Raw genomic sequence first — 72089 nt, 5'->3', positions numbered from 1 at the left:
TTGCACCATACATTGCATCATGCATAGATAGATTGCACCATACATTGCATTGCATCATACATAGATAGATCTAATACCACAGAAACATAACACCACATTCATTGGTGCAAAAACATAGTCCACCTCTGTCTAGTAACCTGAAATGGATGGAAATTAGCCCTCCTCCTTGCCTGGTAAATGATATAATCATCGCTAGGATTTGTGCCAGCGTGGAATGCCTCGAGTAACTACTCCATGTCCTTGCAGTTACGTGCTGCAAGGATCCTCTCTGCTAGTAGCCTTGTGTTGGAAATATGCACTAGAGGCAATAATAAAATAGTTATTATTATATTTCATGTTTAAAGATAATGTTTAGTATCCATGCTAGAATTGTATTGAATGGAAACTCATATATATGTGTGGATACATAGACAAAACACTGTCCCTAGTGAGCCTCTAGTTGACTAGCTCGTTGATCAAAGATGGTTAAGGTTTCCTAGCCATAGACAAGTGTTTTCACTTGATAATGGGATCACATCATTAGGAGAATGATGTGATGGACAGTATGTTAGAGCATATTTCCCCATATGTGCTTTTGGTAATTGATGACAATCCCTATGGACTAATGGCTGCCTTAAGTTATATTCAAAGGATTTGTCCATAGGCACTTCTTGAAGTCCATCTCTTGGTTTCGAGGAGTTTATATGATGACCAAGGTGGTATTCAAGGTATTATCCAAAGATTGGTCATAAAGACACAAGGTTGATCAAGACTAAGCAAAGAGTAAATCAACGTGATCAACACACAAAGTGTACAAGATGTACCGAGAGGGATCAAGTGATCACATGGTATGGTAAGCATTATCCGTAACGCTTTTGTGTACTAACCATGGTCTTCGTAAGAGTTCTATGTGGGGTTAGGTGTGTTTCCATGGGTTTGCGTCAAGAGGAAGGTCTCATTCAACCTATGAAGGATGACATCAAGTGGTGATCGTCAACAAGATTGCGGTGTGTAAGTTCAAGTGGAGCATCACGAAGATATCATGCTTGAAGCTTGTCGTCCATTGTGGTGGCAATGGACTTGTGAAGATGTGCTGAAGAGTGGCTCACCCATAGTGAGTATGGAGGAGCAATCAACTAGTCTTCATCAAACCAACGCAGTCAAGAAAGGTGGTCCATCTTGAGGAAGCCAAGATCATCGTCATATAGCTCAAGAGGACTAGGTGCAAGGTAGAGGTTTTCCCTTGATATGTTTCTCTATTTTAGTATAGATTGTCGTACTGTCAAGGGGAGCTCTCAAGTGAGTAGCTTGATCGTATCGTTTGTTTAGAGCTCAAACCATTTGCATCCTTGCATCCTATCTTGGCTCTTGTTTGGTGTTTCTCTTTGTGAGTTTTAGAGCTTATGGTCATCTTCATGACAAGCTCGAGTTCATCGAAAACGGAGTCCATATGCATCTTCTATGATGTTTTCGATGTTGGAAGTTTTTGCCGGTTCTACATTCATAGAGATCTCACATCTTTATATCATTGGCATTTTCATTGTTGCATGTTCTTAAGATAGCTCTTCTCATCCTGAATAGAACAAGCTTGAGTTTGCTCGATTCGGAGCTCGTATGCGAAAGTTATGGCAGTTGCAGTGGCCAGCGGTAGTACCGCACGTGCGAGCGGTAGTAGTTTTTTACTACCGCTCTCTGGCGGTAGTATCGTCCAGTACTACCGTGTCGTCAGACTTTTGAACAACCGCATCCTCAGTGGTGGTAGGCACAGTAGTAACCGTGCAGTAGTACCGCTCCTAGCAGCGGTAGTATCTCTCCGCTCGGGTTGTGAGTGGTGATAACGGTTGGATTCTTTCCCCCACTATATAAAGGGGGTCTTCTTCCCCATTGGATCTCATCCATACGTTGAGATCGTGTTCTTCCCCCATTGTTGACCTTCTTAGAGCTTGCTAACTCTCAATTCCTCCAATGATTCTTGCTAGTTTTTGAGGGAAAATAGAGAGGAGATCTAGATCCACATCTCCACCAATCACTTTCTCCTCTATGTGAGGGGAACCCCTTGGATCTTGATCTTGGAGTTCTTTGTGAGCTCCTTGTTCTTCCTCTTATATTTCTCCATAGCTTTTGTTTTTTTGGAGGGATTTGAGTGTGAGGGACTTGACTACTTCGTGTGTTCAAGATGTACAAGATGTACAAGATGTACCGAGAGGGATCAAGTGATCCCATGGTATGGTAAGCATTATCCATAACGCTTTTGTGTACTAACCCATGGTCTTCGTGAGAGTTCTATGTGGGGTTAGGTGTGTTTCCATGGGTTTGCGTAAAGAGGAAGATCTCATTTAACCTATGAAGGATGACATCAAGTGGTGATCGTCATCAAGATTGCGGTGTGTAAGTTCAAGTGGAGCATCACGAAGATATCATGCTTGAAGCTTGTCGTCCATTGTGGTGGCAATGGACTTGTGAAGATGTGCTGAAGAGTGGCTCACCCATAGTGAGTATGGAGGAGCAATCAACTGGTCTTCATCAAACCAACGCAGTCAAGAAAGGTGGTCCATCTTGAGTAAGCCAAGATCATCGTCATATAGCTCAAGAGGACTAGGTGCAAGGTACAGGTTTGCCCTTGATATGTTTCTCTATTTTAGTATAGATTGTCGTACTGTCAAGGGGGGCTCTCAAGTGAGTAGCTTGATCGTATCATTTGTTTAGAGCTCAAACCATTTGCATCCTTGCATCCTATCTTGGCTCTTGTTTGGTGTGTTCTCTTTGTGAGTTTTAGAGCTTACGGTCATCTTCATGACAAGCTCGAGTTCATCGAAAACGGAGTCCATATGCATCTTCTATGATGTTTTCGATGTTGGAAGTTTTTGCCGGTTCTTCATTCATAGAGATATAACATCTTTATATCATTTGCATTTTCGTTGTTGCATGTTCTTAAGATCGCTCTTCTCATCCTGAATCGAACAAGCTTGAGTTTGCTCGATTCGGAGCTCGTATGCGAAAGTTATGGCAGTTTCACTGGCCAGTGGTAGTACCGCAGGTGCCAGCGGTAGTACCGCACGTTCCAGCAGTAGTAGTTTTTTACTACCGCTCTCTGGCGGTAGTATCGTCCAGTACTACCGTGTCGTGAGACTTTTGCACAACTGACGCCTCAGCGGTGGTAGGCACGGTAGTAATTTTTTACTACCGTGGTTGGTGAACCTACCGTGCGGTAGTACCGCTCCGCTCGGGCTGTGAGTGGGGGTAATGGTTGGATTCTTTCCCCCACTATATAAAGGGGGTCTTCTTCCCCATTGGATCTCATCCATCTGTTGAGCTCGTGTTCTTCCCCCATTGTTGACCTTCTTAGAGCTTGCTAACTCTCAATTCCTCCAATGATTCTTGCTAGTTTTTGAGGGAAAATAGAGAGGAGATCTAGATCCACATCTCCACCAATCACTTTCTCCTCTATGTGAGGGGAACCCCTTGGATCATGATCTTGGAGTTCTTTGTAAGCTCCTTGTTCTTCCTCTCATATTTCTCCATAGCTTTTTTTGTTGTGGGGGGATTTGAGTGTGAGGGACTTGACTACTTCGTGTGTTCTTGCCATTCCATTAGTTGCATAGGTTTGAGTTCTTCAAGGTGATACGTGGAAGTGAGAAGTTGAGAAGCTTATTACCCTTGGGTACTTGGTACCCCTAGAGATTGTTCTTCGTGGATGCTTTGACATCCTAGAAGCTTGGTGGTGCCTCAGAGCTCAATCATTGTGGTGTAAAGCTCCGGGCAAGCGTCGGGGTCTCCAATTAAGTTGTGGAGATTGCCCCGAGCATTTTTGGTCACCTCGAAGCCATATGTCATTGTGGTGAAGCTTCGTGGTGTTGTTGGGAGCCTCCAATTAAGTTGTGGAGATTGCCCCAACCTGGTTTGTACGGATTCGGTGAACGCCCTCAAGGGTACCTTAGCGGAATCATGGCATCTTGCATTGTGCGAGGGCGTGATGAGATTACGGTGGCCTTAGTGGCATCTCGGGGAGCATTGTGCCTCCACACCGCTCCAAATGGAGATTAGCATCCGTGAGGGTGTGAACTTCGGGATACATTGTTGTCTCCGCTCGCCTCGGTTATCTCTTACCCGAACCCTTTACTTATGCACTTTACTTTGTGATAGACATATTGTTTCTTGTCATATATCTTGCTATCACTTAGTTCTTTATCTTGCTTAGCATAAGTTGTTGGTGCACATATGTGAGCCTGATTGTTTTAGGTTTTTGTGCTTGACAAATTAAACGTTAGTTTTATTCCGCATTTGTTCAAGCCTAAACCGCAATTATTTTAAAGCGCCTATTCAACCCCCCTCCAGGCGACATCCACATCCTTTCACAAGACCCAAACTATAAACGTAGCATGTGATCGTGTTATTTTATTGCTATTGTTTTCTCCATGTCAAGTATATATTCCTATAACCATAAGATCATGTAACTCACTGACACCGGAAGAATGCCTTATGTGTATCAAACGTCGCAATGTAATTGGGTGACTATAAAGGTGCTCTACAGGTATCTCCGAAGGTGTTCGTTGAGTTAGCATGGATCAAGACTGGGATTTGTCACTCCGTATGACGGAGAGGTATCTTGGGGCCCACTCGGTAATACAACATCACAAACAAGCCTTGCAAGCAATGTGAGTAAAGAGTTAGCCACGGGATTTTGTATTACGGACCGAGTAAAGAGACTTGCGGGTAACGAGATTGAAATAGGTATAGAGATACGGACGATCGAATCTCGGGCAAGTAACATACCGAAGGGCTAATGGAATGTTATACGGGATTAACTGGATCCTTGACATAGAGGTTCAACCGATAAATATCTTCGTAGAATATGTAGGATCCAATATGGACATTCAGGTCGTGCTATTGGATATTGACTGGAGAGTGTCTCGGTCATGTCTACATAATTCTCGAACCCGTAGGGTATGCACACTTAAGGTTCGTGACGTTTCGGTATAGTTGAATTATTGATGTTGGTAATTGAATGTTGTTCGGAGTCCCGTATGAGATCCCGGACATCACGAGGGTTTCCGGAATGGTCTGGAGAAGAAGACTGATATATAGGAAGTATCCATTTGGCTTCCGGAAGGTTATCGGGCATTATCGGTAAAGTACTGGGAGTGACGAATGGGTTTCGGAGTTCCACCGAGAGGGGCCACCCACCCGGGAGAGAACCAAAGAGGCCCAAGGGTGGTGCACCAGCCCCTCGTGGGCTGGTGGCCAGCCCAAGGAAGCCAATTCGGCTGAAATAGGAGAAGGAAAGTAGAGGTGGGCCAAACCGAATTGGGGAAGGGACTCCTCCTTCCAAGTTGTATTGGAGGAGGACTCCTCCTCCTCCTCTCTTGCGCCGGTCAAACCTTAGGGCCTTGTCCCTAGGGCGCCACCCATCCTCTCCCACCTATATATAGTGGAGGTGAGAGAGGCTTTTGGCACTTCAAGCCACGCCGCAGCCCTCTCTCCTCCCACCACTTCATGACACCCCGTAGCTAGTTCGGTACGTTACGACAAAGCCCTGCCGGAGTAGCTCCACCATCGTCACCGTCACGCCGTCGTGATGCCCAAGAATTCAGCTACCTCTTCGTCTCTCTTTCTGGATCAAGAAGGCGAAGATCGTCATCGAGCTGTAGGTGTGCTGAACGCGGAGGTGTTGTCCGTTCGGCGCTCGATCGGGACGGAATTTGTGGGACGCTTGCGATTCGGACCGTGAAGACGTTCGACTACATCAACCGCGTTTCTTAACGCTTCCCTCTTAGCGATCTACAAGGGTATGTGGATCCGATCTCCCCTCTCGTAGATGATCATCACCATGGATAGGTCTTGCATGTGCATAGGAATTTTTTGTTTCCCATGCAACGTTCCCCAATAGTGGCATCATGAGCTAGGTCTATGTGTAGATGGTATCTTGAGTAGAACACAAAGGATTTTGTGGTCGTTGATGTTCAATTTGCTGCCCTCCTTAGTCTTTTCTTGATTGGACAGTATTGTTGGATGAAGCGGCTCGAACAAACATTACTCGTACGCTTATGAGAGACCGGTTTCATCGAGTGACATGCAACTTGTTGCATAAAGATGACTGGCGGGTGTCTGTTTCTCCAACTTTAGTTGAATCGGATTTGACCGAGGCGGTCCTCGGAGAAGGTTAAATAACAACTTGCATATCACTATTGTGGTTTATGTAAGTAAGATGCGATCATACTAGATACCCATAGCAGCCACGTAAAACAAGCAACAACAAATAAGAGGACGTCTAACTTGTTTTTGCAGGGTATGGATGTGGTGTGATATGGCCAAAGACATGATATGCTATATTTGATGTATGAGATGATCATGTTTTAATAGTTAAATATCGACTTGCACGTCGATGCTACGACAACCGTCATGAGCCATACGGTTGTCTTCAATTAGTTTGCATTTGGTGATGATTTGCTTTATCGCTAGTCATTAGCTTTAGTAGTAACAGCATAGTTAGCGCGACAACCTTGATGGCAGCACAATGATGGAGATCATGACGATGGAGATCATGGTGTGGCGCCAGTGATGATGGAGATCATGCCGGTGCTTTGGTGATGGATATTAAGAAGCACAAGTTCATGGCCATATCATGTCACTTATGATTTGCATGTGATGTTAATCCTTTTATGCACCTTATTTTGGTTAGGACGACGGTAGCATTATAAGGTGATCCCTCACTAAAATTTCAAGATAAAATTGTGTTCTCCTCGAGTGTTCATCATTGCGACAGTTCGTCGTTTCGAGACACCACGTGATGATCGGGTGTGATAGACTCTACATTCACATACAACGGGTGCAAAATAGTTGCACACGCGGAACACTCGGGTTAAACTTGACGAGCCTAGCATGTACATACATGGCCTCGGAAGACAAGAGACCGAAAGGTCGAACATGAGCCATATAGTAGATATGATCAACATAAATATGTTCACCATTGAAGCTAACTCAACGTGATGATCGGACTTGAGTTAGTGAATTTTGATCATGTGTCACTCAAATGACTAGAGGGATGTCTATTTGAGTGGGAGTTTACTAGTAACATGATTAACTAAACTCAATTATCTTAACATGGTCTATGTAATCTTTGCAAATTTTATGTTGTAGATCAATGGCTCGCGCAGTAGCAACCCTGAATTTTAATACGTTCCTAGAGAAAGCTAAGCTGAAAGATGATGGAAGCAACTTTGTTGACTGGGTTCGTAATCTGAGGCTTATCCTCACGGCTTCTCAAAAGCAATATATCATTGATGTGCCACTAGGTGTGCATTGCGAGAAGTTATGAACGTCTGGGAAACACGCAAGGATGACTACGCATTAGTTCGATGTGCAGTTTTGCATGGCTTAGAACCGGGACTTGAAAGATGTTTTGAACGTCATGGACCATATGAGATGTTCTAGGAGTTGAAGATTATCTTTGAGAAGAATGCCCGGATCGAGAGGTATGAAACCTCCGATAAGTTATATGCTTGCAAAATGGAGGAGAACGGGTCTGCGAGTGAACATGTGCTTAGAATGTGTGGGTACTATAACCGTCTCGCTAAGCTCGGAATTGCTCTCCTGCCAGAGGCTATCACTGAGAGAGTTCTTCAATCACTGCCACCTGCCTATAAAGGCTTTGTGTTGAACTATAACATGCAAGGGATGAATAAGTCACTCTCCCAGCTGTTTGCGATGCTGAAAGTCGCTGAGTCAGAAATCCAGAAAGAACTTCAAGTGTGGATGGTCAATAATACCACTAGTTTCAAGAAAAACGGCAAAGGAAAGAAGGGTAACTCCAAGAAGAGTGGCAAAGTTGTTGCCCCTCCGACGAAGAAACCCAAGTCTGGACCCAAGCCGGAGACTGAGTGTTATCATTGCAAGGGGAGTGGTCACTGGAAACGGAACTGTCCCAAGTATCTAGCTGTTAAGAAGGCGACCAACGCCAAACAAGGTATGTTTGATATACATGTTATTGATGTGTACCTCGCCAGCTCTCATAGTAATGCCTAGGTATTTGATACCGGTTCTGTTGCTCACAATTGCAACTCAAAACAGGAATTGCGGAATAAGCAAAGGCTGGCGAAGGACAAAGTGATGATGCGCATGGGAAATGGTTCCGAGGTTGATGCGATCGTCGTCGGCACGCTCTCACTTCAATTTCTGTCGGGATTAGTGATGAACCTAAATAAGTGTTATTTAGTGCTTGCGTTAAGCATGAACATCATATATGGATCTTGTTTATTGCGAGAAGGTTATTCATAGAATAATGGTTGTTCTATTTATATCAGTAATATCTTTTATGGTCATGCACCCAATGTGAGGGGTTTGTTCATGTTGAATCTCGATAGTGATGACACTCATATCCATAACATTGAGGCCAAAAGATGTAGAGCTAATAATGATAGCACCACTTTCTTGTGGCACTGTCGCTTAGGTCATATTGGTATAAAATGCATGAAGAAACTCCATGCTGATGGACTTTTGGAGTCACTTGACACATGTGAACCATGCCCCATGGGCAAGATGACTAAGACTCCATTCTTCGGAACAATGGAGCGTGCAAGTGACTTGTTGGAGATCATACATACTGATGTGCGCACACCAATGAGCATAGAGGCCCGCGGTGGATATCGTTATTTTCTCACCTTCACTAATGATTTAAGTAGATATGGTTATATTTACTTGATGAAGCCCAAGTCTGAAATGTTTGAAAAGTTCAAGCAATTTCAGAGTGAAGTTGAAAATCATCATAACAAGAAGATCAAATTCGTACGATGTGATTGAGCAGGTGAGTATTCGATTTACGAGTTTGGTGCTCACATGAGACAATGTGGAATTGTTTCACAGTTGACACCGCGTGGAACACCACGGCGTAATGGTGTGTCCGAACGTTGTAATCGTACTTTATTGGATATGGTGTGTTCTATGCTGTCTCTTACCGATTTACCATTGTCATTTTGGGGCTATGCATTGGAGACAGTTGCATTCACTTTAAATAGGGCATCGTCAAAATCCGTTGAGACGACACCATATGAACTGTGGTATGGCAAGAAGCCAAAGTTGTCATTTCTTAAAGTTTGGGATGTGATGCTTATGTCAAAAAGATTCATCCTGAAAAGCTGGAACCCAAAGCGGAAAAGTGCGTCTTCATAGGATACCCAAAAGAGACAGTTAGGTACACCTTTTATCTTAGATCCGAGGGCAAAGTGTTTGTCGCTAAAAACGGAGCTTTTCTTGAGAAAGAGTTCCTCTTGAAAGAATTGAGTGGGAGGAAGATAGAACTTGACGAGGTTGTAGAACCTTTGCTTCAACCACATGGTGGCGCGGGGTAGAAAGAAGTTTCTATCGAAGCTACACCAGTTGAAGAGGAAGCTAATGATGATGATCATGAAACTTCAGATCAAGTTGCTATTGGACCTCGTAGGTTGACAAGGGCACGTACTGCTCCTTAGTGGTATAGGAATCATGTCTTATCAATCATGTTGTTAGACAACAATGAACATACGAGCTATGGAGAAGCAATGGTTGGCCGGGATTCCAACAAATGGTTAGAGGCCATGAAATCTGAGATATGATCTATGTATGAAAACAAAGTATGGACTTTGGAAGTATTACCTGAAGGCCGAAAGGCCATTCAGAACAAATGGATCTTTAAGAAGAAGACAGTCGCGGACGGTAATATCACCGTCTATAAAGCTCGACTTGTAGCAAAAGGTTTTTCACAAGTTCAAGGAGTTGACTACGATGAGACTTCTTCACCCGTAGCGATGCTTAAGTCCGTCAGAATCATATTATCAATAGCTGCATTTTTTTATGATGAAATTTGGCAGATGGATGTCAAAACAACGTTCCTTAGTGGGTTTCTTAAGGAAGAGTTGTATATGATGCATCCGAAAGGTTTTGTCGATCCTAAGAATGTTGACAAAGTATGCAAGCTCGAGCGGTCCATTTATGGATTGGTGCAAACATCTCGGAGTTGGAATCAACACTTTTATGAGCTGATCATGGCGTTTGGGTTTATACAAGTTTTTGGAGAAGCTTGTATTTACAAGAAAGTGAGTGGGAGCTCTATAGAGTTTCTAATATTATATGTGGATGACTTATTGTTGATTGGAAACAACATAGAACTTCTGAGAAGCGTAAAGGATTACTTGAATAAAAGTTTTTCAATGAAGGACGTGGGAGAAGCTCCTTACATGTTAGGCATCAAGATCTATAGAGATAGATCAAGACACCTGATAGGACTTTCACAAATAACATACCTTGATAAGATTTTGAAGAAGTTCAAAATGGAACAATCCAAGAAAGGGTTCTTGCCCGTGTTACAAGGTATAAAGTTGAGTAAGACTCAATGCCCAGTAGCTGCAGAAGATAGAGAAAAGATGAGTGTCGTCCCCTATGCTTCAGCCATAGGGTCTATGATGTATGCATTGTTGTGCACTAGACCTCATGTCAGACTTGTCATTAGTATGGAGGGAAGGTTTCAAAGTAATCCAGGAATGGAGCACTCGACAGCGGTCAAGAATATTCTGAAGTACCTGAAAAGGACTAAGGAAATGTTTCTCGTTTATCGAGGTGACGAAGAGCTCGTCGTAAAGGGTTACGGTGATGCAAGCTTCGACACTCATTCGGATGACTCTAAGTCACAAACCGAATACATATTTATTCTCAATGAGGGTGTGGTAAGTTGGTGCAGTTCTAAGCAGAGCGTCGTAGCTCATTCTACATGTGAAGTGGAGTACATAGCTGCCTCGGAGGTGGCTAAAGAGGGTGTCTAGATGAAGCATTTCATGACAGATCTTGGAGTTGTGCCAAGTGCATTGGATCCAATGAATTTGTTCTGTAACAACACTCATGCCATCGCTCTAGCCAGGAACCAAGGTTTCACAAGTGGACCGGACACATACATTGACGCTTCAATGCCATCTGCGATTACATCAGGGAGGAGGACATAAATATTTACAAAGTGCACACGGATCTGAATGTTGCAGATCCGTCGACTAAGCTTCTTCCACGTGCAAAACATGATCAACACCAGAACTATATGGGTGTTAGATTCATTACATTGTAAATCACATAGTGATGTGAAGCTAGATTATTGACTCTAGTGTAAGTAGGAGACTGTTGGAAATATGCCCTAGAGGCAATAATTAAAAAAATTATTATTATATTTCCTGTTTAAAGATAATCGTTTATTATCCATGCTAGAATTGTAGTAAATGGAAACTCATATACATGTGTGGATACATAGACAAAACACTATCCCTAGTGAGCCTCTAGTTGACTAGCTCGTTGATCAAAGATGGTTAAGGTTTCCTAGCCATAGACAAGTGTTGTTACTTAATAATGGGATCACACCATTAGGAGAATGATGTGATGGACAAGACCCAAACTATAAACGTAGCATGTGATCGTGTTATTTTGTTGCTACTGTTTTCTGCATGTCAAGTATATATTCCTATGACCATGAGATCATGCAACTCACTGACACCGGAACAATGCTTTGTGTGTATCCAACGTCGCAACGTAAGTGGGTGATTATAAAGGTGCTCTACAGGTATCTCTGAAGTTGTCCATTGAGTTAGCATGGATCAAGACTGGGATTTGTCACTCCGTATGACGGAGAGGTATCTCGGGACCTGATACGTCCATTTTGCATCATGATTTTATGTTGATATTTATCGCTTTATGGGCTGTTATTACACTTCAGGTACACTACTTATGCCTTTTCTCTCTTATTTTGCAAGGTTTACACTTAACTAGTAGTGCCGATCACAACAACTCTATCAGGATGCTTAAAGAAGTTATTTTCCCTAGATTTGGAGTCCCTAGATATCTAATGACTGATGGTGGTTCACATTTTATTCATGGTGCTTTCCGTAAAACGCTTGCTAAGTATGATGTCAATCATAGAATTGCATCTCCCTATCACGCCCAGTCGAGTGGTCAAGTAGAGCTAAGTAATAGAGAGATTAAACTAATTATGCAAAAGACTGTTAATAGGTCTAGAAAGAATTGGTCTAAGAAGCTCGATGATGCACTGTGGGCTTATAGAACTGCTTATAAGAATCCCATGGGCATGTCTTCGTACAAAATGGTTTATGGTAAAGCATGTCATTTACCTCTTGAGCTAGAGCATAAGGCTTATTGGGCAATCAAAGAGCTCAACTTTGATTGCAAACTTGCTAGTGAGAAGAGGTTATTTGATATTAGCTCGCTTGATGAATGGAGAGCTCAGGCATATGGAAATGCCAAGTTGTTTAAAGAAAAGGTTAAGAGGTGGCATGATAAAAGGATACAAAAACGCGAGTTCAATGTAGGTGATTATGTCTTGCTATATAATTCTCGTTTAAGATTTTTTGCAGGCAAGCTTCTCTCTAAATGGGAAGGTCCTTACATTGTTGAGGAAGTATATCGTTCCGGTGCCATCAAGATCAACAACACGGAAGGTAATTTTTCGAGAGTGGTAAATGGGCAAAGAATCAAGCATTATATCTCAGGTACTCCCATAAATGTTGAAAGCAATATTATCAATACCATAACTCCGGAGGAGTACATAAGGGATATTTATCAGCCTGTTTCAGACTCCGGAAACGAAGAGGTATGTGATTCGGTAAGTAAACCGACTCCAAAACTTTTCCAATAGGAAATTTTCTCCGTTTTGGATTTTTTAGAAATATAGAAAAATTTAAAGTAGTCCGAAAAGCGCACAAGGAGGCGACAAGCCTGCCAGGCACGGGCCACCCCCTAGCCACGCCTGGGGGGCTTGTGACCACCTCGTGTGCCTCCCGGACTCCGTTTTCTTGTGGAGTACCCCTTCTGGTCGGGAAAAAATCATTATATATTCTCCCGAAAGGTCCGACCCTCGTATCACGCAGATTTCCACTGTTTTCATTTCAAGCTGTTGTGTAGACAGATCTAGATCGCTATGGCGTCCGCAAAAGCTCAGAAGGACAAGTTCTTCGAGAAGGTCATCAATTCCTACCTCACGGGAGTGCTACAACACCCTCAATCTATCGAGATGCGTGAGGGGGTGCTGCACATGTGTGATGTTGAGGGGCCCAAGAAGACCGTAAGCGTGGAGGCGAGGCTCGAATCAATGGAGCAACAATTCTTCAAGTGCCAAGGGATGATGGAACGCGGACTCATCGCCAACCACATGATGATCATGGAGTTCACCAACAAGCACAAGATTGATGCCAATGACATCGGGAAACACCTCTCCAGGCTCTATGACAGAATTGATCCCCTCCAAGCCCAGATCTATGACCTGCAGAACCAAAACTATGAGTATGAGTATAGATTTAAATCAATACGGTTGGCTGCAGATTTTAGGATTTCGGAGACTAGATCATCTTTCCATGATGGAGCACCTATGCCTTGGAAGACGGAGGATCAAACCCAGGTTGCAACAACTTCACCACCATCACCTCCAAAGGAAGACAACTAAGCATGGGTATGGGTAATCCCCTTGGCTTGTGCCAAGCTTGGGGGAGTTGCCCCGGCATCGTATCACCATCACGTATTTTGCCTTTACCTTTTCTTAGTTCGATCCTTTTTGGTTTTATCTTTCTCTAGTAGAATAAAGTTCTTAGTGTTTTAGGCTTGAGTTTTGCTTTGTGTCACCCCCGATGTATTTGAGCTCATGAGTCATATAATAAAGAGTGTTTTAGTTAAGGGCCTTGCTTCATGCCATGATCTAAGGAAAAGAATGATAAAAGAACAAAAGCATGAAAGATCATGTAATGATCTTATGGGAAGTGATGACTTCACATATAAAAAGAATGTTGATTGAAACTTGTCGTGGGTGGACAAATGTAGACCTTGGTCATTGCTGCAATTAATAGGAAGTAATAAAGAAAGAGAGGTTCACATATAAATATATCATCTTGGACACCATCTATGATTGTGAACACTCACTAAACTATTGCATGCTTAGAAGTAGATGTTGGACAAGGAAGACAACATAATGAATTATGTTTGCTTGGTTCCGAACAATGATTATATGACTAGAGATCCCTTAGCATGTGACGCTTGCTTCCACCTCCTATCAGCCAAAACTCCCGCACTAAGTAGAGATACTACTTGTGCATCCATAAACCTTCAACCCAGTTTTGCCATGAGAGTCCACCATACCTACCTATGGATTGAATAAGATCCCTCAAGTAAGTTGTCATCGGTGCAGGCAATCAAAATTGCTCACTAAATATGTATGATCTATTAGTGTGTGGAAAATAAGCTTTGTACGAACCTGTGATGAGGAAGACATAAAAGCAACAAACTGCATAATAAAGTTCTTTATCACAGGAGGCAATATAAAGTGACGTTCCTTCACACTAAGAGGACACACATCCAAACCTCAAAAGCACATGACAACCTCTGCTTCCCTCTGCGAAGGGGCTATCTTGTACCTTTACTTTTTTCCCTTGGAAGAGTCATGGTGATCTACACCAATTCCTTGTTTCGCCTTTATCTTGGCTAACGTCATATGCTAGGGAAAGATCTATATTCATATGTCAACTTGGAAGTAAGTATTCATGAATTATTATTGTTGACATTACCCTTGAGGTACATAGTTGGGAGGCGAAACTATAAGCCCCTATCTTTCTCTGTGTCCGACTGAAACTTTGATCTCATGAGTACCACGTGAGTTGTAGCAATTGTAGAAGACGAAAGGATGATTGAGTATGTGGATTTGCTTTACAAGCTCTTATTTGACTCTTTTCGATGTTATGATAAATTGCAATTGCTTCAATGACTAAAGGCTATTGGTTGTTAATTCTCAATAAGGTTCTTGATCCATAACTTACTTTGTGAAGGAATTATCACTTTAGCATAAGAGATTATATGATGATATTGTTGTTCTAATTATGATCATGATGCCTGCATGACCGTATTTTGTTTTGTCGACACCTCTCTCTCTAAACATGTGGGCATATTTATTGATCTCGGTTTCCGCTTGAGGACAAGCGAAGTCTAAGCTTGGGGGAGTTGATACGTCCATTTTGCATCATGCTTTTATGTTGATATTTATCGCTTTATGGGTTGTTATTACACTTCACGGTACAATACTTATGCCTTTTCGCTCTTATTTTGCAAGGTTTACATGAAGAGGGAGAATGCCGACAACTGAAATTCTTGCCTGAAAAAGCAGCAAGTTTGAGATACCTATTCTACGCAACTCCAAAAGACGTGAAAATCAACGAGGAATTATTCTAGAATTTATAAAAAATACTGGGCGGAAGAAGTACCAGAGGGGAGCCACGAGGAGGCCACAAGCCTGCTAGGCGCGGCCTACCCCCCTGGCCGTGCCTAGGGGGCTTGTGGGCTCCCTGTTGTCCCTCTGGCTCCCCTCTTTTGCTATAAGGAGGGTTTTGTTCCAGAAAAAAAATCAAGAGGAGGCTTTCGGGAGGAATCGCCGCCGCCACGAGGCGGAACTTGAGCAGAACCAATCTAGAGCTCCGACAGGGTCGTCCTGCCGGGGAAACTTCCCTCCCGAAGGGGGAAATCGTCATCACCAACACTCCTCTCATCGGAGGGGACTCATCACCATCAACATCTTCATCAGCACCGTCTCATCTCCAAACCCTAGTTCATCTCTTGTAACCAATCTCCGTCTCGCGACTCCGATTGGTACTTGTAAGGTTGCTAGTAGTGTTAATTACTCTTTGTAGTTGATCCTAGTTGGATTACTCGGTGGAAAATTATATGTTCAGATCCTTGATGCTATTCAATACCTCTCTGGTCATGAACATAATTATGCTTTGTGAGTAGTTACTTTTGTTTCTGATGACATGGGATAAGTCATGCTATAAGTAGTCATGTGAATTTGGTATTCGTTCGATATTTTGATGTGTTGTATGTTGTTTTTCCTCTAGTGGTGATATGTGAACGTCGACTACATAACACTTCACCATTATTTGGTCCTAGAGGAAGGCATTGGGAAGTAGTAAGTAGATGATGGGTTGCTAGAGTGACAGAAGCTTAAACCCTAGTTTATGCGTTGCTTCGTAAGGGGCTGATTTGGATCCACTAGTTTAATACTATGGTTAGACTTTGTCTTAATTCTTGTTTCGTAGTTGCGGATGCTTGCGAGAGGGGTTAATCATAAGTGGGATATTTGTCCAAGTAAGGGCAGCACCCAAGCACCGGTCCACCCACATATCAAACTATCAAAGTAGCGAACGCGAATCATATGAGCATGATGAAAACTAGCTTGACAGAAATTCCCATGTGTCATCGGGAGCGCTTTACCTCCTATAAGAGTTTGCCCAGGCTTGTCCCTTGCTACAAAAGGGATTGGGTCATCTTGTTGCACCTTTGTTACTTGCTACTTGCTACGAATCATCTTACCACACAACTATCTGTTATCGATAATTTCAGTGCTTGCAGAGAATACCTTGCTGAAAACCACTTGTCAGATCCTTCTGCTCCTCGTTGGGTTCGACACTCTTACTTATCGAAAGGACTACGATAGATCCTCTACACTTGTGGGTCATCAGGACCCACTCGGTAATACAACATCACAAACAAGCGTTGCAAGCAATGTGACTAAAGAGTTATCCACGAGATTTTGTATTACGAAATGAGTAAATAAACTTACCGATAAAGAGATCGAAATAGGTATAGAGATACGGACGATCGAATCTCGGGCAAGGAAAGGAGACGTGGGCCAAACCAAATTGGGGAAGGGACGCCTCCTTCCAAGTTGTATTGGAGGAGGACTCTTCCTCCTCTCTTGTGCCGGTCGAACCCTAGGGCCTTGTTCCTAGGGCGCCACCCCTCCCCTCCCACCTATATATAGTGGAGGTGAGAGAGGCTTTTGGCACTTCAAGCCACGCTGCAGCCCTCTCTCCCTCCACCACTTCATGACACCCCGTAGCTAGTTCTGTACGGTACGACGAAGCCCTAACGGAGTAGCTCCACCATCATCATCGGCACGCCGTCGTGCTGTTGGAGAATTCAGTTACCTCTTCGTCTCTCTTGCTGGATCAAGAAGGCGGAGATCGTCATCGAGCTGTACGTGTGTTGGACACGGAGGTGTCGTTCATTCGACGCTAGATCGGGATAGAGCTCGTGGGACGCCTGCCATTCAGATCGTGAAGAGGTTCGACTACATCAACCGCGTTTCTTCCCCTTAGTGATCTACAAGGGTATGTGGATCCGATATCCCCTCTCGTAGATGATCATCACCATGGATAGGTCTTGTGTGTGCGTAGAATTTTTTTGGTTTCCCATGCAATGTTCCCCAACACCTTCTTCCCCTCCTTTCAGTTGTGGATCTTCTTGCCTCTCTTCTCCTGGCTCCCCTGGGCACCTATTCTTCTTCATCTATGACATCTCCAGGATCCATGGCTACCTGGGATTCTAGGGTTTACTTTGGCGGCTTGGGGGAGGAAAGAGCAGGGGTTTGGGTTTGACTAGGGTTTCTGCCAAGGGGTGGGTTTTATAGAGTACTAATGGTTGCACGTAGGTGGGTTGTAGAGTAAGAGAACATCTGAGTAAATGAATAAGGGTTTTAGGCCCACAATAAATGAATATACCACATAATAACGACATACATGAAATCGACTTGAAGATAATAACTACATACATAACTCCAAATAAAATAGTTCTTCACTGCATTACTTAAGATATGTTCTTACTAGTAGCATAAAGTTCAACAATTAACAGAACCAACACTTAGCATAGGTTCTCAACTGACTACCATCACTCCAGTTATCATCTCCATTACCATAACTTAAACAGTTCATATAGGACTGCACAAAATATACTCCTACCATCATCTTGCAAGGCATGTTATATATGTAGGCCAACTTAGTTACTTAACCACCGTTGTGCAAATATTCAAGCCTCAAGTATGGCCTTGATTTCCTCTAGCTTTTCCTTGCTCCCATGGCCAGTATTCAGCAGATCAACAACAACTTTCTCCAACTCTTTCTTCTCTTGTGCAAGAAGATTCGTGTCCACCTTCATCTCTTTCATATCCTTCCTCGTGTTTTGAATTATGTTTGCCCGGGCCTTCAGGATACACTTCTACTCCTTTGCTAGCCTAAGCTTCTCTGTCTTCATCTCCATCTCTACCTCTTCCTTCCTCTTCTCATATTTCTCAGCATCCATTGCTTTCTGGTAGTCCACCTTCCCAATACCATCCCGCGAGTCAAACATCTCGCTAACACCATCAACCATTTTGTGATACTGAGTGCAGACATGATCATGCTCCTTCTTCAACTTGGCAACCTCATCATCATATGATGCTTGTCTTGAATCCCGTCAAGGTTTTTCTCATGGAACATTTCCCACAACTTGATGAGGCAGTTCTTAAGTACATCAAACCAGACAGGGTTAACCCACTGGACTACACCACAGTTCACACCTCCCTGTTCAATCAAACAACATTTGTAAATTCAAAATTTAATCACTCAGGCAACACTTGTAGCTATAAACAACCGTTGTGCAATGAACTACTAATTGGAAGCAAAACAACTATTGCTGCTTACTCACACCCACCCGAACATGGCATCCATAAAACCTCCTTCTAGTGTTAGCTCCTTCAAAAGCAACACACTTCCTAGGCATCATCTCGTGCAGTGTGCATTTGGGAACTTCCTCCATGGGAGCACCACAGAACAATGGCTCGGGGATGGTGTCAGGTGTGACCTACACACAGTAAAAGCTAAATGAGTCAGAAATCCGTCCACTATATGCAGATCCATCAACCAAACCAAAGAATCCGTCCATAATTGCAGATCATGAACCCTAAACCTCAAATCGAATGAAACCTAAACCTAACCCTAACTCTAAATAATGGGAAAGGGAGAGGATGTAACTTACAAAGTACCCCATGTCCATCAGGTTGCCACCGATGATGTCGTCGTCGGAGCTCTCGTCCCCATCATTCCAAGAAGGCATCCTTGTCGGTGACGAGGAAGAGAGGTGGTCGACGGCGATGGCGAGCTCGAGGCACGAGAGCAAAGAGCGAGGGGAGAGAGTGAGAGTGAGTGCGAGCCGGCTCGGTCGCTTTACAACGGTCGAAACGGGTCGACCTAACGGCCGTCCGCGCGCGCCATCAGCCCGTGGATGACAGAACCCTGACGGGCGGGTCCTACGTGCCATAAGCGCATTTAAAATGTAACCGTTTGGTCATTATTTTTTTTTTAAAACAGTGCACCATTTTTATGGTAGTTTTTAAAAGATTAATCATTTTTTCTATAATCAAAGCCTGTAACGTGATAGTTTTTTGCTACATACTTCAATGCAACCCCTCGGACGGTGACGGCAGGAGAAGAAGGGATCATTCCAGCCAGTCCGTTCATCACCAGAGGCCACATTTGCATGGGTTGCTCGGCGGTTCGGCCGTTGGACATTTCTTCGGGGTTTCGGCACTCGAGAAGAAGCGGAGACGAAGGCCCAAAGGCTGATCGTGCGGGCGACGACTTGGTACTGATGCTACTCTTCGTGCCACCCTGAATCTTCTACTATTACGCACTTGCAGCTCCGAAAGAAAACATTACAGAAAGAAACTGCAGGAAGCAACGCGGTTGCCACCTGCCAAAAGTAGACAAGTAGCACAAGCGAGCCAGCCAGTGGAGCCCGTGCGTGGCTCAGTCAGGTCAGGCCCGAGTCGTCTCTCACCCACTGCCACCTCGAGTACTGCCGCTGGAGCCTTGGATTTATTCACTGCTGAAATAATTCAGGGAAATGTTATTCATTTCTAATCACCGAGCGTACCCACTCCTCAGCAGATTAGCGACAATTATTGCTTGGGCTGCTAGACCAGGAGCCAGTGAGAACGCCCTCTTCCGGCCCAAACGAACGCGCAAACACTTTGTCGTCCGCGGCCACCAACCAGGCCTCGGTTTCTGTGCCGGCACGTTTCATCCGCCAATTCGAACAGTTCCCATTTTCCCCGTGCGCCCCTCCCCTCCCCTTACCCCTTTCTCTTTTCGCTCCGGCGTCGGCGAGGGCGGCACAGATCTGCGGCGGGCCCAGGATGGTGAACGTCAACTGGGAGCTGCAGGGCTGCTGCCAGCACAACCAGGTCGTCTTCATCGCCGCCGTCGGCGTCTCCACCGTCGTCATACTCGCCGTGAGCCCCATCCCCCGCTAACCCACCCGCCGCCTTCTTCTTCTTCTTTTCTTTTCTTTTTTTGAGGGGCCGGCCGCCGCTGTCTTGTTTCTACGGGACTGCTGAAGCGACGGGGAGTTCCTGATTTGGGTTTTTTGCCTTCCTTGTGTGCAGCTGTGGAGGACGTTCCTGCTCACGCCTTTCAAGCTCATCACCGTCTTCCTCCACGAGACCAGCCACGCCCTCGCCTGCAAGCTCACCTGCGGGGATGTAAGCCCACCGTTTCCCCACTTACCGATGTGTTTTTCTTCTTCTTCTTCTACTGCGGACACCGACGCTTCAAGCTGTACGACAGACGCTGTGCGTTGCAATCTGAGCAGACCTGGGCTAGGCTAAAAACGATTAGGATTTAGGGTAGGTGATTTAGCACTTTGATGATGCAAGGGTAGGCAAGTGGGTGGCCAATCCACACCAGTTCGGATTGGTGGATTCCATAGCACAATGTGATAGCGCCTTTTAACTGTTTGCTTTTCTTTCTTTCTTGGTCACATGGAGTTGTTCACATCATCAAAGCATGAATATTCTCATTCTTCAGAAAAGAGGGGTATCCAAGGCGCACCTACCCCCCTTTTTTTCCTTCTCCTTTTGAGTTTGAACTACAATTTGCAAGTGAGGGATTCTGCTCAAAAGTTGCTAATTTTCTAGAGAATGTGTGCTCTCTTGGACATTTTCTTATGCTCCAGTGCTACAATGGTATGGGCGTGCAGATTACTGATTCGATGATAGCAGGCGCGTGAATGGATCTTCGCTCCCATTGTTGGCACAGCATGTGCACATGCATTCTAAAGGGACAACTGCATGATTAGGGTGCATGCAAATTTCTGTTTAGTGTATTTTCTATTTTGATGTAGGCATTTGCAGAATTGGAAATTCTGAGTAGTAGTCATCAGAGTTGTATCGCCATTATCCGCAACAAAAAGAGGAGTTGTACCGCCGTTACCCGCAAGAAAGGGAGGAGTTGTATCGCTGTTGGTCTATTCTGTTGTTATTATTGCATAATTTGTTTGGTGTCCAATTTTGTTTTTGTCGGTTCTTTCTTCCTTTTTCCTATGCTCAAAACTTCGCTCAACTAACTGATATTTATTCTTGGAGACTGTTGATTCTGTATGTGGACAACCCTAGAGGTAAGAATAAGATAAGAACGGTCATTACTGATTTTGGAACATTTAGAAGGCGCATTGCATTCCTTTCATTATCTAGCTATGTCCCTTAATTTTCATATTTAGATCTTTCTTTCAGAAATTTAGCGATGATGGATTCCATACAGAACTATGTGATAGCACCTTTTTTGGTTGCATGGTAGTACATGGTTATATACTATGATTTTTTATTTTGTTTTTGCGTTCTTCTTGCAATCTTCCAAAATGAGCGATTCCATCAAAAAGACGTAAGACCGCTAGCCTGCACTAGCACCATTTTCGAGTGAGGAGTTCTAGTGAAAGATAGCATTTTTTTTCTGGAGAATGTATCATCTCTTGGCATTTTTTTGTACTACGTACAACGCTAAAATGGACTAGTCGTGTAGATTAACGGCTCCTGTATAGCAGGCATTAAATGCGTTATTGTCGCAGGGGGGTAGCGTTTCTATGTGTAATCTGTGGGAGTGTGGGACTGTGGGGTCAGCCTGTTTGATTGCAAGCTTAGTTCTATTCATATTTATGTCCGCATGGGTAGAATTGGAAGTTCTGATTAGTGGTCATCGGAGTTGAATCGCCATTGGGTTAGAACAATCCATGGGTTATTTTATGGTTATTATTATTGCTTAATTTGTGGCATGGCAATATTTGTTTATCATTGTTATTTCCTCTTTTCCTCCATGCTACATACTTTGTTGAACTAACAGTTATTTATTGTCAGAGAGTGTTGCTTTTATTTTTGGACAACCCCATAGTTAACACAAGAATGATGATTACTGAATTTTCATAGAAAACATTTAATAGGGATCTACGGAGTTCCTTATCTAAGTATGTCCTTTAATCCTGAAATTTAGGTGCAAAAGTATCTAGTCTCTTTCTATGTTTGGACTGGATTATTTTTTCTTACGTAGCCACGCGGTTTCAAGTTTTTATTCATGGATGGAATTCGCAGGCTGATAATAATATTTCAATGTGATTGGCTTTCGCAGGTTGAGGGCATGCAGGTCCATGCTAATGAGGGTGGTGTTACACAAACTCGCGGCGGCATTTATTGGATAATCTTGCCTGCTGGATGTAAGCACTTACTCATCATCTCCCTCTATCTTATACAAGTCTCGGGAATAACACAAAACAATAAAATGAAAGTAGTGGGTTCTTTTGTTGCGGTTGCCTAACTGTGTGGTGCTGAACTAATTTTATACTCTGCCATGGGAGAACAGCCACGGAAGCAGGAAAACATTGGTTAGCCAAACGGCAAAATAGATAGAAGCTTATTGGAAAAACAGGACTATCATTATCCAATGCTATGCCAAACACAGCCTTTGTCACTCAAATACCTATGGTTGTTTCTTTCCCTGATTGAGAGTCTGATTTTGTTGACCCTCTTGGACCAATAAATAAGTAAATGATCTCTCCGTAAGACTCACGTGCAGTCTTATCAAATTCCCTAGGTTCTTATGACTTATGACTATTTTTTTTATATTTATCTTTCTTTTCATGCCTTCAAACAACAAACTCAAATTCATACTTTGAATTCTCTGTAACGATTTGTTGGTCATTTCCCACTTGTTCTTATTTTAATACTTTGGTTTTATTTTGGTGCTACTCTTTTGTTCCAATTGCAGATCTGGGTTCGTCATTTTGGGGAATGGTGTTCATCCTTTCATCCACACATCTCCTTGCTACAAGAATTGCGGCTGGTTGCTTCATACTTGCTTTAGTTATTGTTCTCTTTGTTGCCAAAAATGTAAGTTTGCTAACTTTATTGTTACAACTGTTGATTTCCTTAATTCGTTTCTTCCCGCTTTCTTTAATCATTAGCAGTGATGATTTACTAAAGTATTACCATCTATTACTTGGATTATGCAGTGGTTTCTGCGCTGGCTCTGCATTGGTATGCATAAATATGACTCCATCTTCATTTAGAACTTCCCTCTGCAGCCTGCTACTTACAGTATAACTTTCCAGGTTTCATCATATTCATTGCTGCTGTTTGGGTTATACAAGAATTTACAACTTTCCATGCTCTGAAGTATGTTATTCTATTCATAGGTGAGTGCTTAGACCCCCTGTGCTCATATTATTTTCGTTTATTTTGCACCCTGGGTTTCTGGGATAAAAATGATTATATTTGAAAATGTGTTCTTAAGTTTGTTTATATGCACAGGTGTTATGAACAGCTTATTTTCAGTTTATGGTAAGGAACAGCAATCTTTTCCTTGTAATTTCATGTTAGAATAATCAGTGAGTTGCAGATTGTATATATAAGTTAAATGTGGTTGAGTTTTCTAGATATCTATGATGACACCATATCCCGAAGAGTTAATTCAAGTGATGCTGAGAAATTTGCTGAAATCTGCCCTTGTCCTTGCAATGGCGTTGGATGGGGTGTTATATGGTATGCTATGCGATTCAGCTTTTTCCTTGTGTTCATTTTCGGGAGCATGTTTTCATGATATTGTATGAAGGTAATCCTGACACTAAAAGCGTTTGTATTCATTAACAATTGATATTTTTTTTGTTTCAGGGGCTTCATCTCATTTATTTTTCTCTGTGCATCGATATATCTTGGACTGGTTATATTGTCATGAGGTGACTTGCAGTTCTCTGTTCCAATATTCTCTGTTCTTCTTGTTGAGATGCTCATTGCTAGGAATGTTATCTACTGTGTGAAGTATGGCTTTGCATTCTATGTTCTTCTTGTTGAGATGCTCATTGCTAGACATGTTGCCTACCGTGTGAACTGTGGCATTACAAAATACGAGTAGTTGTTTAGATTGAGGATTAAAGTGGAAACATTGCTACAGAAAAAGGGGCAAAATCATACTGCCACTCATGTTCTCACAGAGCACCGAACTTACATGCACGAACCAGTTCACCCAAAGCTATTGAGAATTAATATGGCCTTTTAGTCTTGAGACAATAAGTTGTTCCTTGTTCTTCTTTGGCACGAGTTAAGAATTAAAAATCATACTGACTCTGATGTACATCTTGATTAATCAATTTATTTTGTATTTTTTGTTTCAGGGCTTCCACCTCCCATATAGCAGTACCATTTAGATCTTGACAGCCCAGACATTGGTTTCCATTGGTCCGGACATTGGTTCCAGCTTGTATTGATCCATGGGGGACAGGTTGTACAAAGTTTATACATAGGGCAATCAGTTTATGCCATGATTAAGGTTGATTGGATAGGGGCGGTCATTCATGCGATTCTTGCGTTCATAGCTCATGTAGATTGGACATTTTTCTTACATCTGATATGCACAGCTGATATATTATGTTCTTCTTGAGATGGTACCATGGACTAACTGAAGTTCATCCAGCAATGCATGCAGTCTCATGGACTATTTGCTATAGCAGCAGCAGCAGCAGCAGCATTCTTCTGTCACGGTTTTTTTTTTGTTAAAATAGTTTTGATGTGATGATGGCCCCAGTGCCTGGCTTAGTGTATCCTGCCACTCTGATCTCTTTGATGGACAGAACTGGCTAGTGTCCGTCGCTGTTAGGGTTCATTGCCCGGTCTGGGTGTGGCCTTGGCACAGTTGGGAAAAAGACCTCGCCCAAGCCTAAGCCTAAGCCGAGCAGTACTGCATGCGAGTTGGCTTTTGTTGCGTTGCCTGGCGGGAAAGCTGCCTGCCTCGGGTGCACGTTCTTGCTATGCATGTACATGTACTGTACTACTCCTATATGCTGTTGGATGGTCGCTGTCCAGGATCCGGGCGAAATGATTACGGTGCGTATGGCAGAAAGCGGAGCACTCATCGCCGGCGCCGTATCTCCGGCGAGGTCGATTTTCTTCCACTTTAAATGATGATGATACAGGGCCATCTTGTAGTACTCCAGTACGGTTGAGCATCGGGCTTTGCCATCCACCCAGGTTTTCCTTTAGCCTAGTGTGTCCGTTTCAAAAAAATAAAAATTAGCCTAGTGTGTGTGTGTGGATTGTGGAGGGTACTCGAGTCCCCTACAACTGCAGGTTGGTGGGGCAGTTGGTTTGCAGCCGGGGCGGGACCCGTGGTCCGTGGAGGAGACGAGCGACCTGGCAACGAGGGAGCTGCAGGAAAGCGTCCATGGATTGCAAATTTTGTCTTGCCCCGCATGCGATGCGACCTGCCTCTGCGTCGTCCTTCCGTTGCTGTTCTCTCCTCTTCCCGCCGTCACCCCGTCGCCTCGCCTTGCGTCCGTCCGGTCGTCCGGAACTGCGTGCGCCTGGACCCGCAGCGTGCACGTAGCGGGCCGCCGTGCAGTCGCCTGCTCCCTCTCCACTCCTCTTCAATGCCATGGTGACTGACCGGTGAGATGAGTGAGGAGCGATCGTATCTGGGTTGGATTCGTCACGAGCACCCGTCACGGACCCCTGCGTCAACGTGCGTCCGACCGACACTCCATGGCCCGTGCCACAGTGCTAATTGCTTCCGATCCTTCTTTGGGCAAAAACGAGAACCCCTCTCCGCTCGCCCTTCATGGTCGGTCACTCCGTCACCCACGCCCATCTGCTCCAGCATTTACCTACTGGCCACTGAGTAGGCTTTAATTCGGTTTCCCAGCAAAAAATATGTACTGCTAGTATATTACTCTAATTAACTTGGTGAACTTGCCCGGTTGCCCAACGATCTGAGCTAGACAAATCACCAGTCTAGCTTCGCTTGTACTGCTAGTACTCCCTCCGTTTCTAAATATAAGTTTTTTTTAAAAGTTTTTTATTAATGAACTATATACGGATGTATATAGATGTATTTTAAAGTATAGATTCACTCACTTTACTTCGTACATGGTTTTTTTGTGAAATCTTTTAAAAAAATTATATTTAAAAACGGAGGGAGTATATTTTTAGCAATATATAATGGCGTTATCTCGCGTTGTGTCCCTTCCCCCCGCTTCCCGTCTCGTCTCGTGCGCAAGATGCGGCCAAGCCCATCGACCCGTTCCCCGCAGACAGGCTCTTATCTAATCCCTTGATTAGCGACAAGAGGAGGCAGACACTGCGTTCACCTAACACTAATCTTTCTTTTCTCTGATGAATGAATTATGAATGGCGTTCCCGTCGTCTTACTCTCATGGAACATGTGGATGCATGACTAAATATTTGGCATGGCTCGTCATGTCATGTCCAACACCACGAACGCAATGCTATAACTTGCTGATTAAAATTGACAGTGCTCATGTCTACACAATAGCCGATGCTCTAAGAGCTCCCTGTGCTTACAGGTTCAATTTTTCTGTTTTAACCTATGGATAAAAAAATCAGATTTAACTTCGTTTAAAAAAAAAATTCCTGATGTAACCTCTTTTCCTCATGCCAACATCCCTGTCGTCTGGTTTGCATGCGAGACGCCAAGGTCCCTGGCGTCTGGTACGGACCTACATGACCGGCTGACCTGTTGAGTTTTCTGACATGACATGATACCAAACGTCAGAGACCCTGGCGTCTGGTCGTGACACCAAGGACCCTGGCGTTTGGTAGCAGATCACATATTTTTTTATAATAATGTGTGCCACGTCATCCAGACGTCAGGCCCTCGGCGTTTGGTAACATACGCGTCTGGTTCTGGACCAGCCGCCAGGGTCACTGACGTTTGATACCATACCACGTCAAAAACTTAATGGATCAGCCGGTCATGCCACCCCGTACCAGACGTCAGAGACCTTGACGTCTCGCATGCAAACCGGACTCCAAAGATGTTGGCGTCAGAGAAAGTGGTTAGTTTGAGAATTTTTTTAAAAGCGAGGTCAATTCTGAATTTTCTTTGCCCCATAAATCAAAACAGAAAAATTGTCCTGCTCACAGCGCGCGCGACCGAGCACGAAGCAAATGTCATGCGCGGCAAAAGCTGAGACCTGCGACTGTTCTCTGCACTGCTTCGCGGCGGCACGGCAAGCAACGCGGAGCACGAGCACGCCCACGGCAACTAGTAATGCTTGGAGGAGTATCTCGTTGACTCAAGGCGCATGCCCCCTGGGCTTGTGATGCACCATCGACACAGCCCACACCTAGTATATCAGTGTTAAGATCATCTCTATAAAATATCGACCCGCAAAAATCATTTACAGTTCGTAAAAATGATTTTTGCGGGTTGACACAGGCACGGACGGAGACAGATTTCTTGAAGCGGACCCGTATGAAAAGATGCATGAAGGATGCATAAGTCTAAAAGTTCTTTTTCCGACCCACTTTTAGGTATCTAATAGGATGCATCGGTTCACGCTAGCTTAACACAAATACATTAGAAGCATGCATGAAGAGGGTGTTGAGATGAGCATGCACGAAGAGGGAACAACTATGTTGAGATAAGAATGCAACCAAACACACCCTATTATGCGATAGCTGACCAACGGTGACGCTCAATTGGAGTTGGAGGTGAGATCGACGAAGATCCGCTCCTGCTCAGCGGCCTCGCGGCGCCACTCCTCCTCCTTGTCGCCGAACGCGAGGGCTGATGCGAGTCCCTGCTCGTAGAGCATGGTGTTGATACCCTCGTCCCTCCGGCGGTCTTGCCGCTGCGCTTCCTCCTCCCATGCACTCCGCGCAAGCATCGCGGGAAAAATGGCGCTCGCCTCCGCCGGGGGAGGAAGTCCTTCGGCCCGACGACGCCATCGGCCCATCGCTCCGGCCCCGCCTCGGCCTCCGGATCCCTCTTCACCGGGAGGACCGGGGTGAGCTCCTCCGGCTCCCACTTCACCGGGGTGAGAGAGGAGCGCGAGCTCGATGCCCCGAAGGAGTTGTCTGTGTCGGAGAAGAGGCGTTCGCGCGTGCGGTCGTACTCCTCCGCCTGGCGGCGGAGGAGCGACATCAGCCCATTGCGTGTGTACCGCAAGACGGCACGCTTCCGCGCCCCGTCGGATTTGACGCAACGCGCCCGTTTGGGGTTGTCGTTGCCATGTCGGTGAGAGTTTTCCATCGTTGGGCGACGGATTTAAGGCGCGGACGGCGAATCCGAGGCACTAGTGTTGAGAAATGCGATGAGGGATTAGGGACTTTACGACGGCGGACGGATAGGGTTTGGGCCCGTATCATGCACGCAAACCCGGAGATGTGCCGTCCGAGGGGGCGCATTTCTGGGCCACTGCAAAAGGTGTACACGCACGACTGAGTATACGGGATCTGATCTAGCCAAAAAGAGACCCAAAATCCGTATACTCATCAAAATTTTACAATGTGTGCTAGAGATGCTCTAATTTATTTTCCGGACCGTGGCGTGCTCATCGTGTTACTACTTGTACGCCATTCTTTCGTGCATTACCAGTACCGCTAGCAGTGCAAAGCTTTGCTGCGTTACGGCCACTAGCATATTTTATGGTACAATGTGCAGTATACGCGCCTCAAAAGATTCTTGGTCGTCAATATTGGAGTGTCCGTAAGACCAATCGTGTAACTCATCCATAAAATATTAAGACATATTTTGTGTCTTTAACACAAGAACTTAACCAACAATTATTATATTTATGTGTTTTTGATTTGATGATTATTTTATGTCTGATTTTTTGAGAGAGAAATATTTTCCCAATCATACATACAAAAACACAGACCAAATGTTTTTTGACAATTAGTTAGATTACTGCTCTTTATACATACGTTGTCAAATCTCATTTTCTAACGAAATATGCAACCAAAGTTGATTTCAATAGTTTTTCTACTGTTACCATTCATTTTTCCTATACATGTGAAATTTACCATACATTACATCTGTATATGCAACAAGCCAAAAAATTAAAAGCGTTATGGCAACACGCTGCCATTTGATTAGTTCTGCAACATAGACAATAACAATCCATTTATGCATACAAATTGACAATAACAATCCACTTATGCATATACAAATTACAATCCACAGTCCAAAAACTCCCTGAGACACGATGATCAATATACTGTATAAATAATAACTTGTGAATGCCAAGCAATCCTAAATTATTATTTTTTAGCAGGATTCTCAGGTTGTTACGCAACATAGTTGCAAAAAAAAAAAACGGAGTCACAAAGGCACGTACATTGATAATGTAGTTGTATGTTTGCTCGCATGTACTCCCTTCATTTCTAAATATGAAGTTTAAAATAAATAAATTATATACTAGATAAAATAAATGAATTTACAATTAATGATATGTTTATATACATTTGCATGAAGCCCCTATTAAAATCTTTAAAAGATTTTATATCTAAAAACGAAACGAGTACATGAATGGCAATTCGTCTTTATACCGAGGGGTAGCCGTCTTGTATCAAGGGCGGGGCCGGGAGCGGGCAGGGAATCTCCGGCTCCCGCGGGGAGCACGACCGTCCTTCTCGCTGATATTTGCCTATGCGAGTGTCAGGGTACATGGACATGGACCGGAACCACCATGGACCTGCTTGCTGCATACGTGCGTACACCGGGGCACCACCCCCTAGTAGTCTGCACTCTGCACGATAATACTACTTCCTCCGTTTCTAAATATAAATCTTTTAAGATATTTCACTAGGGGTCTACATACAGAGTAAAATGAGTGAATCTATACTTTAAAATATGTCTATATACATTCGTGTATAGTTCACTAGTGGAATCTCTAGAAAGACTTATACTTCCTCTGTCCCAAAATAACTGTCTTAACTTTATACTAGCTTTAGTATAAAGTTATACTAAGCTTAAGACATTTATTTTGGGACGGAGGAAGTATTTAGGAACGGATGGAGTAGATAATAGCCTCATCTTGGTACGTCGTAGACTATGACCAGCCATATCTGGTGCTATCCTCCAGGCCCGTTCTTCCCATAATTTATTTTCTTGATTTCTTAGGCCCTGTTTGAAACCATAATAGATTATGATAATCTGGATTATGAAGATAGATTATATAATCTGGTTTATAAAAACAATCTAGGTGGATATGTTTGGAGACCAGATTATATAAACTGTAATCCAGGTTTTACATTGCATAATGACCTGTTTGCCCTCTGTTTTTTAAAAAAAAAGAAGGGTGACGGTGGTAGGAATGTAATTATCTCCAACTTTATAAGGGTAATGGGTCATTAGCAATCCATAATCTGATTTTAGCTAGTATAGAGTAGATTTTGAGTTTTTAATAATCTATCCATCTAGTTTTTATAATCTATACGATAAGTTGTTCTGTTTGGAGACATAATAGATTATAAAAACTGGATTATATAATCTAGGTGGTTCCAAACATGGCCTTATGATACTACTACCTCCGTACCTAAATATAAGTCTTTTAAGATATTTCACTAGGTGTCTACATACGGGACAAAATAAATGAATTTATACTTTAAAATATGTCTATATACATCCGTATATAGTCCATTAGTGAAACCTATGGAAAGACTTCTATTTAGGAATGGATGGGAGTACGTAGTAGGCTGCTTTAGCAAATCCTAGGCTCCTATAGTTTAAAAAAAAATCGTGTGTTTTTGTGAGGGCTTTGGTTGGGTGTTGGGCGCAGAGATGGTGGCGTCCCATGCTTCTGTTTTGTCCAACTGTTGGAACTCGAAAGTGCTGCACCGCATTTTCGTTCTTCTTTTTTGCCTTCTTTTGTTCACCTGTTCAACGGTCAACTTAACCTCAAAATACCCAAATTTCGGAAGCTGCTGTTGCTTTTGTCAATTGCTGGCTCCAGTGGAGCTCTACGGCATCTCCAACGCAACCTCTAAAAACAGACATCACATCCGTTTATGGACCGTTCTGGATAGGCATTTGGACAATCATATGGAAACCGGTCATGCAAGTTTATCCACAACGTTCGGTCACATGTGATGCAAATTTGAACAAACTGGACAAGTTTTATTCAGACTTATATAAATTTAACGTAAAACCGGACGGTTTTCAACTAAACCGAAGCACATTTATCATAATTTTTTTGTATATTCCAGTTAAATTATACAGATTAGGCTATTCTAACATAACTAAACAATCGGCAGCCATGGCGGTGTCCGTTTTTCACGACATGTCTTCTCCATGTCCGGCAGTAAGCTCATCGGACGTCATGAGCCTTGGAAACTGAAGCTTCAACGAGAGAAGAAGAATAATGACCTCCACCACCGTGAAGCGGGCAAGATTAACGGTTGTGAGGCCCCAACAGGATGACCGTGGTGGCCTTTCTTGGCAGGGCCGGTCCTGAGGTTTCAGGGGGCCGGGGCGAAACTACAATCCGAGCCCTTCGGGGCCCTTAGTATAAATGTCTAACTAGTAATCATCATATATTTTATTTTAAATAAAGCATTCACCATATATAATTAAGTTCACCAAAAATCAATGTGCATATTGCATAATGTATTACATATTACCTTTAAAAATTTCTCCTAGCATTCGGAGAAGCAAAATCGCTAATGATAGTATCAATATCAATTTCATCCAAGAATTTTGTTCTCGATGCATAAAGTTGCCAAGCCATTTAATCTCTCTTGCGACATTGTAGATCTCCGGTAGTTCTTCAATAATTTCAACTTCAAGAAACTCCTTTCAGCTGATGCCACAGTCACAGGCATAGTAAAAAAAATTCGATATGCAATAGAAATATTAGGATAACAATCTGATTCTCTGACAAACTCAAAAATATCCATAGCAGACATCGCTCTATCAGGCAAAGTTGACTGTATAACAGTTAACTCAGAAATCAGATCATTTAAGTCAACATCACATGAACCACTTGAGGAGAAAGAACTTGCAAATTTAGTGCAACTGTTTTTAAGTTCAGAATGCTCCAATGACTTCAAGGTCGTCGAACTCATTAAAAATCCAAATATTTTTTTGAATGATTCAAGTTCTTCAAATCTGTTTTTAGTGAAGTGGCCGCCTTATCAACCATGACCAAAAAATAATTGACTTTAAAATCCTTCTCAGCTTCAAACATGGCTTCATCATTGTCATCTTCATCAAATTGTTTCTTCCTAGAAACACGACGCTTCACTGGAAATGATGGCTCAACACCCATTTCAGTTGCAATTGTTTTGGCAATTACCACACTGGAAACAAACCCTTCCTCTCTATAAGTGTCAAAATAAGTCCTCATACCATCTATTTGCGTTAAGGCAGACTCAATACACATGGATGGTGATTGCAGCTTCTCATTGTATCTACAGCAAATAGAATGTCATGCCAAATGACCATGCCAAGTATAAACTCATAGCTGCCAAGCACATCAAACAATTTTTTTGCATCACTCCTATCCTTGGGTTCTGTACCACTATCTTCACTTAACTCAAGTAGAGCTGATCTTATGCTAGGAGCTTGATATCTAATTGCTTTTACACTTTTAATCTGACTCTCCCAGCGAGTATTGCTCAAAGATGTCACAGTTAAATCTTTCACATGACTCACAATTTTTTCCATCTTTTGGTAGAACCACTAAATAGTACATATATTCGTTGCACAATTCCAAAAAAAGAAACAGCTTTACCACAAGATTTAGCCATATCACAAAGAGTGAGATTGAGACTATGGCAAACACATGGCATATACAAAGCTCTTGGATTTACCTCAAGCAATCGACTTTGAACCCCCTTGTATTTTCCTTTCATGTTAGATCCATTGTCATAACCTTGGCCCCTAATGTCATCAATATTAAGACCGAAGGACATCATAGAATCAACCAATACATTGAAAATTCCCAAACCAGATGTGTCCTTCACTATCAAAAAACCAAGAAAATACTCCACAATTTGTACTTTTCCATCAGACATATGAACACATCGAATCAACAAACTCATTTGTTCTTGATGACTCACATCCGGGGTACAATCTAGGATAACAGTGAAATATTTGGCCACTTTGACAATCTTGATGATATAATTTCTAATGTCAGCAGCCATAAGAGAAATCAACTCATTCTGAATTTTATGGCTAAGATAATGATAATGGATATCTTTGTTTTGAATACGCCTAAGATGATCTTGCATTACCAAATCGAATTCCGCAACCATCTCCACACAAGCTAAGAAATTGCCATTTGAATCGTCATAAAGTTGCTCGCTGGATCCTCTAAAAGCCAAATTACGCTTACCAAGAAATTTCACAATGGCAACTATCCTCAATAAAACTTCCCTTATGCGTTCCTTCTCCTTTGTGATTTGCTGTTGTAACTCTTTATCAATTGTTTCATGCTTTCTCAGTCGAATTCTTAGTTCATTCCGAGAGTTCATGTTGGTGATGTGGTCGACACTAGCTTCATGTTCTTTCAGTCTCTCACTAATATGCCGCCAATCACAAAACCCATCATACCCCAACGCACTCTTGCATTTATCAGAATTGAAAAGCTTACAACAAAAACAAAACACTTTTTTTGCGTGTTTTGAAAAAACTAACCATCTCCTATCACGCACTTCTCCATTGCTCATTTTTCTTGAGTAATGGCTATACGCAAAATGTCGTAAATTTCCATCCAAAGGATATGTAGTATTTTCTTCTTCCCTTTTAGGCCCCTTTTCCACTAATATGTCCCTAGCTTTGTTATCAAGACTACCCTAGTTGCTTGGATCATAAATATCCACAGTAATAACCGGTTCCTCATCAATACTAGTAGATTCTATGAGAGATGAATTAAATATGGGCTCATGATCACTCACATTGATATCATCCATGTTGATGTCAACATCATCTTCTGTAGGAGTATGATCATCATATTTCCGATTGGCATTAGTTTGGTCATTCACAAGAACTATCGCCAACTCATCTGGATTTCTTGAAGTGCTCGTGTTGCGTTTATAATATTTGAAAATTGATCCACTCAATGCCTCTTTCTCCTCATTTACCTCCTGCTTCTTTTTTCTTTTAAGACTTCCAGATGGATATTTTCTACTCGGACCCGACATGACCTTGCTAAAATTGAAAGGAACAATTAGCTTTTAAAAATAAGCACATAGCTATTAGCTAATTAAAATATTAGATTAACTACAAACGATTAGGGCTTCTGGGTATGTAGATGTAAACTAGGAGTTTAGAAGAAACATACCTGCTACAGCGGCCTGCAGACTACCAGCGTCTTCGTCAGGAGCAAGACGGCGGTGTCGCGGCGAGTGTTGAAACTTGAACGAGCGAGTCAGCCAGTCAGGGAGACAGGGCCCTGGAGCGGTGGAGCCTGGCTAGAGCAAGACGGCGGCGTCGCGGCGAAGAACAGCGGCAGCGGCAGTCAGAGGAAAAGCAACACAGCGATAGGATTTCTCAGGGCCGGCCGTGGATAGGAAACATACCGTCATTGACCCTTTCTAGGCTTTCCTTTCCATGTTCGTGTGTGCATTTACGTCAATTCAGCGATTCAACGATTCCTTTCCTTTTTTTAGTCAAACCAGCGCTTCCTTTGACCCTTTCCTTTTCATGTTCCGTGCATGTACAAATACCCTGCAAATAACCTACGTACGTATACCTGGGAGGCCCCCCTGAGTTTTGGGGGCCCGGGCGGCCGCCCCGTTCGCCCCCCCGGGTCGGCCCTGTTTCTTGGACCCAAGCGACGGTGGTCTTCCATGTTCTACTTTTCCTCGCTATTCGTGATAGTCGTGGACGTGCCAGCCTTGTCCTCGTGACGGCGGGGTATGCCAGATGCCGAGCAGGTGACATCTTTGATGACGTCGTCAAATTCCACCATTGCCGCGTCGATCTTCCCCAATATAGCTTCTTTCTTCCCCTGCAGGACGCACAGTCGCCATCGCTCGTAGTGGATTTCACGGATGATGCGTTAGGATAGGAGCAGCGCGTTCTTCTCATCGACATCCATCATGATGCCTTTGTCGGCAATTTGTTCCTCTGCGAGTTGTGTGCTCGTCGAAGAGCCAGAGGTTGTACCTCTCGTCGGCATGCGCCGGTCGAAGCGCCGCCTCCTGCTCTTCTAACACCATGTTGCCCAAGTGCACCCACACCTCGCCATGGTGGTGCCATTTCAATGCGAAGAGAAGGCGGGTGCAGCGGTCGACGCTCTCGCGTGGCGTGCTAGTTCAATGTCGGCTTCAGTGAGAGGTCAAGTCACCTATAGGCCGACATGAATCGTCTTTTTTGCTTTCTTTCTCATTTGTCGTTTCTGTACCGTTTTCTATAAAAGGAATGATGACATATGAGGTTGTAACTCTACCGAAACATTCTAGGTCAGTGGCATGTTACGTAGGCAACAACTTTGTGATAAATTAAAGTACTTTGACGTCATTACAATAAATCTAGGAAGAAACCACAGGACTGTACGGAGTAACGGTGAAATCCTAGTACTTTGACGTCATTATAAGAAATCTAGGAAGAAACCACATGATTGTACGGAGTAACGGTGAAATCATATATGTGATATTAAATATTTAGTCATTTAAAGCGATTCTTTATCGTATCATTCCTGGAGTGGTATTTTGGCAATAATTCAAAGCGGAGTAATATAACATCGTAGGACTATCATCGACATTCACTACGAATCTTGACAAATTCATTTATTGCGCAACTATGATTATGAGTGTGCATGCACGCACACCTCCCTCTGGGAGGCCATTCTCCCTAGCATCGAGTTATCCCGACACAACTTCGAGACTGGGTGAAGGGTACCTGGCTGCGAATGGATGTTGGGTGGACGTCCATGTAGTCCAAGGAGGGTGCATGTGTTCATGATGGCTGCAGACGTCCTATGATGCTTGAGTGGCGACCGGAAAGGTACAATGACAACAACAGACAAGGAGGATGCAGATGCAAAGAAAGGAAGAGTCAGGGCGGAGTGGATCTGCAAAGAAAGGAAGAGTCAGGGCGGAGTGGATGAAATGTGGACTAGGAGGGAATTTGGATGGGTCAGGGTGTCAAAGTCCTACATAGTGGCGGTCTGGACTCCGTTCCCGTTTTGCTTCCATTTTACATGAAAGTGAACATTCGGATCACTCTGAGGAATAATAGGGCACCATGTTGGATGACAAAATGGGTCCGAACAGCTCGGTCCATGTTGGAGGTGCTCTTACACACATTTTTATATAGCGAGTAACGTATTATAAAGTTTAGAAAACAAAAGAGTTATCCACACATAAAAACATGTCCTTTTGCCTAGTCGTCTTTCATGTCTTTCTTTCTCATTTGCCGTTTTTGTACCATTTTCGAAAAAAGAGAATGATGACTATCAAGAGAATGATTCGTCTAGTCGTCTTTCATGTCTTTCTTTCTCATTTGCCGTTTTCGTACTATTTTCTAAAAAGAGAATGATGACTATAAAGAGAATGATGGCGTATCATGTTATAACTCTATCGGAGCATTTGACGTTAGGGATAGGGATATATTACGTAAGCAATAACTTTTCGACAAATTAAATCACTTTTGGCAGCATTATTATAAGGAAACTAGAAAGAAACACGGGGAACATATGGAGTAACGGTGGAACTTATACATGATATTAAATTTTTAGTCAATTCAAGCAACTCGTTACTATTTCATTTCTCAAGTGGTATTTTGGCGGCAATTCAAAGTGAAGTAACATAACATCATAGAATTGTCTAGCATCATTAACCACTAAGAATATTAACAGCGTAACTATGATTATGAATGTGCATGCACGTACGAGCCCTTGGGAGGTTATCCTCCTTGTATGAAGCGACCTTAAGGCCCCTTTCAATGCTCCACCTTGTACAAGTGTTAAGGTTATCATGTAAGCAAAAATTTGACGTGATAAAATAATTAATAAAAAAAAGATGAGTGTGGGATCCGAAAAAGATACAATGCTAAGGACGTGAACCTAGGCAAAACACTTAAATAAAAGAAGCCCATCAATGCATGGACAACTTTAGTTTCAAAATCATTAAATGAAAGATGTTTAGCAACAACAAGTTAAGCATCAATGCATTAGAGACTTTAACTGCTAAACTTCTAAATGTGCTAATCACCTCATGTGCTTTAGAGACTTTAGCCCTTGGTGCAAAACTTCATGTCTTTCAGCGATAGATTACATCGCGTGACTTTTTTCATTGTCGTTGTTTTTCTGGTTTTAGACCAACATCTCCTTTGCCAATGCTGTTAGCATACCTCCTATAATATGATACTATCGTAGGGTGTGAAATTTTGGAGGCAGGCTCCATGGAGCCTTCTTTTCCAAAATCTTTGAAAATGTTTTTTTTTTGAGTTAGAAAAAACAAAAAAAAATCTTGTGCAAACTTATACATATTCATGACGGATCTGGAATTTTTTGTTCAAAAATATTATGATTTGCATGCTGTGCAAAAAAGACAAAATCTAGACCCAACAACAAAAACAATTTGGCCCATTTTCACTTACCTTTTTGTCTTTTTTGTGCACGCCACATATGAAAGTATGTTGTTTTGAAACTTTTCTCAGACTTGTTAAACATGTATTTGTGTATCTAGATTTCTTTTGAAAAATGTTTGCGCTATATAATAAGTTTTTTATAATAAGAGCTCACTGGAGCCCGGCCTCCATGATCATTTACGTACTATACCGCTTTGTAACTTAATGAAATATTCAAGATGGGCTTTTGCCGCCGTAGACCTTAAAATAAAGATATGAATGTATACATAGCTTCTAATTATTTTCTAGAATGAAGTTCAACACGTCCAGGTATCTAACAAAAATAAGTAAATAGCAACAAAATTATAAAATCGATAAAACCATATTATACTATATACCAAAGCAAAAAGGAAAAAAAAAAGGTTCAACCTATAAAACCGAAGATACGCCTAGAACGAATTTATAAATCTTAAAATGATGTAACGGCTCGGTTTTTTGAATGTGTTCATAAAAATAGGGTGTACGCATGTGCGTTTATAGAAACGGATGTGTGCGTGTGTATATGAACGCTTGCGTTTGTATTGTGTTAAAAAAACCCGAAGATAGGCAGGTATCGCGTAAAGGGAAGATACATATGATAATTAATACGGGCAAATATCGCGTAAAGGAGGAAGATATACGAGAGTTAATACGGGGCAAATATCTCAAAAGGGAGAAAATATGCAGAAATTAATTCCGGGAGGTAGACAGGGATAGAAGTGAAGTGACGTGAGGGGAGGAGGCGTGCGAGAGCAGTAACAGAAGCGGAAACTGAAACCGAAAGATACAAACAAGCGCCGGAACAGGTCGTGTGGTTAGGCTCCAGCTAGCCAGCAAGAGAACGGCGGCACGAAACAAAAACAAACACAGGGAGGCCCGTTGCGTTCCCCCCCCACTACCCTCCTCCCTCCCTCCCTCCATCCCTCCCACGCAGATCGATTCGCCGGCGTGGCTCCGGCGCTCCCTGCCTCCCCGCCCCGCCCCGCCCCGCCCCGCCCCTCGCGGTGGATGAGCGTCTGCCCCGTCGCCGCCGCCGCCGCCGCCGCACCGTCCGACTCCGGGCTCCAGGGCCGCGCCGGCCATGGCCAGCGTCGGGCGCAGCAGATCGAGGCGCAGAGGAGAGGGCGGCGGGCCGTTCGAGTGGGACGCGGCCCGTTCGGGGGAGTACTCCGCCGATCACCATGGTCCGTGCTCCCCTGGTTCAGTCTCCTTCCACTAGTAGTTTTCTTGTAATCGTTCCTCCGTTCTTCGTTTTTCTTCCTTCTTTCTGGGCGCGTGATGTTTTGGGCTTTTCTTTTTTTTTTTCTTTCGGAGACCATGCGACGGAGATCCCTTGCTCGATTTAGGTCAGGGCATCCCTTGTTTCATCCTTGACGGTGAAGGTTTTTGAGGGGGTTTTGGTTCTGTCTCGCGTGTTATCGCGTCGAGAGAGAGAGAGAGAGAGAGAGAGAGAGAGAGAGAGAGAGAGAGATTGGGGGTTGCTTTACTTCTCTCGTGCTTCCGTCCGCAGCTTTGGGCTTGCTTGCACATTTAGCATCATCCTAGTAGAAACTAAATAGGTTTTGCTTATATTTCGGAACTAAATTCCCTGTTTTTACCCACTTTTCCCCCCTTGTTTTATAAGTATTTCGCGGATTAATCATTACTGAAAATGACGTTTCTTTGGCCTTGCTCGTTGTCTAATCGGAAGAATTTATAAATAAGAGTAGGTTCCCATTAATTAATTCTCTTATGTTCTTAACAGAGATTAAAGCAATCAGTAAAATATTGTGCACTTTTCTTTTTTACACACATTCCTGCTGTTTTAAGCAAACGGACGGGGACATCATAACTTTCTCATGTACTTTAGGTCTTAGTCAAGCCTTTATTGGGGGAGAGAAGATTCCTGTTTCGAATTTCAAATGGCTGTAGCGGACAGATCTTTTCTTGCCTCCTTTCTTCTTCTTTAATTTGAAGTTACTCTGATGTTCCGTGGGAGTTCTAGCTTCTAGGACAAAAGCTAACCCAACCCCTAAACCAGGCGTGTGATAAATGTCCTTCACTGTTTTGGGATGAACTGTGGTAGACTGCATGGGCCCTAAAGATCGTACTGCACCCTAGAGGCATGTAGAGGAAATGCGAGATTTTGCCAACTTGACAATTCCCACAAGATCACGCAAAGGAACCTCACTTGCCCGTAATTTGCTGGACATTTATTGTAAGTAAAAGCATTAAATTATGCTCTTTTGTGTCCCCATGTCAGCAGGACGGACGCCGTGAAGGTTCATGGCCAAGTGGGCTTCTTATTCTAACCACTGGCCTTCTTATTCTAATCGCTAGGAGAATCTTTGTTTGAATTTGTCTGAGTCTGTACAAGAGCCGTGACTTATTCTGTGTTAGTTTCCCGATGCTGAATGAATTGACCGTTTGGTCTAAAAGAAGTATTAGTAAGGTTGGTACAAAACCAATCTGCCACTCTGCAATCAAAGTAAATATTGAGTGCCCCATAAGATGAAACACTCATTGTTACTTTTTTTAAGGCACTAATTGTTAGTAATACTTCATAGTACATAGTAGCTAATTAGCTATTCAGCACAGTTACAGGGTATGGAACCCCCAGGTTTTACCAGTAGACACTGAATCCTACATAGTCCAAACACAATCATTTAATTTAATTTGAAGCTAGTCAGAAAACTCCATGCTATGTTTCTAAATTGAGTTCCGTTCGACTCCCATCCCACATAGACATTTTTACTCAGGGTTCTACGATGATGTTTCTACACAAACAGGTCGTTGTGATTTTTCATTTTCTTGTAGTATCTTTTAAAATAAAACTGCATGAAGCTATTCGAAGAAATGGCATCATGGTAAAGCTCTTTGTACTTTTATTTTAAGAGCTATTGTTCTAGATATATTTTGCTTGCTATTCGAAGATATTTGCTTGTAATTTTGTGCTAGGTATATTTCCATCCTACTATGCCTGTTTCCCGGATCTAGCAAAACAGTGAACTGGAGCTGAAGACTCCTCTCTATGTGGCCGTTCTTTTTTACTTTTGCTCACAGGAAATTTAGTTTGGCATGAAGTTTCTCTTCTTTCCATGCTGTAATATCGTTTCTTCTGCCAAAAAAATCGGTATGCAAATTATTTACTGTCCCTTTTCTCTTTAAACCAGGGGCTGGGTCATCGAGGAAACAAGCAAGTAACTCTGGGGTACTCTCCCACACTCTGGTGAGTGACCCGTGTTTAGCTAAAGAGCTATATCACATGATACATATGTTCACAATTGTAGCCTAGAAAGCTTAAAACTTGCACACTTTCCTCTTTCGTGATACTAACCACTGTATAACCCTATGATATGAAACTAGAGAGCTTAAATTGGTTTACATGTGTTGCTCTAATATCAACAATTGATGCGTTCTCTGCAATATCAAGTTTACTTCACTAACACGCAAATCCGTAAAATAGTTGGCCATTAGCAGAATTATTCTGTTGTAGTAGTGACGGGCGCTATGGCTGCAAATGCACTCCTTATTTGCCTTAGCTTATAGCTAGCGATAGCTCTGCTATTCCATGTAGGTATACTTGTGACTAAATAGTATGGTAAGTTAGAAATTCAACTCTTCTAGCAAGCCAAGATACACATTTTATAACGTTTAACTGTGAGACCTACCAAGAGACTTCATCTTTCTCCTTTTAAATACCCCAACGTTCATATTTCTCAAGGATTAAGTGCGTGATTTTGTGAAAATTACCAAACCTATCATTTTATGATCCTTTCAACCTGTATTGGTATTTATTTTTATTCCAGTAGCAAAATGCTTGGGCGTTGCAATGCAAGGGATTGGTGGAGCAATCATTTAAATAACTGTTGCAATATAACAAAACATAACTTACATCCTCTACTTAATGGATGACAACTGTGATAGTTTCAAATGAATTAAGAGGTAATGTCAGTGAATGTGAACAGATTTCTACCAACTCAGATCTTTATTAGAGTAATGATAAAGATTAATATGCTTACCTTATGTGACTTATCTTGGGTGCATATTTTGTACCTTTTCTATTTTTATATTAAAGCATGGTAAGGAATAGCTTGCCATAACTTTCTATAATTCTTATTTCGTATATCACTGCAAAAGAAGTGGTTTAACTCCTTAGAAATCCACTATAATTTTATAGTCATCCTCTGCTATCAAACTTTTTTGCCCCAGTTATTTGATTGTTTAACTAATGGATTGGTATTTTCAGTTTGACGAGGAAATCAGGAAAAGTAAACCAAGACAGTCCAGCTGTGTACCGATGAAAAAGCTAATAGACGAAGAGTTTTCAAAAGATGTCAATGCTAGGCATACTTCACCAGGTGCTGTAGGAAGGCTAATGGGTCTTGATTCACTCCCTACCTCGTCTGGGACCCATAGCCAGCACAGAAGTAGGAGAAATCATGCACACAGGACGCCATCTTTTATTTCTCATGATAGATATGTTCCACAGAGGAGAAAGAATGATGAGATGCCAGAGGTCAAAGATGTTTTTGAGGTTATGGATGTGATGGGAGTAAAGGCACACCGAAGCCCAAGAGGTAGAAATGGAAATGCAACTTCCATATTTGATGCAACTGAGAAGGCTAATCTAGATTTCATAAGGCACAAATTTATGGATGCAAAACGTCTTTCCACAAATGAATCCCTTCAGATGTCAGAAGAGTTGAATGAGACACTTGATGCGTTGGTATCTAATAAGGATCTTCTTTTGGAATTTCTTGAAAAACGCGATCTGGATTCTGCTTCATCTAATGCAAACTGCATTACAATATTGAAGCCATCTAAAAGAAATCAATTTATTGATGCAGACAATATCTATTCACAAGATAATGGTACAGAAAGTTTTTTCCACAAGCAAAATGAAGTGAAACACTCCATGAGGAAACCACATACTAAGTTATCTAGTCAATCCCCAAGAGAAGACTCTGGTTTATTGAGGCAGAAACTATCAAGGTCAAGTCATCAGGAAATCAGTGATAAACGAGCTTGTCCCACACGGATTGTTGTCCTGAAGCCAAGCTTTGAGAAAGCTCAGGGCCTTGAAGGATCCTTCGGCCTACCACATGAAATCCCTTATTCTGATTACAGAAGGCACACAGCATGCCAGTGTGCTGGCATGTGGAGTCCATATACTGATGAGGCCAGTCAAGTATCCCCTGGCGATCCTGAAACATCAGGCCATATAAAAAAGGGATCTAGAGAAATTGCTAGAGAGGTTGGGAAACAAATGAGAGCTGCTAGGGGCCATGTTGTCCAACAAGACACCAGCACAATTTTGTCAGATGAAAGCTCACAGATTGTGTCATCTCTTGCTAAGCTCAAGAATTCGGAGAGAGTCCATAGGTCTTTTGAATTATGTGACGGTTGGGCTTCTCCCAGCTTCAACACTTCGCCAGCACATTCAAATGACACGTCAGTCATAAATGAAGCAAAGAAACAGCTCTCTAGCAGATGGAAGATAGCCCATCAATTTCAGCATCAAGAACCTGAGAATAATGGCTTTGGCATGCTTGGAGAGATGTTTGTTCTCTCTGACGAGGAAACATCAAAAGTTGCTACCCAAACAACCACATACCAGAAATGTCCAAAGGGAGAACTGCAGAGAAACAGAGTGCCAGTCTCGTGTAGCAATCCTCTTGGCATCAGCAGCAAGGATGGTTGGAGAGGTGGAGCTCCAAACAATTCAGCAAGGGCTAAATCTCTTCCATCATTCTCTAACCATGGAGTTCAAAAGTTGAGCAACAGAAAAAGAACTGGTAGGCAAAATGAGTTTTCTATGCTTAAAGATGTTCTCAAAATAGGACCCCATGATTCTGAATACGCATGTCATAGTAGACAAAGAAAATCCCTGGCTAGAGGTTTACCTTCTCGTGCTGATGAAGGTGATCAAGTGTCCCCAGATGATGAGGGAAGAACGATGATTGACCGTGAGATACATGTGAGTTCTATGGAAGCACCAGACGTAACTGACATGCCAGATTCATCTGAAAAGACACTTGCACATACCGTGAATTCTGGCCATGAAATAGATGGAGTGTGTCATCTGGATACCAGTTCTGCAGTTTTTGAACAGAATAAAGAACCACTTTCTCCTGCTAAACTAAATCAGCACATGCATCAACAGCCATCGACAGCATTCGATTTCCGCCTTCATGTTCCTAATTTTGACAATCTGCTGGCTCAGGTATATCGCATGTATACCGTCTAATTTTAGCTTATTATGCAGTTTTTTTTTCTTGGATCCTTAATAAATTCCTGTGGATATACATTAATTTGTATGGTTTTGTAATACACATCCATCCCATTTTATTTTATTTTATTTTATTTTCCTCTTGTTTCCCTCAACCAGGTCTTTCAGCTCTTTGATAATTCTGGAAGCTCACTTGATTTATCGATTGCCATGTTTACCAACCTCTGATTGTATTCTATTGCAGGCTGAGGGGATTGAAAATCATGTTGATGATGTTTACTCAGCTCTGTTTAATCCACCAACAGAAACAGAATCTCCTGTGGGGATTGACCACCATGATGGTGCTGACAATGACAATCAAGCTTCGTGGATTCACCCGACAGGATCAGAATCTCCGGTGAGCTCCAACAATGATGAGCAGCCAAGTCCAGTGTCTGTTCTTGAATCTTCCTTGGATGCTGAAGAAATTTACTCAGGAGATTTTGAGAAAATTAGTGCAGATCTTCAAGGCAAGTGGCCGAGTTATTCTTTGCCCATTCACCTTCCCTTCAAATTCTCGGCTCTTTAGTTTTTGACTTTCTGTAATATTACAGGGCTGCGAATGCAACTTCAGCTTCTCAAGACGGAAACCACAGACGATGGAGACGAGGACAATGATCATCTTAAAACGAGCGATGACGAGGTTGCCTCAACAGATGAGCCACTTGCTGAAATGGAGATAGCCAATGCTTTCATGGATGAAGAAGAACGGGATTTCTCCTATGTGCTTGATATGCTCACCCTATTGGGCATTGATGGCGCTTTCCAGGACGGGCTGCTCGACGTGCGCTGCTTTTCGGAATATCCCGCCGGCCCTGATATATACGATATACTTGAGAACAAGTACAGCAGTCTGATTCTATGGCCGGCATCCGAGAGGATGCTCCTGTTTGAGCTTACAAACACCGTCATTGCAGATCTCATCGCCTCTCTGGTGCATCATGGGTCAAAGGGGTTGCTGCGAAGGTTCTCGTCCAGGTGGGATCAGGACGGGTTCGTCGTCGATGTGTGGCAGAGGGTGTTCGAGTTACGGCAAGAGACGGACGGTTACCAGGGCGACCCGCTGATGATGGACTTCGAGCGGCAAGGTTCGGAAGATAGCATCGATCTTGTCGGGGGCGAGATGGAGAGGATGTTGCTCAAAGATCTCGTGGAGGAAACCATTGCTGAGTTCCTGGGGACAAGATGATCCGGTGTCGCTTTTGTGGCTCCCATGGTTTGCAGCAATCGCCATTTGAGCAGCCGAGATGGCAGTAGGTTTGTTGTGGCGGATCATCATACATTACAAATGAAGGAAGGGAACTATTAATTGTAATAACTGTGGCCTAGGGTTCCCCTCCCAACTGGAGAAAACCAGTGGATTTTCGTCGGCGGAGTATAAATGTGAAATTTTGGTATGAACTGAGAGGCATTATGCATTAGCCTTGTTTGGTATGTTTTGAATGTGCGTTGGTACATGAAATGATGGCTGGGGGTGGGGGCATGTATCATCCCACTCCCCAACTGTTCCTCGTTTCTCCGACAAGCTTTTGAATACATTGGACGCCATCTTATGCAACCACGGCAATACCACAAGCGGTTCAGGTACGGAGCAACAACTCCACTCCACCCGTGTCGCGGCCTGCACCTGCAACATCGATGATCAGTGCGTTTGATCTGCACACCCACAAACCCTGTATAAATCTGGCTAACATGCACGCAACGATGCACACCAGCACGCAGTCCATCGGAGAGTGTGGCCGCCCTCCCAACAGAGTCCTCCGTGCACGCACGAAGATGGCCAAGGCGGCGCTCTACATCTACATGATGGCCGCGCTTGCTCTGACGAGCTGCGCATTCGCCGGCCGCGTCCTCAACGAGCATCCCGCGCCGCCTCCGGCAGAGGCTCCTCCGCCGGTCGATCCACTGCCGGGGCCGACCGAGCCACCTGTCGACCCGGTGGTAGTGCCGGTGCCCGCGCCCGCGACCGCGGCGGTGATGCCTTTGCCATCCGCATCCGGTGCCGCGGGCGCCGCAGGAGTAGCTCCGGCCGCGGGTGCTGGTGCAACGGCCAACGTAGGAGCCGGTGTGGCTGCAGGCGCCGGCGACAGCCCGCTGACGTTCTTCATGCACGACATCCTCGGGGCCTCGTCGTCGCAGCCGTCGGCGCTCATGGTGACCGGGGTTGTGGCGAGCGCCGGCGGCCTGGCCAGCGGCAACAGCGTCGTCCCACACGACAGCCTCGTCCAGAGCAATGGCAACGCGGCCAACGGCGGCTACAAGAACACCATCCCCTCCGTCAACGCTGGTGGCGGCCTGCCGTCGGCCACCACACCCCGGAACCTCCTCTTCAGCATGACCGCCGTCGTGGACGAGGAGCTCGCCGGGGGCCACGACCTCGGCGCCGCGGCCGTCGGCAGGGCGCAGGGGTTCTACGTAGCGAGCTCGCAGGACGGGAGCAGCAAGACGGTCGTGCTGACGGCCATGTTCGGCGGCGAAGTGCACGGCGACACGCTCAGCTTCTTCGGGGTGCACCGGATGGCGGCTTCGGAGTCCCGCATCGCCGTCATCGGCGGCACGGGGAAGTACGAGAACGCCAAGGGCTTCGCCGCCATCCGCACGCTGCACCCCGGCGACCAGCACGCCACCGACGACGGCGTCGAGGGCCTCCTCCAGTTCGACATTCACCTCTCCTGAGCTGCTGCCCTGACTAATAGTGCAACTATATTCCAAGTGTTGGAGCTTCCAGGTTATATGGTGCTCTGCCGTCTCTCTGAACATTTGTAATCTTGAATTACGACAGCTTTTGCATTTTACTACCATAATAATTTACGTGATGTACTCCCTTCGTTCCTAAATATAAATCTTTATAGAGATTCTACTACTAGACTACATACGGATGTATATAGACATACTTTAGAGTGTAGATTCATTCTGCTCCGTATATAGACTCCTAGTGAAATTTCATAAAAGACTTATATTTAGGAACGGAGGGAGTAATATATTCCCTCCGTTCCTAAATATAAGACCTTTTAGAGTTTGCACTATGAACTACATACAGATGTACATAGACATATTTTAAAGTATAGATTCACTCATTTTGCTCCGTATGTAGTCTTCTAGTGGAATCTCTAAAAGGTCTTACATTTTGAAACGGAGGGAGTAGTTGTTTTCCTCATATCTGCATAATTTGTGAAAAAAAACTAGGTACCTTTATGATATCCTGAGTCACATGAAATGAAATCCTAAAAAATTGTGTCAGGATGAGTCACAGAACACAGATCACACCAAGCAAAGTACGCACCTATTTTCTGCCCTACAGTATATCATGAAATCCTATAAACACAAACCGGATGAGTTGCAGAATATCACTCAGAGCAAAAGAAAAGGCGAGGCTATATTTATGTGTAAAATTCCTAGTACTCTTCTCTCAAAGGCTAGGTTTTGACATGATCAATGAAACTAAAACCAACTAACACATGTCACTAAGGAGTTGCCTGGAAGATGAATCTTGGGTAAGCTATCTGTGATCTATACGCCCGCAGCCGAGCTTGCCAAGGCACTAAAAAATGCTCCGTGAACGTGAAGTATAATACAGATTCGACTTTGGTAACTCCTGCCCCTCATTTCTCATCCAAGATGCGTTTCTGGAAGTCCGAAACCATACGGGGCAGGCCTTGCTTCAGCGAGACTTTTGGCTCCCAATTGAGAAGAGATTTGGCCTTTGAGATGTCAGGTTTTCTCATGTGTGGATCATCGGCGGTGTTGGGTTTAAATTCAACACGGGCACTTGGGTCAATTGTCTCTTTCACTACCTGTGGAATATAGTGCGGAAACGTTATTCCTTTTAGGTAAAATAATAATAATGATAATGATAATAATCCACTTTATGTTCAAACAAGAACTGGAGGTCAGTCAGTTTCAGTATCAAGGTCAGACCTGAGCAAGCTCCAACATGGTAAACTCCCCAGGGTTTCCCAAGTTGAAAGGTCCAATGTACTTATTTTCCATCAGAGTTATCAACCCATCAACCTACACATTAACAGATGGTTAAAGATTTTAAGATTCGAATGCATAAGGCATCGATGCAGTTTTGAACAACAAAACACAAGTTGCTGCTTCCACATTTAGTCAAGGAAAAATGAACAAGTCAAGTACCAAATCTGAAACATATTGAAAGCTTCTTGTTTGCTTTCCATCACCATAAACCGTCATTGGTTGTTTTCGCAAAGTCTGGAAATGAGGGACAATGGATATTGAGTAATGCAGATTTTCTATGGTAATCCTCCTTTTGTAAGAACAAGAGCTATGAATTAAGACAAACCTGTGCAACAAAGTTGCTAACAACCCGGCCATCATCTAAACACATACGAGGGCCGTACGTGTTGAATATGCGAGCAATTCTAACCTGAAGGAAACAGTTCCCTTGTCAATTTGATCTTTAAGAAATGTAAGACTGTAATACAACACAGATAAAGCAGCTCATAAGCAGAATCTTGCCAAATGCACTGTCCCTCTTTGATTCACTCTGTCGAGTTAAAAATATGTAAGCAATACCTTGAATATCCATTTAAGAAACTCAAGAGAAGACCTTTTACTCAAACTCAAGAACAGTTAATTTTACACTCATTACTGTGTGTATTTACTTCAAAGCAGCTACATGTAATGAGTTCCCATACATCACAAAGGTACTTTTTTCTGGCAAAAGATATCATCTAAGACGAACACATGGCACAATCTGTCTTGCTCATGATTGCCCAAAATGCAGTACATATAAACACACATACACAAGGACAGCATGAAGCACATGGGTCCAATATTTGGCATTTGGGCCCTCTCAAGTTCACTTACTCGAAAAGGAAATTACTGAAACATTACCTACAAATACCATCTCAGATACATAATGATTTCTGCCCGGTTTTATTGCAACATCTTACCAGATCATATAACAAGTTTTGAGCCATACACAATTAATATATGTTGAGGGGCCCTGTGCAATTAATTCTAGGCAACACATGACATTGCCAACAAGGAAGTCTATAGTTTGACTGAGACCACGATTCAGCAACCGCAGCTTTACCTCAACACCAGCACCACGATGGTAATCCATGGTCAGAGTTTCTGCTGTTCTCTTTCCCTCGTCGTAACAACTCCTTACACCTGCACATTGGCAAAAATGACACATATCAAAATGGAGTGGGCAGACAGAAATGGGCAGTGGTTGAAATATACTACTATTGGGCTTGTTGCATATGACAAATGTTTTCTCCTTTTCAAGATAAAATTAGCACACCTATAGGATTGACATGGCCCCAGTAACTCTCCTTTTGAGGATGCTCTAGAGGATCACCGTACACCTCACTGGTGCTGGTGAGCAAGAACCGGGCACCGACCCTCTTCGCCAGTCCCAGCATGTTCAACGTCCCCATCACATTGGTCTTGTGCAGTATCAGTTAAGGAACCTATTAGGAACAGTATCGAAACAAAAACTACAGAGAACTCTAGGTTTTTTCGGCAATGCAGGCACAACACTTCAATTTTCCCAGGCCATTGTTGACCTACTAGTATTTAAGCAATCCTTTCTACATAAAAGCAAACGAATACAGTGGAGAGGGAAAAAAGGATATGATGGTCTTGATTGGGTTGAATTTGTAGTGGACGGGGGAGGCGGGGCAGGCGAGGTGGTAGATCTGGTCGACCTCGAGGAGGATGGGCTCGACGACATCGTGGCGGATGAGCTCGAAGCGAGGGTTGGCGAGGTGGTGCGCGACGTTTTCCTTGCGGCCCGTGAAGAAGTTGTCGACGACGATGACGCTGTCCCCGCGGGCGAGGAGCTTGTCGACGAGGTGGCTGCCGACGAAGCCGGCGCCCCCGGTGACCACGACCCGCAGGGCCTTTTTGCGGACGCCGACGGGGAGGCGGCGCGGCGACGCGTTGGCGGAGGTGACGGAAGTGACGGTGGCGACGTGGGCGGAGGAGGAGAGAGAGATGGGGTGCGGGGCGAGGGCGGGGTAGAGGAGGAAGAAGGAGGAGGCGAGGAGGAAGCCGAGGAGGACGAAGAGGAGGCGGTGCTCGCGGAGGAGGTAGGACGCGAGGGAGCGGGAGAGGGAGGAGCGGTGGTGCGGCCGGTGCTGCTTGCTGAGGCTGGGCTGCCGGTGGAGCTGCTTCATGGTCAGACGGCGGCGGCGGCGGATCCGCTCGCCGGCGGGCGCGGAGGGAGTAGGCGAGAGTGAGGGGGGCGGACTGAGGAGGCGGCACGTGTGATGTGGGCGTGGAACGCCGTGGTGGCCTGCTCCCCGCAGATGCCGCACGTGCGTGGAAACCTTCTTTGCCCTTTCTCCTGTGCAGTTTACCAACTCGTCTGGATTCATTAGAGGGCGCGTATTAATAACGTATAGTGATGTAAATGTCAACTAGGACCGCATAGCGCAGTGGATTAGCGCGTCTGACTTCGGATCAGAAGGTCGTGGGTTCGACTCCCACTGTGGTCGCTACTCTTTTATCTATGTACGTTACTTTTGAAATAATTTGCACCGTGCCATCACATATAGCTTGAAAATAGATTTCCAGACAACGTGCAAACTACATACATGTATATTGTCACAAAGACTTAGAAGCATTAATGTTTAACTACATACATTAGATCTTTCGTGAACAATTTTACAAATATGTGAACAATTTTAAAATATTAAAATATGTGAACAATTTTAAAATTGAGAACATTTCTTACAATTTACAAACATTTAGTAAAAATCGTGAATATTTTTTATATTTTGAACGGGTTTAAATATTTTCTTTCGAATTGGCGACCAATTCAAAAAAGACGAACATAATTTTTGATGTTGGAGGATTTTATTTTAAATTCACAAACATTTTTTTGAAACGCATGAAGTTTTTCTGAATAAACAAACATTTTTATAAATCAGTAATATATTTATTAAATTTATGGACATTGTTTTGGAATTTGCAAAAAAAAAAAAATCCGGCGCTTTTTTGAACCCTATTTTTAATTCAAAATAAAAATTCGTCAGCATTTTGATTCAAAATTCATATTTTTGAATATGCAAAAGTTTTTGTATTTCTAAATTATTTAAATTATAAATAAACAAAAATGGAAAGGAAAATTTTAAATAAAAAAAGAAACTATCAAAACAGGCATTAGCTATTTTTAAAATTTTAGGACATTTTTTTAATGCATTAACATATTTTGAATTAGAAATTATTTTGTTAAATGCCTTTAATAATTTTTAATACATGGAATTGTATTTGAGATCATGGACTTTTCTTATGGTACAAACATTTTTCTAAAATTGCAAACATTTTATTGTATATGCGAGCATTTTTCACAAAACTCCGAGCAGTTTTTAAAGTCACAAACATTTTAATTTTTTTAATATGTTGATTTATAATGTTCAGTTTATTAAAATATTAAAGATTATTTGAAGTTCTAAATTATTTAAAATAAAAAATAAAATGGAACTGAAAATAAATAAATAAACAGAACTAAAAGCAGGCGCGTGTGCACGGGTCGGCCCATATGGTGTGCTGGAAATTCTCCCACCATGCAGAGCGTAATATAGGAGTTTTTTACATGGGCCGGCCCAGTCCAAAAAATTTCGCTTTGTGAAACGTTTTTAATTACTTACCGGTGGCATGGTGGGTAATTTATGCAAACTTTAGGGGTAATTTTCAAGACGAACGACCAGAAACCGTATTTGCTTTATTATTAGGGAGAGATTTTATAAATCTTTCTCTCTCTTTTTATGTGATTTGTTCTTTTTTGAAATCTTTCTTTGAAGTAGTTGGAAATAGTTTGCATCACGTTACCACATATAGCTTGAAATATATTTCTAAATAACGTGCAAACTATCTCGAACTAATCTGTATCACACAAACATACCTAGTAACTCAAAACATAGTTTGGTTGGTTGGGTTTCACTACTTTTTTGTATGTTATTTTTAAAATCTTTCTCTCTCCTTTTATGTGATTTTTTAAAAATCTTTTTCCGAAGCAGCTAAAATAATTTGCACCAGGCCATCACATATAGCTCGAATATATATTTGAAATCTTTCATTCAAACTAGTAACTCAAAACGTAGTTTGGTTGGTTGGATTTCGCTACAAATTGAACTCAGTTCTTTTTTTGCATGGCAGATCGAATGTCCAAGATGGCAAATTGCGTTGTCATGATGATGACAATTTCCTTTAGCAAGGGTTGTCGTGTTTTTTATTTCCAGGAAAATATAATTGGTCATTAAAAGTTTGATTTGTCATCGTGGTCGCTACTTTTTCTTTGTCGTTATTTTTGAAATCTTTTCCTCCCTTTTTTGAGATATTTTTTTCTTCTAAAATCTTTAGTTGAAGCAGTTGGCAATAATTTGCACCATGACACCGCATATAGCTTGAAGATATACTCACACACAACATGCAAACTATCTAGAACTAATCCCAATCACATGAACACGCCTAGTAACTCAAAATGTAGTTTAGTTGGTTGGATTTCGCTACAAATTGAATTCGGATTTTCTAGCATGGCAGATCGAATGTCCAAGATGGCAAATTACGTTGTCATGATGATGACAACTTCATTTAGCAAGGATTATCATGTTTGTTTTTTCCAGGAATGGCCTCATTGTATGAAACCTTTGCTACTCATGTTGATCTCCCTAAAAAGAAATGGTTTAAATATCATCCACCTATTAAAGAAAAAGTTGAATAATCAATTAAAGATGAGGATGAAACTATCATTTACAATGTTGATCGAGTTGTGCCTACTACTTAAATTGAGAAACCACCTTTCCCTGTTAATATAAAGGACCATGCTAAAGCTTCAACCGTAGTTAACAAAAGTTATGTTAGAACAACCAAACCCTCTGACAAATCAAGGTAGAACCTAATACTGCTATGGTTAAAGATTTCTTGGTCTATAATATCGATGGGCATGTTACTTATTTGAGTGAAGAAGCTGCTAGAATTGCCAAACCTGATACTAAAGATAAAAATAGACATGTTGTTGGCATGTGTGTCGTCTCAGTCAAAATAGTAGATCATTGCTATCATGGTTTATGTGATATGGGTGCTAGTGTTAGTGCTATTCATTTTACCTTATATCAAGAAATTATGTACGACATAGGAAAGGAGCTGAGAATGTTGGGGATCGTAGTAGTAATTCAAAAAAATTCCTACGCTTCACCAAGATCCATCTAGGAGATACTAGCAACGAGCAAGGAGTAGAACATCTTCATACATTTGAAGACCGCTAAGCGGAAGCGTTGCTATGAACGCGGTTGATGGAGTCGCACTCGTAGCGATTCAGATCGCGAAAGATTCCGATCTAAGCGCCGAACAATGGCGCTTCCGCGTTCAACACACGTGCAGCCCAGTGATGTCTCTTTCACCTTGATCCAGCAAGAAGAGAGGAGAAGTTGAGGGAGAGGTCCGGCAGCACGATGGCGTGGTGACGGTGGAGCTACGTGGTACTCCGGCAGGGCTTAGCCATGCGCTGCTGAGGAGGAAGAGGAGGGCTGCGCCGAGGGAGGAAGAAAACTTGTGTGTTTGCAGCCCCAAACCCTTGGATACATATAGGAGGGAGAGAGAGGGGGTGCGCCACCCATAGGGTTTCCCTAGGTGGTGCGGATGCAGCCCTAGATGGGAGGGGCGGCGACCCAAGAGGTGGAGGGCGCGACGCCCTAGGGGTGGCTTGCCACCCAAGGCAGCCACCACGCCTAGGGTTTGGCCTCCCTTTCCCCCCTTGTGTGCCTTGGGTTTTGGTGGGAGGTGCACTAGCCCATCTAGGGTCGCTACTCTTTTTCTATGTACGTTATTTTTCAAATCTTTCTCTCTATTTTTTGGGAGATTTTTTTCATGAAATCTTTCTTTAAAGAAGCTGAAAATAATTGGCACCACACCACCACATATAGCTTGAAATTAGATTTTCACACAACGTGCAAACTATCTGAAACTAATATGCATCACATGAACACACCTACTAACTCAAAACGTAGTTTCGTTGGTTGGATCTCGCTACTTTTTCTTTATATGTTATTTTTTAAATCTTTCTCTCCCTTTTTATGTGATTTGTTTCTTTTTTGAAATCTTTCTCTGAAGCAGCTGGAAATAGTTTGCATCATGCCACCACATATAGCTTGAAATAGATTTCTATGTATGTTATTTTTGAAATCTTTCTCTCTATTTTTTGCGAGGTTTTTTTCGTGAAATCTTTCTTTGAAGCAGCTAAAAATAATTTGCACCACGCCACCACATATAGCTTGAAAATAGATTTTCAGACATCGTGCAAACTATTTGGAACTAATCTGCATCACACGAACACACCTACTAACTCAAAACGTAGTTTGGTTGGTTGGATTTCGTTACTTTTTCTTTATATGTTATTTTTTAAATCTTTATCTCTCTTTTTATGTGATTTGTTTTTTGATAAATCTTTATTTGATGCAGTTGGAAATAGTTTGCATCACGTCACCACATATAGCTTGAAATAGATTTCTAACTAACGTGCAAACTATCTCGAACTAATCTGTATCACACAAACACACCTAGTAACTCAAAACGTAGTTTGGTTGGTTGGGTTTCACTATTTTTTGTATGTTTATTTTTAAATATTTCTCTCTCCTTTTATGTGATTTTTTTAAACTCTTTTTTCGAAGTAGCTAGAAATAATTTCCACCAGACCACCACATATAGCTTGAAAATATATTTCTAAACAACGTGCAAACTATGTGGAACTAATCTGCATCACACAAAACACACCTAGTAACTTAAAATGTAGTTTGGTTGGTTGGATTCTGCTACAAATTTTGCTACCTTTTCTTTGTATCTTATTTTCCAAATATTTCTCTCTTTTTTATGCGATTTACTTTTTCCAAAATCTTTCTTTGAAGCAGCTGGAAATAATTTGCACCACGCCATCACATATAGCTCGAATATATATTTGAAATCTTTCATTCAAACTAGTAACTCAAAATGTAGTTTGGTTGGTTGGATTTCGCTACAAATTGAACTCAATTTTTTTATGCATGGCAGATCGAATGTCCAAGATGGCAAATTGCGTTGTCATGATGATGACAATTTACTTTAGCAAGGGTTGTCGTGTCTGTCATTCCCAGAAAAATATAATTGGTCTTTAAAAAGTTTGATTTGTCATCGTGGTCTCTACTTTTTCTTTGTCGTTATTTTTTAAATTTTTTCCTCCCTTTTTTGAGATATTTTTTTCTTCTAAAATCTTTAGTTGAAGCAGTTGGCAATAATTTGCACCATGACACCGCATATAGCTTGAAGATATACACACAGACAACATGCAAACTATCTAGAACTAATCCGCATCACACGAACACGCCTAGTAACTCAAAATGTAGTTTAGTTGGTTGGATTTCGCTACAAATTGAATTCAGATTTTCTAGCATGGCAGATCGAATGTCCAAGATGGCAAATTACGTTGTCATGATGATGACAACTTCATTTAGCAAGGATTGTCATGTTTGTTTTTTCCAAGAATGGCCTCATTCTATGAAACCTTTGCTACTCATGTTGATCTCCCTAAAAAGAAATGGTTTAAATATCATCCACCTATTAAAGAAAAAGTTGAAGAATCAATTAAAGATGAGGATGAAACTATCATTTACAATGTTGATCGAGTTGTGCCTACTACTTATATTAAGAAACCACCTTTCCCTGTTAATATAAAGGACCGTGCTAACGCTTCAACCGTAGTTAACAAAAGTTATGTTAGAACAATCAAACCCTGTGACAAATCAAGGTAGAACCTAGTACTGCTATGGTTAAAAATCTCTTGGTCAATAATATCGATGGGCGTGTTACTTATTTGAGTGAAGAAGCTGCTAGAATTGTCAAACCTGATACTAATGATAAAAATAGACCTGTTGTTGGCATGTGTGCCGTCTCAGTCAAAATAGTAGATCATTGCTATCATGGTTTATGTGATATGGGTGCTAGTGTTAGTGCTATTCCTTTTACCTTATATCAAGAAATTATGTACGAGATAGGAAAGGAGGTGAGAATGTTGGGGATCGTAGTAGTAATTCAAAAAAAATCCTATGCTTCACCAAGATCCATCTAGGAGATACTAGCAACGAGCAAGGGGTAGAGCATCTTCATACCTTTGAAGATCGCTAAGTAGAAGCGTTTCTATGGACACGGTTGATGGAGTCGCACTCGTAGAGATTCAGATCGCGGAAGATTCCGATCTAAGTGCCGAACAATGGCGTGTAGCCCAGTGACGTCTCCTTCACCTTGATCCAGCAAGGAGAGAGGAGAAGTTGAGGGCGAGGTCCGGCAGCACGATGACGTGGTGACGGTGGAGCTACGTGGTACTCCGGCAAGGCTTAGCCAAGCGCTACGGAGGAGGAGGAGGAGGAGGAAGAGCAGGGCTGCGCCGAGGGAGGAAGAAACTTGTGTGTTTGCAGCCCCAAACCCTTGGGTATATATTGGAGGGAGGGAGAGGGGCTGCGCCACCCATAGGGTTTCCCTAGGTGGTGCGGCTGCAGCCCTAGATGGGAGGGGCCGCGACCCAAGAGGTGGAGGGCACGGCGCCCTAGGGGTGGCTTGCCACCCAAGGCAGCCACCACACCTAGGGTTTGGCCTCCCTTGCCCCCTTGTGCGACTTGGGTTTTGGTGGGAGGTGCATCAGCCCATCTAGGGTCGCTACTCTTTTTCTATGTACGTTATTTTTGAAATCTTTCTCTCTATTTTTTGGGAGATTTTTTTCCTGAAAGCTTTCTTTGAAGCAACTGAAAGTAATTTGCACCACACCACCACATATAGCTTGAAATTAGATTTTCAGACAACGTGCAAACTATCTGAAACTAATCCGCATCACACGAACACACCTACTAACTCAAAACGTAGTTTGGTTGGTTGGATTTTCTACCTCTTGAGCTTGCGTTGGTTTTTCCCCTGAAGAGGAAAAGGTGATGCAGCATAGTAGCAGTAAGTATTTCCCTCAGTTTGAGAACCAAGGTATCAATCCAGTAGGAGAATCAAGCCAAGTGTCCAGAGTACCTGCGCAAACACAAACGAGCTTGCACCCAACGCTATAAAGGGGTTGTCAATCCCTTCAAGATTGATTGCAAAGTGAGATCTGAAGGTGGAAAGTGCAACGAAGTAAAAGTGTAAGGCTGAAAATATGATGTGAAGTAGATCCGGGGGCCATAGTGTTCACTAGAGGCTTCTCTCAAAATAGCAAATATTACGGTGGGTGAACGAATTATTGTCGAGCAATTGATAGAACCGCGCAAAGTCATGACAATATCTAAGGCAATGATCATACATATAGGCATCACGTCCGAGACAAGTAGACCGATACTGTCTGCATCTACTACTATTACTCCACACATCGACCACTATCCAGCATGCATCTAGTGTATTGAGTTCATGACGAACAGAGTAACGCCTTAAGCAAGATGACATGATGTAGAGGGATAAATTCATGCAATAGATATAAACCCCATCTTTTTACCATTGATGGCAACAACATGATGCGTGCCTTGCTACCCCTTCTGTCACTGGGTGAGGTCATCGCACGGTATGAACCCAAAACCAAGCACTTCTCCCATTGCAAGAATCATAGATCAAGTTGGCCAAACAAAACCCACAACTCGAAGAGAATTACAAGGATATGAAATCATGCATATAATAGATCAGAAGAAACTCAAATAAGATTCATAGATAATCTGATCATAAATCCACAATTCATCGGATCTCGACAAACACACCGCAAAAGAAGATTACATCGGATAGATCTCCATGAAGATCATGGAGAACTTTGTATTGAAGATCCAAGAGAGAGAAGAAGCCATCTAGCTACTAGCTATGGACCCAAAGGTCTATGGTGAACTACTCACGCATCATCGGAGAGGCAATGGTGTTGATGAAGAAGCCCTCCGTATCCGAACCCCCCTCCGTCAGGGCACCAGAACGTGCCCCAGATGGGATCTCGCGGAGACAGAAGCTTGCGGCGACGGAAAAGTATTTCCGTGGATCTCTCTCGTGGTTTTGGATTTTTCGGAGATTTATAGGCGGAAGAAGTAGGGCAGACGAGCCACAGGGGGCCCACAAGCCTGCTAGGCGCGGGCCCCCTGGCCGCACCTAGGGGGCTTGTGGCCTCCCCTGGTGGCCTCTGCCTTGGTTCTCACGCCCCTGCGTATCTTCTGTTCCGGATAAAATCTTTTCGGAAGTTTTATTCCGTTTGGACTCTGTTAATATTCTCCTCTGAAAAGGGTCAAAAACACGGAAAAACAAGAACTGGCACTTGGCACTGAGTTAATAAGTTAGTCCCAAAAAAGATATAAAAGGCATACAAAACATCCAGAGTTTGACAAGATAATAGCATGGAACCAGCAAAAATTATAGATACATTGGAGACATATCAGGATCTTGCTAGTTTTTCTTTATATGTTATTTTTTAAACCTTTCTCTCTCTTTTTATGTGATTTGTTTCTTTTTTTGAAATCTTTCTCTGAAGCAGTTGGAAATAGTTTGCATCACGCCACCACATATAGCTTCAAATAGATTTCTATGTACGTTATTTTTGAAATCTTTCTCTCTATTTTTTGCGAGATTTTTTTCCTGAAATCTTTCTTTGAAGCAGCTGAAATCTTACACCCATATAGTTCTGGTGTTGATCATGCTTCGCTCATGGAAGAGGTTTAGTCAGCAGATCTGCTACATTCAGATCCGTGTGCACTTTGCAAATATTTACGTCCTCTCCTTCGATGTAGTCGCGGATGAGGTTGAAGCGTCGTTTGATGTGTGTGGTCTTCTTGTGAAACCTTGGTTCCTTTGCTAAACCAATGGCACCAGTGTTGTCATAGAACATAGTTATTGGATTTAGTGCACTCAGCACAACTCCAAGATCCATCATGAACTGCTTCATCTAGACACCCTCCTTAGCTGCCTCCGAGGCAGCCATGTACTCCGCCTCACATGTAGAATCCGCTACGACGCTTTGCTTGGAACTGCACGAGCTTACCGCACCCCCTTTAAAAATAAATACGTATCCGGTTTGAGACTTAGAGTCATCCAGATCAGTGTCAAAGCTTGCATCGACGTAACCCTTTACGACGAGCTCTTCGTCACATCCATAAACGAGAAACATTTCCTTAGTCCTTTTCAGGTACTTCAGAATATTCTTGATCGCCGTCCAGTGATCCACTGCTGGATTACTTTGAAACCTGCCTGCCATACTTATGGCCAGGCTGACGTCCGTTCTAGTGCACAACATTGCATACATGATAGACCCTATAGCTGAAGCATAGGGGACGGTACTCATCTTTTTTCTATCTTCCGCAATTACTGGGCATTGAGTCTTACTCAATTTTATACCTTGTAATACTGGCAAGAACCCCTTCTTGGACTGCTCCATTTTGAACTTCTTCGAAATTTTATCAAGGTATGTGCTTTGCGAAAGTCCTATCAGGCGCCTTGATCTATCCCTGTAGATCTTAATGCCTCATATGTAAGTAGCTTCTCCTAGGTCCTTCATAGAAAAACACTTGTTCAAGTAATCTTTTACGCTCTCTAAAAGTTCCACATTGTTTCCAATCAGCAATATGTTATCCACATATAATATTAGAAACGCCACAGGGCTCCCACTCACTTTCTTGTAAATACAAGATTCTCCAACAACTTGTATAAACCCAAACGCTTTGATCACTTCATCAAAGCGCTTATTCCAACTCCGAGATGCTTGCACCAGTCCATAAATGGATCACTGGAGCTTGCACACTTTGATAGCATTCTTTGGATCGACAAAACCTTCGGGTTGCATCATATACAACTCTTCCTTAAGAAAACCGTTAAGGAACACCGTTTTGACATCCATCTGCCAGATTTCATAATCGAAAAATGCAGCTATTGGTAACATGATTCGGACGGACTTAAGCATCTCTACCGGTGAGAACGTCTCATCGTAGTCAACTCCTTGAACTTGTGAAAAACCCTTTGCCACAAGTCGAGCTTTATAAATGGTCACATTACCGTCCGCGTCCGTCTTCTTCTTAAAGATCCATTTGTTCTGAATAGCCTTGCGACCTTTAGGTAATACTTCCAAAGTGCACACTTTGTTTTCATTCATAGATCATATCTCGGGCTTCATGGCCTCCAACCATTTGTTGAAATCCGGGCCCACAATTGCTTCTTCATAATTCGCAGGTTCATTTTGTCTAACAACATGATTGATAAGACACGATTACTGTACCACCGTGGAGCAGTACGTGATCTTGTCGACCTGCGAGGTCCGATAGCAACTTGATCCGAAGCTTCATGATCATCATCATTAGCCTCCTCCTCAACCGGCGTCGCTTCGATAGAGGTTTCCCCCTACCCTGCGCCACTATCTAGAGGGAGTAGAGGTTCTACAACCTCATCAAGTTCTATATTCCTCCCACTCAATTCTTTTGAGAGAAACTCCTTCTCAAGAAAAGCTTCATTCTTAGCAACAAACACTTTGCCCTCGGATCTGAGATAGAAGGTGTACCCAACTGTCTCCTTTGGGTAACCTATGAAGACACACTTTTCCGCTTTGGGTTCTAGCTTTTCAGGCTGAAGCTTTTTGACATAAGCATCACATCCCCAAACTTTAAGAAACGACAACTTTGGCATCTTGCCATACCATAGCTCATATGGTGTCGTCTCAATGGATTCTGACGGTGCCCTATTTAAAGTGAATGCAACTGTCTCTAATGCATAACCCCAAAATGATAACGACAAATCGGTAAGAGACATCGTAGATCGCACCATATCTAACAAAGTACGATTACGATGTTCGGACACACCATTACGCTGAAGTGTTCCAGGCGGTGTCAACTGTGAAACTATTCCACATTGTCTTAAGTGAGCACCAAACTCGAAACTCAGATATTCGCCCCCACGATCAGAACGTAGGAACTTGATCTTCTTGTTACGATGATTTTCAACTTCACTTTTAAATTGCTTGAACTTCTCAAACGTTTCAGACTTGTGCTTCATCAAGTAGATATATCCATACCTACTCAAATCATCAGTGAAGGTGAGAAAATAACGATATCCGCCGCGCGCCTCCACACTCATCGGACCGCACACATCGGTATGTATGATCTCCAACAAGTAACTTGCACGCTCCATTGTTCCGGAGAACGGAGTCTTAGTCATCTTACCCATGAGGCATGGTTCGCACGTGTCAAGTGATTCAAAATCAAGTGACTCCAAAAGCCCATCGAAATGGAGTTTCTTCATGCGCTTTACTCCAATATGACCTAAGCGGCAGTGCCACAAAAACGTGGCGCTATCATTGTTAACTCTACATCTTTTGGTCTTAATGTTATGTATATGTGTATCATCACAATCAAGATTCAATATGAACAAACCTCTCACATTGGGTGCATGACCATAAAAGATATTACTCATAGAAATAGAACAACCATTATTCTCTGACTTAAACGAGTAACCGTCTCGCAATAAACAAGATCCAGATAATGTTCATGCTTAACGCAGGCGCTAAATAACAATTATTTAAGTTCATAACTAATCCGGACGGTAATTGAAGTGAGACTATGCCGACAGCGATTGCATCAACCTTGGAACCATTTCCCACGCGCATCGTCACTTCATCCTTCGCCAGCCTTCGTTTATTCCGCAGTTCCTGCTTCGAGTTGCAAATATGAGCAACATAACCGGTATCAAATACCCAAGCACTAATACGAGAGTTGGTTAAGTACACATCAATAACATGTATATCACATATACCTGATTTTTCTTTGGCCGCCTTCTTATCAGCCAAATACTTGGGGCAGTTGCGCTTCCAGCGACCCATCCCCTTGCAATAATAACACTCCGTTCCCGGCTTAGGCCCAACCTTGGGTTTCTTCGCCGGATTGGCAACAGGTTTACCGCTCTTCTTGGAGTTACCCTTCTTTCCTTTCCCGTTTCTCTTGAAACCAGTTGTCTTATTGACCATCAACACTCGATGCTCTTTCCGGAGTTCTGACTCTGCGAATTTCAGCATCGCGAATAACTCGCCGGGTGACTTGGTCATCCCTTGCATGTTATAGTTCAACACAAAGCTCTTGTAGCTAGGTGGTAGTGATTGAAGAATTCTGTCAGTGATAGCCTCTTGCGGGAGTTCAATCCCCAGCTCAGCTAGACGGTTTGAGTAACCAAACATTTTGAGCACATGAACACTGACAGACAAATTCTCCTCCATCTTGCAAGCATAGAATTTATCAAAGGTCTCATACCTCTCGATCCGGGCGTTCTTTTGAAAGATAAACTTCAATTCCTGGAACATATCATACGCTCCATGACGCTCAAAACGTCGTTGAAGTCCCGGTTCTAAGCCATACAAGACTGCACATTGAACTACGGAGTAGTCCTCCTTACGCGATTGCCAAGAGTTCAAAACATCTTGGTCAGACATAGCGGGTGGTTCATCTCCTAGTGCAGCATCAAGGATATAATTCTTTTTCCTAGCTTGTAGGATGAGCCTAAGATTACGTGCCCAGTCTACAAAGTTGCTTCCATCATCTGTCAACTTAGCTTTCTCTAGGAACGTATTGAAATTCTGGGTTGCTACTGCGTGATCCATTGATCTACAACATAAAATATTGCAAAGTGGACTTAGACTATGTTCAAGACAATTAGAGTTTAACTAATCAAATTACTAATAAACTCCCACTCAAAAATACATCCCTCTAGTCATTTGAGTGGCCCACCCCGGGGAAGCCCATAGGCCTTGAGGGTGGCGCACCAGCCCTTAGTGGGCTGGTGGGACAGCCCAAAAGGGCCCTATGCGCATTGGAATAAAAATCAAAGAGAAAAGAAAAAAAGGAGGAGGTGGGAAAGGAAAGAAGGACTCCACCCACCAAACCAAGTAGGACTCGGTTTGGGGGGGAGTCCTTCCCCCCTTTGGCTCGGCCGACCCCCTTGGGGCTCCTTGAGACCCAAGGTAAGGTCCCCCCTCTCCCATCTATATATACAGAGGTTTTAGGGCTGATTTGAGACGACTTTTCCACGGCAGCCCGACCACATACCTCCACGGTTTTTCCTCTAGATCGCGTTTCTGCGGAGCTCGGGCGGAGCCCTGCTGAGACGAGATCATCACCAACCTCCGGAGCGCCGTCACGCTTCCGGAGAACTCTTCTACCTCTCCGTCTCTCTTGCTTGATCAAGAAGGCCGAGATCATCGTCGAGATGTACATGTGCTGAACGCGGAGGTGCTGTCCGTTCGGTACTAGATCGTGGGACTGATTGCGGGATTGTTCGTGGGGCGGATCGAGGGACGTGAGGACGTTCCACTATATCAACCGCGTTCACTAACGCTTCTGCTATACGGTCTACAAGGGTACGTAGATCACTCATCCCCTCTCGTAGATGGACATCACCATGATAGGTCTTCGTGCGCGTAGGAAATTTTTTGTTTCCCATCCGACATTCCCCAACAAAGAGATGAAATTGTGATTTCATACTCGTGCCCTTGTTGAGAGGTACGAGACCTCCGACAAGATTCTTTGTCCACAAAGTAAAGGAGAAAAGCTCAATCGTTGAGCGTGTGCTCAGATTGTCTGAGTACGACAATCACTTGAATCAAGTGGGAGTTAATCTTCCAGATGAGATAGTGATGGTTCTCCAAAGTCACTGCCACCAAGCTGTGAGAGCTTCGTGATGAACTATAACATATCAAGGATATATACAATGATCCTTGAGCGATTCGCGATGTTTGACACTGCGAAAGTAGAAATCAAGAAGGAGCATCAATAGTTGATGGTTTGTAAAACCACTAAGTTTCAAGAAAGGCAAGGGCTAGAAGGGATACTTCGTGAAATGGCAAAACAGTTGCTGCACTAATGAAGAGACCCAAGATTAAACCCAAACCCGAGACTAAGTGCTTCTGTAATGAGGGGAACAGTCACTGAGGCGGAGCAACTCTAGATACTTGGTAGATAAGAAGGCTGGCAAAAGTCGAAAGAAGTATATTTGATATACATGATGTTGATGTGTACTTTACTAGTACTCCTAGTAGCATGAGGGTTTTGGATACCGGTTCGGTCGCTAAGTGATTAGTAACACGAAATGAAAGCTACGGCATAAACGGAGACTAGCTAAAGGCGAGATGAAGATACGTGTTGGAAGTGTTTCCAAGGTTGATATGATCAAACGTCGCACGCTCCCTCTACCATCGGGATTTGTGTTAAACCTAAAAAATTGTTATTTGGTGCTTGCGTTAAGCATGAACATGATTGGATCGTGTTTATTGCAATACGATTATTCATTTAAAGAGAATAATGGTTACTCTATTTTCTTGAATAATCACCTTCAATGGTTTATTGAATCTCGATCGTAGTGTTACACATGTTCATGATATTGGTGCCAAAAGATACGAGGTAATGATGATAGTACCACTTACTTGTGGCACCGCCGCTTGAGTCATGTTGGTATAAATTGCATGAAGAGGCTCCATGCTGATGGATCTTTATACTCACTTGATTTTGAATCACTAGTGACATGCAAATCATACCACATGAGCAAGGCCTTGTTTTCATTGAGATGAAATAAGATAGTAACTTGTTGGAAGTGATACATTTTGATGTATGCAGTCCAATGGGTGCTGAGGTACGCAGTGGATATCATTATGTTCTTGCTTCAATGACGATTTGAGTAGATACTAGAGTATTTGCTTAATGAATCACAAGTCTGAAATATTGAAAAGTTCAATTCTGTTTCGGAGTCAAGTTCGTCATAACAAGAGGATAAACTGTCTACGATATGATCATAGAAATGAATATCTGAGTTACGAGTTTTGGTACGCAGTTAAGACAATGTGGAAATTGTTTCGCAGTTCATGCCACCTAGAACATCATAGTGTGATGATGTGTCTGAACGTCATAGCCACACACTATTTGGTAAGGTGCATGCTGTGATGTCTCTTATCGAATTACCACTATCGTTTATGGGTTGAGCATTAGAGACAACCGCATTCACTTCAAATAGGGCACCACGTATTTCCGTTGAGAGGACACAGTATAGACTGAGGTTTAGAGAAATTTAAACTGTCGTTTCTTGAAAGTTTGGGGTTTCGACACTTATGTGAAAAAGTTTTAGTCTGATAAGCTCGAACCCAAAGCGAAAAAATGCATCTTCATAGGATATTCAAAACAGTTGGGTACATCTCCAAAAGCAAAGTGTTTGTTTCTATAAATGGATCCTTTCTCGAGGAAAGGTTTCTCTCGAAAGAATTGAGTGGGAGGGTGGTAGAACTTGATGAGGTTATTGAACCATCACTTAGACCAGTGTGTAGCAGGGCGCAGGAAGTTGTTCCTGTGGCGCCTACACCAATTGAAGTGAAAGCTGATGATGGTGATCATCGAGCATCGGATCAAGTTACTACAAGCCTCGTAGGTTGACAAGGTCGCGTACTACTACAGAGTGGTACGGTAACCCTGTCTTGGAGGTCATGTTGTTGAGCAACAATGAACCTACGAGTTATGGAGAAAGCAATGGTGGGCCCAGATTCCGACAAATGGCTAGAAGCCATGAAATCCGAGAGAGGATCCATGTATGAAAACAAAGTGTAGACTTTGGAAGAACTACTTGATGGTCAGAAGACTATTGAGTAAAGATGGATCTTTAAAAGGAAGACAGACGATGATGGTGATAAGTCACTATTAAGAAAAGATCGACTTGTCGCAAAGATGTTTCCGACAAGATCAAACAGTTGACTATGATGAGACTTTCTCACTCGTAGCGATGCTAAAAGTCTGTTAGAATTATGTTAGTAGTTGCTGCATTATTTATGAAATATTGCACATAGGATGTCAAAACATTGTTTCATCGACGGTTTCCTTGAGCAAACATTGTATGTGATACAACCAGGAGGTTTTGTCGATCCTAAAGATACTAGCAAGTATGCAAGCTCCAGCGATCCTTCAATGGACTCGTGCAAGCATCTCGGAGTTGGAATATACACTTTGATGAGATGATCAAGGATTTTGGGTTTGTACAAGGTTTATGAGAAACTTGTATTTCCAAAGAAGTGAGTGGGAGCACTATAGAATTTCTAATAAGTATATGTGGTTGACATATTGTGGATCAGATGTAATGTAGAATTTCTGTAAAGCATACAAGGTTGTTTGAAAGGTTTTTCAAAGGAATACCTGGAATGAGCTACTTGAACATTGAGCATCAAGATCTATGGAGATAGATCAAAACGCTTAATAGAAGTTTCAACAAAATGCATGCCTTGACAAGTTTTGAAGGAGTTCAAAATAGATCAGCAAAGAAGGAGTTCTTGGTTGCGTTGTAAGGTGTGAATTTGAGTAAGACTCAAAACCCGACCACGGCAGAATAAAGAAAATAGACGAAGGTCGTCTTCTATGCCTTAGCCGTAGACTCTAAAGTATGCCATGCTGAGTACCGCACCTGATGTGTGCCTTGCACTCTGTTGAGAGGTACAGAGAGTGGTCCATGATTGAATCACTAGCAGCGGTCAAAAATTTATCCTTAGTAACTGATGGACTGAGGAATTTTTCTCGACTATGGAGGTGGTTAAAGAGTTCGTCGTAAAGGATTACGTCGATGCAAGCTTTGACACTAATCTGAATAACTATGAGTAGTGAAACGGATTCGTATAGTAGAGTAGATATTTGGAGCATTTCCGAATAGCACGTAGTAGCAACATCTATAAGATGACATAAAGATTTGTAAAGAACGCACGGATCTGAAAGTTTCAGAACTGTTGACTAAAATCTCTCTCACGAGCAAGACGTGATCAAACCCCAGAACTATATGGGTGTTGGATTCGTTGAAATCACATGGTGATGTGAACTAGATTATTGACTCTAGTGCAAGTGGGAGACTGTTGGAAATATGCCCTAGAGGCAATAATAAATTAGTTATTATTATATTTCTTTGTTCATGATAATCGTTTATTATCCATGCTATAATTGTATTGATTGGAAACACAATACTTGTGTGGATACATAGACAAAACATTGTCCCTAGTAAGCCTCTAGTTGACTAGCTCGTTGATCAAAGATGGCCAAGGTTTCCTGGCCATAGGCAAGTGTGGTTACTTGATAACGGGATCACATCATTAGGAGAATCATGTGATGGACTAGACCCAAACTAATAGACGTAGCATGTTGATCGTGTCATTTTGTTGCTACTGTTTTCTGCGTGTCAAGTATTTGTTCCTATGACCATGAGATCATATAACTCACTGACACCGGAGGAATGCTTTGTGTGTATCAAACGTCGCAACGTAACTGGGTGACTATAAAGATGCTCTACAGGTATCTCCGAAGGTGTTAGTTGAGTTAGTATGGATCGAGACTGGGATTTTGTCACTCCGTGTGACGGAGAGGTATCTCGGGGGGCCCACTCGGTAATACAACATCACACACAAGCCTTGCAAGCAAAGTGACTTAGTGTAAGTTGCAGGATCTTGTATTACGGAACGAGTAAAGAGACTTGACGGTAATCGAGATTGAAATAGGTATGCAGATACTGACGATCGAATCTCGGGCAAGTAACATACCGAAGGACAAAGGGAATGACATACGGGATTATATGAATCCTTGGCACTGAGGTTCAAACGATAAGATCTTCGTAGAATATGTGGGATCCAATATGGGCATCCAGGTCCCGCTATTGGATATTGACCAAGGAGTCACTCGGGTCATGTCTGCATAGTTCTCGAACCCGCAGGGTCTGCACACTTAAGGTTCGACGTTGTTTTATGCGTATTTGAGTTATATGGTTGGTTACCGAATGTTGTTCGGAGTCTCGGATGAGATCACGGACGTCACGAGGGTTTCCGGAATGGTCCGGAAACGAAGATTGATATATAGGATGACCTCATTTGATTACCGGAAGGTTTTCGGAGTTACCGGGAATGACGAATGGGTTCCGGGAGTTCACGGGGGGGGGGGGGGGGGGCAACCCACCCCGGGGAAGCCCATAAGCCTTGGGGGTGGCACACCAGCCCTTAGTGGGCTGGTGGGACAGCCCAAGAAGGCCCTATGCGCCATAGGAAGAAAATCAAAGAGAAAAAAAGGAGGAGGTGGGAAAGGGAAGAAGGACTCCACCCACCAAACCAAGTTGGACTCGGTTTGGGGGGGGGGGAGACCTTCCCCCCTTGGCTCGGCCGACCCCCTTGGGGCTCCTTGAGCCCCAAGGCAAGGCTCCCCTTCTTCCCCCTATATATACAGAGGTTTTAGGGCTGATTTGAGACGACTTTTCCACGGCAGCCCGACCACACACCTCCACGGTTTTTCCTCTAGATCGCGTTTCTGCGGAGCTCGGGCGGAGCCCTGCTGAGACAAGATCATCACCAACCTCCGGAGCACCGTCACGCTGCCGGAGAAATCTTCTACCTCTCCGTCTCTCTTGCTGGATCAAGAAGGCCGAGATCATCGTCGAGCTGTACGTGTGCTGAACGTGGAGGTGCCGTCCGTTCGGCACTAGATCGTGTGACTGATCGCGGGACGGTTCGCGGGGCGGATCGAGGGACGTGAGGACGTTCCACTACATCAACCGCGTTCACTAACGCTTCTGCTGTACGGTCTACAAGGGTACGTAGATCACACATCCCCTCTCGTAGATGGACATCACCATGATAGGTCTTCGTGCGCGTAGGAAATTTTTTGTTTCCCATGCGACGTTCCCCAACACTTGTAAATAACAAGACAATAGGATTGACAACCCTCTTGCCGTGTAGGTGCCCGTTGTTTGTTCTTTTATGTGTAGCCTCTGAAGACGATTGTGGTTTATATTCCTATTGGTTCGATGAACCTTGGTTTCATAACTGAGGGGGACATTTACCCACATTATGCCGTGATAAACCGTTACTCTTCACGGAAAACCCAACGCAGATCACAAGTATAGGTGGTATAGATCAGAAGGAGTCAAAGTGCAAAGAAAGTCTCGCATCAATTAGGTGGACTAACGGTCTATGAACATGCCCATCAATCGTTATTAGTGCAAGGAGTAGGGATTTCCATACAATGGATACACCACAGGTATAAGTTTATGAAAGCTCAACGGAATCTAACTGGGCATGCATCCAACTTGCTTGCTCATGAAGGCCTCGGGAATTTGAGGAAGCCTGTCATCGGAATATACAAGCCAAGTTCTATAAAAAAATTACACTAGCATATGAAAATGGCAACTCATGAGACTCTTTATATGAAGAACATGGTGATATCTCTAAGCAGAAGTGTGGAAAAAGATAGTAGCACTACCCCTTCTCTCTCTTTTTCTCATTCATTTTTTCCATTTGTTTTCATTTTTCTCTTTTTATCCTTTCTCATTTTTCTTCCTCTTTTTCTTCTTTTTTATCTTGGTGGGCTCATTTGGCATAACTTGTTTTTCATTTTTTTTGTCCGGAGTCTCATCCCGACTAGTGGGGGAATCATAGTCTCCATCATCCTTTCCTCAGTGGGAGACTAGGACAATGCTCTAATAATGATGATCATCGCACTTTTATTTACTTACAACTTTGTATAATGATAAAACTATACATGATGACTATATGAATGCCTCTGATAGTGTACCAGGATGTGCAATGATCTAGCGTAGCAAAGATATCAGAAAACAGACAAGCCATGGAAATATCATGCTAACTATCTTACGATCCTGCAAAGCAAGACGAGAGTGAATGCTCAAGTCATGTATATGATGATGACGAAAGTTGCATGGCAATATATCTCAGAATGGCTATGGAAATGCCATGATAGGTAGGTATGGTGGTTGTTTTGAGGAAGATATAAGGAGGCTTATGTGTGATAGATTTTATCATATCACGGGGTTTGGATGCACCAGAAAAGTTTGCACCAACTCTCGAGATGATAAAGGGCAATGCACGGTACTGAAGAGGCTAGCAAATTGCGGAAAGGTGAGAGTGCGTATAATCCATGGGCTCACATTAGTCATAAAGAGATCATATACTTGTTGTGAAAGCTTTATTAGCTCCCTCGAAGCAAATAATACTCACATGCCCCTAGCGAGGAGATTGGTAGGAGTTAACCATCGCGCACCCCCGATTATAATGGCACAAAGGATTTCAATCAGGGATAAATTATACTTAAATTTCATCGCCTACCTAGAGACTATACATGCATGTTTCTCGAATCACAAACCTTAACACCAATATTCTTACTAAACCACAATCATCCACTCGTGCACCCACATATTACTATCTTAATGTCAAAAAACCATTACAAGGAATCAAAAATATCATATTCAATAATCTAAAATTTTCATGTAGGATTTTATGACTAACAATGTGAATGACCAATTCATGTTAACTCTCTAAATAGGTATAAGTGAAGCATGAGAGTTTTATTTCTTTCTACAAGATACCTGGACATTCTCTAATAAATATAAGTGAATCAAAAGAGCTTTCTACAAATAACAGTGTTCAAATGTAGAAAGGCGAGCATCCAAACTTCAAAAGATATAAGTGAAGCACACGAAACATTCTATAAAGCAATACTTAAAAGATATAAGTGAAGTGCAAAGAGCATTCTATAAATCAACCAAGGACTATACCATACCATCAGGGTGCATTGCTAAAATAAAAATAAAAGTCACATGACGCTTCAAGAATTTACGGATATCATGTGAACAAAACAAAAATGAGACATATCGATAATTGTCGAGGAAGAAAGATGGGATGCCTTCCGAGGCATTCCCAAGCTTAGACACTTGACACTACTTGAATATTTACTGGGGGTGCCTTGAGCATCCCCAAGCTTGAACTCTTGCCTCTCCTTATTCTTCTCATATCGATACCTCCTCGATCTTCGAACACTTCATCCACACAAAACTTAACAAAACTTCCATTAGAAAGGTTAGTACATATAACAACAAATCCCATCATGTATTGCCATAAAATTATTGTATATTTATAACCCAACATTTCATATTGTATGCTATCTCAATTATATGACTCCCAAGTCAATTGGTGTAAACACAAATTCAAACATAAGCACACAAAGAAACTATAACATCAATCTGTGAAAAACAGGACAAGCTATAAAGATGCACATGGAACATATATTTGTGTAACTTAGAATATTATAATAAATTAGGACGTAATAAAAACTTTACATGAGATTATTATGTGAAAGTTTCAGAATTTTTTTACGTTCCAATAAAATAGGAAAAATCAAGCACTACAGCCAAAGTTTCTGTTTTTGCACATCACATATCAAAGAAGCAATTTAAACATCCTGAAGGTAAATCTTGGCAAATTAATGTTATAATACAATGGACTTATACAAGGGGATAATTATTTTTGCTGAAAATTTGTTGTAATAAAGATTCACAAAGATTCCACGGGCATCAACAAAAGTTCAACGACATCACTGATACGTCTCCAACATATCTATAATTTTTTATGGTTTCATGCTATTATCTAGTCAAACTTTGGATGTTTTGTATGCCTTTTATATCTTTTTTTGGGACTAACTTATTAACTCGGTTCCAAGTGCCAGTTCCTGTTTTTTTCCGTGTTTTTGACCCTTTTCAGAGGAGGATTTTAAACGGAGTCCAAATGGAACAAAACTTGAGAAAAGATTTTTTCCGAAACAGAAGACGATGGGGAGACTTGAGAACCAAGGCAGAGGGTCACCAGGGACCCCACAAGCCCCCTTGCCGCGACCAGGGGGCCCGCGCCTCCAGGCTTGTGGGCTCCATGGGCCTACCCTGCCCTAGCTCCTTCGCCTATATATTCCCTAAAATCCCAGAAAAAATCAGGAGATCCACGAAAATACTTTTCCACTGCCGCAAGCTTCTGTCTCCGCAAGATCCCATCTGGGGCACGTTCTGGTGCCCTGACGGAGGGGGGATTCGGATACGGAGGGCTTCTTCATCAACACCATGACCTCTCCGATGATGCGTGAGTAGTTCACCATAGACCTACGGGTCCATAGCTAGTATCTAGATGGCTTCTTCTCTCTCTTGGATCTTCAATACAAAGTTCTCCATGATCTTCATGGAGATCTATCCGATGTAATCTTCTTTTGCGGTGTGTTTGTCGAGATCCGATGAATTGTGGATTTATGATCAGATTATCTATGAATCTTATTTGAGTTTCTTCTCATCTCTTATATGCATGATTTGATATACTTGTAATTCTCTTTGAGTTGTGGGTTTTGTTTGGCCAACTTGATCTATGATTCTTGCAATGGGAGAAGTGCTTGGTTTTGGGTTCATACCGTGTGGTGACCTCACCCAGTGACAGAAGGGGTAGTGAGGCACGCATCGTGTTGTTTCCATCAAGGGTAAAAAGATGGGGTTTTCATCATTGGTTTGAGTTTATCCCTCTACATCATGTCATCTTGATTAAGGCGTTACTCTATTCATCATGAACTCAATACACTAGATGC

General features: G+C 42.8%; 4 protein-coding genes and 1 non-coding gene across 5 annotated transcripts; 4 read left to right on the top strand and 1 right to left on the bottom strand.

Annotated features, from left to right (window-relative positions):
- The first annotated feature begins 19800 nt into the window (after positions 1–19800).
- Positions 19801–24614, top strand: LOC123448981. The gene is made up of 10 exons (XM_045126041.1): positions 19801–20080; positions 20234–20329; positions 22245–22329; positions 22881–23002; positions 23125–23149; positions 23224–23307; positions 23423–23452; positions 23548–23653; positions 23783–23847; positions 24283–24614. The coding sequence occupies exons 1-9, from the start codon at positions 19985–19987 to the stop codon at positions 23844–23846; spliced, it is 708 nt and encodes a 235-aa protein (XP_044981976.1). The 5' UTR covers positions 19801–19984; the 3' UTR covers position 23847; positions 24283–24614.
- Positions 24615–38300: 13686 nt separating this feature from the next.
- On the top strand, positions 38301–45114 carry LOC123448980. Its single transcript, XM_045126040.1, has 5 exons — positions 38301–38647; positions 40616–40671; positions 41692–43668; positions 43919–44183; positions 44268–45114. The coding sequence occupies exons 1-5, from the start codon at positions 38545–38547 to the stop codon at positions 44900–44902; spliced, it is 3036 nt and encodes a 1011-aa protein (XP_044981975.1). The 5' UTR covers positions 38301–38544; the 3' UTR covers positions 44903–45114.
- A 303-nt stretch (positions 45115–45417) lies between these two features.
- Positions 45418–46508, top strand: LOC123450620 (dirigent protein 25-like). Its single transcript, XM_045127777.1, has one exon. It carries the CDS (start codon positions 45418–45420, stop codon positions 46387–46389), a length of 972 nt encoding a protein of 323 aa, XP_044983712.1. The 3' UTR covers positions 46390–46508.
- A 481-nt stretch (positions 46509–46989) lies between these two features.
- On the bottom strand, positions 46990–49946 carry LOC123446627 (UDP-glucuronic acid decarboxylase 1-like). The gene is made up of 7 exons (XM_045123200.1): positions 49320–49946; positions 48986–49133; positions 48773–48852; positions 48017–48100; positions 47851–47925; positions 47632–47724; positions 46990–47507 (listed from the first exon to the last, which is right to left on the bottom strand). The coding sequence occupies exons 1-7, from the start codon at positions 49860–49862 to the stop codon at positions 47316–47318; spliced, it is 1215 nt and encodes a 404-aa protein (XP_044979135.1). The 5' UTR covers positions 49863–49946; the 3' UTR covers positions 46990–47315.
- Positions 49947–50109: 163 nt separating this feature from the next.
- Positions 50110–50183, top strand: TRNAR-UCG. The gene has a single exon. It is a non-coding gene; the product is annotated as a tRNA-Arg (tRNA).
- Positions 50184–72089: the final 21906 nt, after the last annotated feature.

This window comes from Hordeum vulgare, chromosome 4H (assembly GCF_904849725.1).
Source record: "Hordeum vulgare subsp. vulgare chromosome 4H, MorexV3_pseudomolecules_assembly, whole genome shotgun sequence".
NCBI classification, from domain to species: domain Eukaryota; kingdom Viridiplantae; phylum Streptophyta; class Magnoliopsida; order Poales; family Poaceae; genus Hordeum; species Hordeum vulgare.
This window is presented reverse-complemented; position numbering and strand designations above follow the sequence as displayed.

Bases quoted from the DNA above. Each gene is read 5' to 3' on its own strand.
- LOC123448981 (XM_045126041.1), top strand. From the start codon at position 19,985: ATGGTGAACGTCAACTGGGAGCTGCAGGGCTGCTGCCAGCACAACCAG. The intron at 20,330-22,244 runs GTAAGCCCACCG...TGGCTTTCGCAG, and splicing joins GCAAGCTCACCTGCGGGGAT to GTTGAGGGCATGCAGGTCCA. The intron at 23,003-23,124 runs GTAAGTTTGCTA...TGGATTATGCAG, and splicing joins TTCTCTTTGTTGCCAAAAAT to TGGTTTCTGCGCTGGCTCTG.
- LOC123448980 (XM_045126040.1), top strand. From the start codon at position 38,545: ATGGCCAGCGTCGGGCGCAGCAGATCGAGGCGCAGAGGAGAGGGCGGC. The intron at 43,669-43,918 runs GTATATCGCATG...ATTCTATTGCAG, and splicing joins TTGACAATCTGCTGGCTCAG to GCTGAGGGGATTGAAAATCA. The intron at 44,184-44,267 runs GCAAGTGGCCGA...GTAATATTACAG, and splicing joins AATTAGTGCAGATCTTCAAG to GGCTGCGAATGCAACTTCAG.
- LOC123450620 (XM_045127777.1), top strand. From the start codon at position 45,418: ATGCACACCAGCACGCAGTCCATCGGAGAGTGTGGCCGCCCTCCCAAC.
- LOC123446627 (XM_045123200.1), bottom strand. From the start codon at position 49,862: ATGAAGCAGCTCCACCGGCAGCCCAGCCTCAGCAAGCAGCACCGGCCG. The intron at 47,926-48,016 runs GTTTGTCTTAAT...CCTCATTTCCAG, and splicing joins TTAGCAACTTTGTTGCACAG to ACTTTGCGAAAACAACCAAT. The intron at 47,725-47,850 runs GTACTTGACTTG...GTTAATGTGTAG, and splicing joins TTCAATATGTTTCAGATTTG to GTTGATGGGTTGATAACTCT.